Source organism: Asparagus officinalis, chromosome 6, assembly GCF_001876935.1.
Source record: "Asparagus officinalis chromosome 6, Aspof.V1, whole genome shotgun sequence".
NCBI classification, from domain to species: domain Eukaryota; kingdom Viridiplantae; phylum Streptophyta; class Magnoliopsida; order Asparagales; family Asparagaceae; genus Asparagus; species Asparagus officinalis.
This window is the reverse complement of record NC_033799.1, coordinates 63975305-64047393: the sequence shown is the minus strand read 5'-3', so window position 1 is coordinate 64047393 and position 72089 is coordinate 63975305. Positions and strand designations below refer to the sequence as shown.

The following is a 72089-nucleotide window of genomic DNA, read 5'->3' as shown; positions in this document are numbered from 1 at the left end:
GATTTTGGGTAAAAAAGATACATGGAGTATTAGGAAAGGTAAATAGGATTAGGGGCCCTCTCCTCTTCTTTTACCTAGTCTATAGTCCTCCGCCATAAGGTGTTAGATCGCTCTCCAAGACAAGGAGGAGTTACATGAAGATGAAGAAGAGACTAGCTTCTTCTTCGAGGGATTCAACAATGACTCTCTTGCCTATGAGCTAAGTTTTGTGCTTAGCTCTAGATAAATCTCCATCTCCTTCTGGGAGGATTGTGCTTGTTAGTTGAGAGTAATATGTCAGAAAAAGACATAGAGTGATACCTGTATCTCAGAAGAAAATTCTGGCAGAGGCGATATAAGAGAGACGTTTAGGAATCGAATAAATATTCAATGATGTTAGGATGAGAATGAAATGGAGGTTTTTTTTTGTGTTCATAGACTCATATCAAAAGTTACATATTACAAAAAGATAGAAATATTTACATAAGAAGAAATGCATTGGAGAATCAAAAGGGAATGGATTGACAGGGGGAAAATGGAATAAGGCAAAATAAAATATGTGAGTGAGTTATTTTAGAGGTAGATCGTTCAAAGATCTAGATGAATAGAATTTTGAGAAAAAGGGCAATGATAGTCCGGGAGCAAGGGATGAGAAAAACGAAGATAAATATTAAGAATAACTTTAAAAAGATAGAAAAATTTTCATGTTTGACTCATCGAATTAATGATTTGTTTGCAATTATCTAAAAGGACAAAAGTAATTTTTTTTCATTTTTTTTAATAAATAAATAAGGGAAAATTGCTTGGGGGAACCAAATTAAATTGGACCATGCATCCCCACCCCAAGCCTAAAGACCATAACCAAAAAGCCCTAAAATTAAAAATATGTGCAACCAACCCCCAAACCCACTGCCCAAGAAAATCACTTCCTAATTTACCCTTCTTCCTAATTTAAAAGCCGGCCCCACTCTTCCTCCGGCCTCATCCCCTCCCTCTCCCCCTCCTCAATCAAACATCGAGCATGGATGAAGATGAAGAGCTACGCTGTGGGATCTCTACCTACAACAATCTACATCCCCAACTTCATCACCCAATCTGAGCAAGCCCATCTCCTCCATCAAGTAATTTCCCTTTTTTTTCTTTTTTTGCTTTGGTTTTTATTTTCTTCAAATTTATATGGGTCTGTAAACCCTTATGGGTGTGCAGATATACGTGGTCTCAGCATCCAGATGGAAATCTTTGAAGAATTATAGATTGTAGAACTGGGGTAAAACCCTTTTTTTGCTTGAATTTATGACATAAAAATTGAATTTTTAGTTACTCACTTGATTTTTTTACCTGTACTAGGTGGAGTGGTGCATTAGAAGGGCCTTTTGCCACAAGATTGTGAGTAGATTTTATTCCGGATATCTTCGTGCTGGCTATCAGAGACACTACATTTAAACTGTTAGTGAAATTGACTAGTAGAATTTGTGAACTAATTGTTGCAATATTAGTCTTCTGTTTGTCATGAATATGCGAGAGAGTGCACGATGATCTTGTTTCTAGTTTTGGTCTCTTAAGTATATGTGGGTTCTTTTATTTAGTTACATCAACTCCTATGTGCATATCACCACCACAAACATTAAGGATTTGGATTGAAAACCCTAATTTTGATGCAACTAAAATTGAGAATTTGGGGCTTTTGATTGGATTTGGCGGCAAAGAGGGTGTCAATTTTGTAACTTGAATCATGGAATCAAATCAAAGCTTGATTGTCGATTCTCTTTTGTGTTTGAGCCCCCTTTGTGTTTATTGCTGTGGATTTCTTTGGTTTTGCTCGTTTCAATGAATTGATGAATTACTCATGTTATTTTTCTTTTAAATTTTAGGTGTTAGAAGTTAGTCGGCAAGCCTTGATGTGAGAGGAATTAACGAGAAACCATGGCTTTGTCTCGGGGAGCAAATCGAATGAGGAGGAGGAGGTGAGGAGGAGGAGGAGGAGGTTGAGAAGGCAATGAGGCAGAAGTAGATGTGTGGGCTTAGATTGGGGATGGAGATGATAATGCAGAATTACTCGAGCCCGTCCGATCAGAATATGCACAGTTCTTGGGGTTCTGTTGTTGATGATGATGATGAGAAGGAGAGCAAAAAATAATTTCGATCGAATCTTGTAGATTTCTCAGGGGATGATGACGAGGAGGAGAGCAAAAGACGAGTTCTTTTTCCCTTTTTAATTCAACTTCGGATCATTCTATGTGCAAATTCATGTCGTATGCGAATCTACAAATGGAATCTCTTCCAATGTGGTTATTAGTATAGTTAGTTTTGTGCAAATTTGTCATTTGGACGGTTAATAAAGTTCATCGATTTGTAAAATTTGATAAGGAAATAGAATGGTGGGTTGAGATTGTAACTTCCTGATGTATTTTTGTTTGATGAGTTGAAATCCATTGTAAGGATGATTTTGGGATCCAATTAGAGTTCAATTTGGGAGTGTTGTTATGTTTCTTAGTTATTCAAGGTTAAATTGTAAAACCCCGATAATTTTTTAATGATATATTAATATGAGATAAATTATGATATATGGATATTTAGTATGATAAATATCATTAAATGGTATATGAGTATAATACCATGTGTTTAGAGTATGAACGAGTTCATACATGAGAGAGAAAAGAGTCAAAACAAGCACAATGGCCAAACCCATGAAAAACTGGAAATACCCAGTCCGGTCGACCGCCACGGTCGACCATAGCCGGTCGACCGCGAAACCTGCAGAGTATTTTTAAATCCTGTTTTGAGTTGGTTTCGCATTTCTAAACCCATATTCGTTTTTCCTAATATATATATATATGAGTTTTTCATGTTTTTCTCAGTTTTTCTAAGAACCCTAACAACTGTTAGACCCTAGAGGATGGGAGTGATTAGGGTCTTATGCTAATCTAATCACAATTAAAAGCTAATTAAAATTATGTTGATCAATTTGTTCTTACAAGAAGAAATATGATATAGATATGAACAATAAAGATGAATAGAAAGTACGCTAAGCAAAACACAAACACACGATATGTTTACGAGGTTCGGTCACCACGACCTACGTCCCTGCTCCTCACCTCGAGGAGATATCCACTATCACAATCTGGTTTGGAAGCCGGAACTTCTACACACTCGGTTTACAAGATCACCGAAAACTCTCACACTACACAAATACTATGCAATCACACTTTACACACTAAGTGTAGGAACCTAGCCCGTGTCCTCCTCCTCAAGTGCTCGATTACAACCTCTCCCTAGGTTCGTCAACCGACGCCACTCCTATTGGATTTGACCCCGTCTCTCGCCTCACACTTCTCTCGGTGTACAAGTGTATTACAAGTGATTCTCACAAATAAAAGTTAAATACAATGATTTGTTCTCAAATAAAAAGTGAGAACACAATGAAGCTCACACTCACTAAATTACAACCCACAACCCAATATATGATGTATGAAATGCTACAAGCTCAAATAGGGTGTGTGTGATAATATGAGTATAAACAATTTCTAACTCAATTAACAAACTAGCAATAAATGATGATATGAAAATCAAAAACAAATTTGCTAGAGAATAGAGTTAGGAAAACTTCTCTATGAACACAAAGAGAGGATGAAGAAGATTGAGGGTGAATCCCTCAATTGGCAACATAAGCTTCCTCCTTTGTAAACAAACACCAAACCCAAACTTGAGAATAAGCAAACATTTAAACACTTGAAAACTCTTGTTAAAACCTCTTAGTTGATAGGAAATAGTTAATGCACATGGGTATTTATAGGCTTGAAGAAACCAGCCCAAAAATCCAACCAAAACCCTTAAAAATATTAAAATAAACAAAGCTAGAAACTAGCCGTTACTGTGCCAACGGCTATATATAAGTCGACTTATCAGGTTACACAAGTCGACTTGACATAAGGAAAATCAGATGCAGAAAGAGAGTTCATTTGCAAAAATAGATTTTTCTTTGTACTTATTTTGCAAACGAGAATTTTTTTTCAAATCAAAACAAAACTTGGTCAAATGACCAAAACGACCACAACAATCACATTTATACACATGAGCATGTTTATGATTTACACTATATGTGTGTACATGTGTATGTGATGAAGAAGCTTGATAGGATGCACAATCATGAATAGGTTTGTCAATTTTTGGTGCATTATGACAAAATTAAGCTAAATGGCCTTTAAGACCGCAAATAGAATATTTGTGAATTTTGTCATACATATGTGCATAGTGAATAGGTTTCTTAGAAGAATTAACATTGAATTTTGCACATAAGTCCATAAGCTTTTTATTATTAGCAATACAAGTGTTTAGTGTTGAATCTAAGGTAGATATTCATTTTCTCATTTGATTCAACTCATCATTGTGCATACAAGCATTGCTACTAGAAGTAGAATAAACAAGATTACTCATCATAGATTTCAACTTATCTACTTCTAACATAGCATCACGTTTTTCATGAAGCAAACTAGCATTTTTAATTTTCAAATTTTTATTGCATTCTTTAAGAATTATATTTTCATTTGCAATAAAATTAAACTTAGTAGCTAGTGTTTCATGAGTGGATTTCATATTAACATACTTACTCTTTACATCAATATAGCAATTGTGTAATTTTTCAAACTCAAGAGCAAGTTCATCAAAAGTAATAATATCATCGTTATCGCATACCTCACTAGGGTTATCACCTAGTGGTATTGTACATGGAGATGAGACTTCCTTAAAACTCAAAGCGGGATTTTCCAACGCTTGTTGAATAGCCTCCAATTTCCCTTCATGTGCTTCAATAAGTTTCCATAAAGCGTAAGCACTATCAAAATTAGCAAATTTGTTAGAAAACGATGAGTGAAAAGCGCTAATCAAATATTCTAACAAAAGCTTATTCATGTTAAACAATCTTTTGTCATTGTCACACCATTTTGATTATGTTGATCAATTTGTTCTTGCAAGAAGAAATATGATATGGATATGAACAATAAAGATGAATAGAAAGTACGCTAAGCAAAACACAAACACACGATATGTTTACGAGGTTCGGTCACCACGACCTACGTCCCTGCTCCTCACCTCGAGGAGATATCCACTATCACAATCCGGTTTGGAAGCCGGAACTTCTACACACTCGGTTTACAAGATCACCAAAAACTCTCACACTACACAAACACTATGCAATCACACTTTATACACTAAGTGTAGGAACCTAGCCCGTGTCCTCCTCCTCAAGTGCTCGATTACAACCTCTCCCTAGGTTCGTCAACTGACGCCACTCCTATTGGATTTGACCCCGTCTCTCACCTCACACTTCTCTCGGTGTACAAGTGTATTACAAGTGATTCTCATAAATAAAAGTTAAATACAATGATTTGTTCTCAAATAACAAGTGAGAACACAATGAAGCTCACACTCACTAAATCACAACCCACAACCCAATATATGATGTATGGAATGCTACAAGCTCAAATAGGGTGTGTGTGATAATATGAGTATAAACAATTTCTAACTCAATTAACAAACTAGCAATAAATGATGATATGAAAATCAAAAATAAATTTGCTAGAGAATAGAGTTAGGAAAACTTCTCTATGAACACAAAGAGAGGATGAAGAAGATTGAGGGTGAATCCCTCAATTGGCAACGTAAGCTTCCTCCTTTGTAAACAAACACCAAACCCAAACTTGAGAATAAGCAAACTTTTAAACACTTGAAAACTCTTGTTAAAAACCTCTTAGTTGATAGGAAATAGTTAATGCACATGGGTATTTATAGGCTTGAAGAAACCAGCCCAAAAATCCAACCAAAACCCTTGAAAACATTAAAATAAACAAAGCTGGAAACTAGCCGTTACTGTGCCAACGGCTATATATAAGTTGACTTATCAGGTTACATAAGTCGACTTGACAGAAGGAAAATCAGATGCAGAAAGAGAGTTTATAAGTCGACTTACAGTCGACTTAGTACAAGTCGACTTACTTTTAAGAACAAGTCGACTTAACAGAGGAAAAAATGCATATTCCAAGCTGGTTCATAAGTCGACTTATCAGACCTGATAAGTCGACTTATGAACATGCACAGACACTGTGCATGTCCAAAATCTGACTTTTGAAGGCTCTTTTAAAATAGTAAACAATTTCCAAAAAATGTAAAATCTTGAGAAAAGTTTATAATCATACATACAAACATGTTGGAAAAAGAATTTTTCAATTTGCATTTATAATTTGTGAAAAACACTGTATTCTGCAAAAGCACTAAAAGACGTATATATGAAAAACATGTGATTTTTATTTTTGACGCAAAACAAGTTTTGAAAACTTATGGAATATTTATATCGACATAATAAAAGTTGTTTATGATGTAAATATGGTCCAAAACTTATTTTGCATAAAAACACTTATAGTTACGCAAATCACAAATATATATGTGTGTGTGTAAATTTGAGCTTTATAGAATTAACACACATTATATAAACCCTAAACTAATTTACCCAAGCTATGAGATCTTCAATATACTCAACTAGGTACACATGCGGATGAAGCTTGAACTTGATCTTTAACTTTGAATTGTATAAGCTTCACCGACATTCCGCCAACTTCCATTGGATATCATCGTTGAAGCTCTATTCCATCCATCCTCCAACTCATTATTTGTCTAGAATACCTAAAGCTCTATTCCATCCATCCTCCAACTCATTATTTGTCTAGAATACCTAATAAGAAACATAAACACTAGACAAACAATATTAAGAATTATTTGTAATCATCAAAACAAGATTAGAAGATATAGGCTCATAACATGAGACCTAACAACAACCATCAAAACCCCCAAACCCTAGTTTGATTTCTTAGAGAATATTGGAGGATTTCGAGCGGGATTTTCTTGGTTTTTGGCTTTTGGAGTGGAGATTTCTTTCAACCTTGCTTCTAAAATGTTTTTCAACAATCTTATAGGCTATCTAAAAATCACAACAGATAGCTAATCTCCATCAAACACCGATGATGGAAGGTATAATCTGATGAGTTCCAAAAGATTATAATTTGAAGACTTTCACGGAGATCGATGAAGGTTACAAATTGACGACCTACTAAACAACTGATGAAAGCTCTAATCAACAGCCTTCACAATCAACATCAGGAGTTACAATATGACAACTCTCATAGTTTTAAGAAGCCAAGAAGAAGATTACAAGATGATAGTCTTTGCAACACTCTAGCAAAAGAGACTACTAATTGACAGTCTCTTCAAATCCTAACGCAGAGCTCACCTATGCGTCTTAGATTCAAAACGCATAGCTCGTGGCTATGTTCCCAGAACAAAATGCATAAGTCCTCCCTGCATTGCAACACCAAAATGCGGAGGCCCTCCCCTTGTGTTAACATTAAAACGCTGGAGTCAGACATGCGTTATAACATCAAAACGTCGGAGTCGAACCTGCGTTACAACATCAAATCACGGGGATCAGACCCACGTTTTTTGCGTTTGACTGATTCAAACAGAACCTGAACAGTTTTAAAACCTATCTCTACTTAATGGGGTCGATTACACCCCATTATGGAGAGATTTTAGGGGGGATTACACCCCTTAAACCCTTGAACAGTTTCAAAATTGTTTCCCATGATTTGAAGACGGTTACACCCCACTTAGAGGCGAATTAAGGGGGGGGGGGTTACACCCCTTAATCCCCTATAAATAAGAAGAAACTCAACCGAGTTAAGGGTTGGAACTTCTTGGATTGAATTGACCCTGGAGCTTGGCAGCAAGAATGAGATCTTTGCCTGACTTTTTAGGGGATCTTCGATCTGGCATCTTGGAGCTTCTTACAGCAACAAAGTTTTTGGAGCATTCCCTTGGCTTATTAACCAAACTTTCGATTCAAATCAACTCTTTTTTAAGAGTTTAAACTCACTTTGAGTTATCAACTCTTTCAGAGTTTCAAACTTGCCACGCAAGTTCTCCACAGCGTCAAATCATGAGGAGGAGATACCATTCCAGTGAATCAACACGTTCAGATCGTCAACGGAGAGAAAACTCGATGTGAGCATTCGAGGAAGGCACTCCATCGCTACCGTGAAGAACCCAGAATTAAATAAAGGGGAGAATTCAGATCAATTCTCCTCTCTTTTGTAATCGGGATTCAAATTGTAATTAAGATCAAGAGAATACAAGTCAAATTTCTTTCATTTTATTTACTATAAATTTTCTACCAAACAAAAGATGGCGACTCTGCTGGGGACTAGCTTCTCTGACGAAAAGGTGGTGGCGTAATCTGACATCATGCTTACTGGAACGACTGTTGAAACTCTGATCAACGAGTTCGATCAAGCCAAGTATGAGGAGTTACTCTCCTTCGGATCCCTTAGCCCCAAGGCTATGCGCAAGATCCGTAAAGTCTTCAAGGAGACTAAAGCTCCAATCGTTGCTCCTATGCCGAAGGAAGCCCTCTCCTTTCGCTAAGATTGCTCGAACAGCCCCTCCTCCAAAGTAGTGGGCTCAGCTTATCCCAAACGCAGCCCTCAGTGGTGCGTTGTGCAATCAAAATGCAGCCTTCAGAGATGCGTTCCAACATCAAAACACAGACCTCAAAACTGCGTTGATCTGGCTGAACACAACTCTCAAGAGTGTGTCCCAGAACCAAAACGCAACTCTCAGGAGTGCATCCCAGAACAAAAACGCAACTCTCAGGAGTGTGTTCCACAAACTGAACGCAACTCTCAGGAGTGCGTTTCAAAATCAAAACGTAGATTTCAAGACTACGTTTCATCAGCTAAACACAAACATCAGGACTGTGTTTCACTAGCAACACCTGGAGCTCAGGCATGCGTTCGGGTAATAATATCCAATACAGAACCTGATGTATACCGTGGAGCTTTGGGGCGCTACCTCGAACCCCACCGGGGGGTAGTCCACCCCCCGGACCCCCCGGCCAGGGGCGCGCTGCCCCCTGGACCCCCGGCTCACTAACCCCCGGCCCCCCCGGCCAGGGGCGCGCTGCCCCCTGGACCCCCGGCTCACTAACCAGACAGTAAGACCCCCGAATACTCTACGTAGCGTGAGTAGATTGAGGGGCAGATATAAAATGTCCATGGATTCAAGGCATCTCAACCAGATCCATGTTCACTAAGAGTCAGTCCTATCCAATCATGGACTGGGGGTTCCAATTCAAACCTCATGATCAGTGAGTAATTCTCGAGTCTTTCCAACAGGCTTGAGAGAGTTTATATCAAGAGAAAGACTGATGCAACAAGTCATTCGTTCATTCCAATGAGAACGATTGATTCCTACGGTCCTCTCGGGATGTCAATGCTGCTCATATGCAGCCAAAACATTAGTGTTCGACCAATTAACGAATGTTGCCTTGTCCAACCAACAACGACGTTTGCACAAGAAGAAGTCTCCAGAGACCAAGTACCTTGGAGTCACTTCTAACATGATCGGTAGAGGGAGATCATTAGTCCCTAGCTTTGATGAATCAGAGAAAGATCAGTCTCCTGGCTTGCAAGACCCCCTGAATAGGTCTGATGGAATTTATCAACATACTCGAACTCAAACAGGAACCATTCCCTCTGTCATCTATCGGAGGTTAGCCAGAGGAACCAATTCTGAGGATGAACACTCAGCTATTGCGGAGTCTCAATCGTCAAGTTCCTTTGTTGAACATGAGAGCTCCGCTTATATGACGGAAAACCATGAAGATCTCGCGAAGAGACTTGATGAGCGAGAGCTCCGCTTATATGACGGAAAACCATGAAGATCTCGCGAAGAGACTTGATGAGCAGGAGGCCATGATCAAATCTCAGCAGGAGGGACTTGATGAGCAGGAGGCCATGATCAAATCTCAGCAGGAGGCCATCAATGAACTCTTGGCCCTGTTGAATCAAATCGTCGCAGACATGGCCAAATATCAGAATACAGAATCACCACCTAGGCAAGAATCCTCCCGGAGAGGAAAAACGTCTTCATCCTGACCTCACACAAGAAAAGGGAAGGGCAAAGTGATTGATGATATGATTTCTGACCAAGAAGCCCATAACCTGAAATCTTCCTTTGATGAAGGAAGAGAGACTGAGAACGAGCAAAATCTCTAATCTTCCAAAATGGAAGAATTAAAAGCCCGCCTTAATGTCATTGCCAACAGAAACGAGCTCCAAGACGAGGGAGTTGTCAGACCCTAGCCTGCCGAATAGGATGCGGCCCTTTATCCTCCAAAATTTAAGGTCCCGACGCTACAAACTTTTAACCGCACGAGATCACCGAACCAATATATCTATCATTTCAAGTCACAGACTGAGAATATGATATCAAACGACGCCATACTGGCTCGATTGTTCATTAGCACCATCAAATGAGTTGCCTTTGAATGGTTCAGGAAACTGCCTACCGAATGTATCCAAAGGTGGGTAGATCTAGAGAGACTCTTCCTATCAAAATTCTTTGAAGAGGATACAGAAGTTTCCATCCATACCCTTCTCGCCACTAAGCAGAAGAAGAGGGAGTCTGTCAAAGCCTTCGTCAAGAGGTTCTGAAGCATGGCTCTCCGATGTTCATCAAGTATGACACAATCTACCTTAGTGGAGACCTATCGACACAACTTGCAGACCGACCTTCTAGCACAAATGAGGATTATAGAATGCTATTCCTGGAGACAACTAATCTATTAAGGCGAACAAGCTCAAAAGATTATTACCAGGATCAAAGCTGAAGAACAAAGTAGGCAGGATCAACCTGAGCAATCGGACCAAGCTTAATCTTCTCAGTTAGAAGGGGAAGATACTATGATCACTGAAACTAATCATCTTCAGTAGGATGTCGGGTCCAACAATTATCACGTTAACAGTTACCTCTGATAGTCAAACTCGTTAGATAGTGGCCCACTAGGCGATATGCCATGTCTACCCTTTCTCCCCTCTGCACTTGTTCAAGACTGTGGGTTCGTTTATTTGTAGGTCATTGGATTATGAATAATAAATTTTCTGAGTTGTCACGTTCAATAGAATACCTCTATCAATCACAAAATCCGCAAAAACTATTAAGTTAACAACATACGTTGCTGACTCGTCGCGGGGGGCAGGCGGTCAGTGGCGAGCTGACCCGTAAGGCGGGCGCTGGTCGGCGCGGGCTGAACCGCGCTGGCACGGGTCAGCGCCTGGCGTGGGTCAGCTGTCGATGTTCCTGCGTTAGAGTGAGAGTTTTGGCCTTTTGATGAACTCTTTGGTGTTTTCTAATTTTCCAGGACTTGTATTTTTTGTCGTTTTGCGTATTTGGTTGTCTTATTGATTTGTACAGTTCGTTAACTTGTTTCATGTGCTCATTAGCTTCTTTATAGCACTTGGAGCTGACCGACAAGCGCGGCGGGCACTTAGAGCTGACCGACGTGCGCGAGCTGACTGACGAGCATGACGGCCAATTGGAGGTGGCCGGTGAGCGCACAAGATACAGTTGGTTTGCCATTCCGGTTCATACACTTGTTCGCATCAGCTATTCCTCTTAGACTCGGATAACAACGTTTATCTTCTCTTCGTCTCAAACTGTGTGCGGATACCTATAGGCATTTTTAGATGCCTACAAATACCCCCTCCAAAGTATTTTAGACTCATTCTTTTATAGAAGAGTCTGGAATGCTTTGGATAAGATTGGCTTTTTCCTCAATCTTGTAGAGGGACCTGTGAACTACTTCAATTCTTGACTTCTTCATCCTTCAGTCTATTCAGTGTTTTGTCGAATAGATAAAGTTCTTCCGGCGCTGCGTTTATCATCTGACCGTTGTTAAAATCTTAAACTAAAGTTGATGCGTAAGTTTCTGAATTTAGCTCATATCATTGAGTTGACTTTGAATTGATCATCTTCGTTAGAAATTCATATCTAAATGCGATTGAACTCCCTGGAATCATCCTTTGCCTTATTTTGGTGAAATCACTAATGTGTTGATCAGCATCGACCTTTACTGTAGCGCGTTGACCGGCGTTAACATAGTTTATACTCGTACGTTTGCTGGAGTCTATACAGTTTAAGCTCTTAAGGCGTTGGAGCATGGAGGTCCCAAATATTAGGGTTGCAGGACCAACTGTTAAAACTGATTTATCTGCAGGTATGGATCTCATCCTGAGGTTGTCGGATCTTTGAGTCACGAGACCAATTAACAGGGCTGGTGCATCAATGACTATTGCATTTATAGAATTTTTGGCAAATTCTCAGCTATCAACGGGTTTGATTAGCCTTTACCAACTACCGTTTGAGTCGGGCTAATATGCAAATTGTTTAAGTCCGTTCTGTACGTAACGTTGTGCTAAAAGAATTAACTCTTTTAGTACTACGATATTGAATACGTAGACTTTATCTTTCTCATGTGAAAAGACTAAACAATAACGTGTATCAGACATAGACAGGATTTTTGGCAAATCCTCAGCTTTCAATGGATTTGACGTGCCTTTACCGATTACCATTTGAATCGGACTTGCATGCGAATTGTTTAAGTCCGTTCCGCATGAGACGTTGTGTTAAGAGAGTTAACTCTCTTAGTGCTACGATATTGAATACGTAGACTTCGTCTTTCTTATGGGAATAGACTACCCAGCCGCATGTATCAGATGCAGACTCAGGATTTTTAGCAAATCCTCAGTCATCAACAGATTTGACGTGCCTTTACCGATTACCGTTTGAATCGGGCTTGCATACGGATTGTTTAAGTCCATTCCGCATGTGACGTTGTACTAAAAGAGTTAACTCTTTTAGTGCTACGATATTGAATACGTAGACTTCGTCTTTCTTTCGGGAATAGACTACCCGATAACGCGTGTTAGACGCTGACTTATCCATTCTTAGGATTCAGGATAAAAGTCCCCAGACTTGGATTCTAGTGTCTTTTTCACTCGACAAAAGACTAAACCGGCAACGCATGTTAGGCGTTGACTTATCCCTACTTAGGCTTCGGGATAAAGTTCCCCACGCGTGTAAGGCGCGAATTTTGGTGTTATTAATAACGGCCTGTCACAATGTCAAATATGTGGTCTTTTATCATTTTTACGGCAAAAGACTAACAGGCAATGCGTATTAGGCGCTGACTTGTCCCTACTTAGGTTTCGGGATAAAATTCCCCAGATTTGGATTCTGGTATCTTCTTCAATCGATGAAAGACTAAACTAGCAACGCATGTTAGGCGTAGGCTTATCTCTATTTAGGAGTCGAGATAAAGTTTCTCGCGCGTGTAAGACGCGGATTTTTACGTTATGAATAACAACCTGTCATAATGTTGAATATGTGGGCTTTTATCCTTTTTAGGGCAAAAGACTAACCGGCAACACGTGCTAGGCGCTGACTTATCCCTACTTAGGCTTCGGGATAAAATTCCCTGCGCGTGCAAGACACGGATTTTAGAGTTGAAAAGTAGTGTCTTCTCTTGGGGCAAAAGATGAATCCAATGCTGAAGAGGAAGAATTTTATATTCTATCTCTAGTTGCAAAGGAAACTCAAAGTGGGATTTCCACTTTGAGAATCTAAAGAGTGAAACTAAGAGTGGGATCTCCACTCTGAGAATCAAAAAAATTCGGATAATCCTAACTGTCGAAAGGTTTGATTACCGAACTAAAGGTGAATTTCTTGTTTATCGAGAGTGAATTGTGGTTTTGGCCCTAACTGTAGGAAGGTTTGATCAAGTGGGAGTTTAAGGCGATCCTAACTATAGGAAGGTTTGATCGTTCAATTTGAAAATAGACCTCTCGTTCATGAAAGGAATCGAGAGGAGATTTTGGTTGTGGTCCTAACTGTAGGAAGGATTGACCAAGTAGGAGGTTTGAGGTGACTCTAACTGTAGGAAGGTTTGATCGTTCGATTTGAAAGTGGACCTCTCATTCATTGGAGGAATGGAGAGGGGATTTTTGGTTGTGGCCCTAACTGTAGGAATGTTTGAGCAGGTAGACAGTGGGAGTGAGAGTGCAAATCATAGTAGGAGTGTTGACTTGTACCGATCATTCGAAGGGGGTTCCTGGTGTTAAGTGACAAATACTTAACACGAAGGGGTTTGATAATCGTCAATGATTAAGATATTAAAATTCTAAGTACCATGTCCGGACTTTAACAATGGGAATGTTGAGTGCACATACACACCAAAAGTTTGAGTGGATTAGACCAGAAAGAGTTTTAGTGGTCCCACTGTCAATTGATTTGATCAGTGAGAGATTTTTTGGTGGAGAACTATGAATCGTCAATACCAGTGGGAGTTTTTTATGAGGGAAGATTGATCTAACAAAGTGATCAAATATCATCCCAGCAAAAAAGTGCTCGGAAGCTGATGGAATTGATCCCAGCATTTAGAGTCCAAGTGAGAGTTTCTTATTTATCACTTCTTTGTAGTGACCGGGTTATCCTTAAGAATACACCATATAGCATTCTTCCGGGAACTTCTCATTACATGAATCATCCACCCCAGCTTCCTTTGTGAAACCGGGTCTAATATTATACTTAGTTGGATGACCGGGTTATCCTTAAGAATACCAGGCAAGGCACCCTCCCAGGAACTTTCCGTGAAAGAAAGAAAACTGTTTGACTCATATACCTGTTGGAGTATTGAGAAGCAGTTTATACTCGTATACTCTTCGGAGTTATGTCGTTCTCATTTGGCTTATCCTAGTGTTATGACGCCGGCTTCAACCAAGACTTGGATGCTATTTTTGAGAGCGAAACAAGCCTTGGTAGGATGAAGGATCTTCCTGTGGTACGCACAGTACTTTGGATCCGAAGTATTATCAGCTTCCTCCTGATTTGCGATAGATGGTAGCTTGATCTTGTTGTTCTCAATGAGGGATTCAAAAATAGCTGGAACATCTTCGCCCTTGAAGGAGTACTCTTTTTAGAGTCTCGGATCCAAAGTCTTTTGCTGTCTTCAGGGTTGTTGTTGCGACGTCTGATTAACATCAACAACTGCTACAAGTGCCTTCCCCTTACCACGGGAGACGAAGCTTGAGTTCAGAGGGTTAGCCGTCGGTTGGCTTCTTTCAGCTTTCTTCCTTCTGAGGAAGCGTTCGGCCTGCTCTCCGCGCACCTTCAACTCTTTCCAAGTCGTGGACGGTGCTACTCCCATAACTTCCAATATGCCGATGGATAGGTTGTTATGACAGGTTTGGAGGATGAAGTCCTTTGTGATCGGATCTCGGCAATTCATCTCCTTATCCCGGAAACGCTTGACGAAGTTATCGATCATCTCTTTGTCTTCCTGTTTCTCCTCAAAGAGCATTCTGATTGATATCTTGGCGTCATGATCAAAGAAATTACCGAGAAATGAGCTCTCCATATCGTCCCAGTTGTTGATGCTTCCAAGCTTGAGACGACAGTATCAATCGAAGACAGGCCAGTGAAGGATGCCAACTAATGACCGAACCATCAAGTCTTTATTACTTGGAGATCATGCCTAAGTGGGACTTAAAGTAGATCAGATGCTGAGTGGGCGAGCCTTTCCCGTCGAATGATGTGAAGTTAATTAGGTTGAACTTCGCCGGATACGGGATTGACTCCCACTCTCTTGGGTAAGGACACAGAATACCGGTCTTCTTCACCTCTCGAACAAACATCAAAGCACTGGTTTTGTTCTTGAGGTCTTTCATCTTCCCGTCATCGTTTGTATCATGCTTTGAACAATTTTTAAGAGGAGCAACGCGGCCACCCCGGCATTATCATCTTCGGTGGGACCACCCCAGCGTTGTTGTCTTCAGTGGGGCCACCCCTAATATTTTGGTCAACGGGAGGGTTATCAGCTTTGAGGTGTTCATCCACATCTGAATCGCTACCTGCTTGGTTAGCAATGTTGCGACGACTGGATTCACCAAATTGATTGGACAGAGCCCAAATCTATTGGTCATGCTCTTCCTTCATCCGCTGCATAGTCATTTCCATTTAAATCTTGAATGTCTCTTTCTGCTTGGCTAGAGCATCCTCGAGAATTTTGGCCATTTGCTCGGTGTTGATCATAAATGTCTCGCGGGATTGTCCTGGGCTGGATACTATATTGTCAGAAGCGACTGCAGAGTTGGCATCTGACACATCATCATCCGAGGATAGGCCTCTATTCATTCTCTGATAACCCCTTTGCCTAATGGTTCCCGATCGCAATCGGGTTAGACGATGCGATATGAGAGGGTTAGAACTAGAAGGTCAAGTCGACTTTCCCTTATCAGTCATGTTAATCGTGACTACGGATTTTTTTAGGTCCGATAGCTTCTAGCTGAAGTCGAGACATTAGTTGGGCTATTCCCGAATTGACTCCTCTTCCTGAAGAAAAGTCGGGCCTAGAACCACTTGAAACAATCGAAGATTTTCCCTTAATCACCATGTTGATGGTGACTTCTAGGAATTCATAATCTCGAACGACTGATCTTCTTTTGTGAGAATGCCTTGATTTGCATTTCGACGCTTCAGAGGAAAGCCTTTGGAATACCGAGACCCTCTGTGGAGCGGTCTTGGGGCAGCTACATGCTGATAATACTGTCCTGAGAATTTTGGCACACGGACAATGAGAGTTCATTTCTCGGTTACTCCTTTTCTGAGGCTTGTTCGTACTCCCAACCCGATAGTACAACTCATCGGTCTGATGACCGGAGCAACCTGTCATGTTTTAGCATGACTTCCCAGGTATAACGTCGTCGCCGTCAGACGAAAACGTTTCCTTCTGGGGGTTCGACGTCTTGTTAACGTTCTCAAGAGTCGCACGTTATGAGCTACGCATTCGTGAGCATGGGACCTCAAAGGGCTCTTGAACTTCGACACACAGTCTGAGGTGGTCGGTTATGGAAATTTCCTCTTTACGAGATGGCTCAGACTTGTGGTAAGGGCGAGTGTGACCCCCGACTCGATGAGTTGCTCGGGGTTCAGTCACCGGACCCAAGCGCTCTTTTATCGAAACTTTGCCTCGATCCTTATGCAAAGGACCCAGATGATCCTCCATTGCTTTCTTGCCTCTGGATGAGTTCACACTGACGTGTGGCTTCACTAGAAGTATCGAATCAATCAGTGTAGGTGCGGAACCCGACAGAATCAAAAAAATGGGTGCGGAGTGTCTCCTATCTTGGCCCTGGCACGGGTCAGACCTTGGTGATCCGCGGTTGGGTGGGTCAGACTTGAGTGACCTGCAGCTGGGAGGGTCAGACTTGAGTGACCCGAGGCTTGGAGAGTCAGACTTGAGTGACCCGCGGCTTGAAGGGTCAGACTTGAGTGATCCGTGGCTTAGAGGGTCATACTTGAGTGACCCACGGCTTGAAAGGTCAGACTTGAGTAACCCGCGGCTTGGAGGATCAGACTTGAGTGACCCGTCGCTTGGAGGGTCAGACTTGAGTGACCCGCGGCTTGGAGGGTCAGTCTTGAGTGATCCGTATTTTTTGATCTTTTCGGCCGTCTATCTTGGCCCTGGCACGGGTCAGACCTTGGTGATCCGCGGTTGGGTGGGTCAGACTTGAGTGACCTGCAGCTGGGAGGGTCAGACTTGAGTGACCCGAGGCTTGGAGAGTCAGACTTGAGTGACCCGCGGCTTGAAGGGTCAGACTTGAGTGATCCGTGGCTTAGAGGGTCATACTTGAGTGACTCACGGCTTGAAAGGTCAGACTTGAGTAACCCGCGGCTTGGAGGATCAGACTTGAGTGACCCGTCGCTTGGAGGGTCAGACTTGAGTGACCCGCGGCTTGGAGGGTCAGTCTTGAGTGATCCGTATTTTTTGATCTTTTCGGCCGCCGTATTGGACTTTGGCCTTCATACTTTGTGTAGTCTTGGTGGCTTCTTTTCCACTTCTTCCTCCTGCATCTTTTTTACCTTTTGCACAAGAATTCGCGTGTGCGTAAGCAGTGTGCGACTCTTTTGGATTCGCTCCTCAAGAGTTAAACGAGTTCTTTTGACTTGAATCCATTAACTTGTTGATGATTTAGAGGAGGGGGCGTTTGCTCGCTGCTGCAACACTTGACGCCTTCTGAGTTTCAGATCTGCATCGTAGCAGATCTCGTCAAAAGGCTCCAAAGCCTTGGCGAATCAGCATGCGAGGCATTGACGCTGCCTTTGGCAAGCTCCCTTTGACAAAATATGCACGCCTTCAGTACTCAACTCCTTGATTGAGGAGAAGTTCAGATCTGTAGCTCCGACTTCATTGGAGGCCGGAGGGGCGTTGCTAGATGCAGCTATTGCAGCAATGGGGGCGTTGATCTTCCCATGCTTGCTAAGGGCAGAGGATCTGGAGGAGGAGGACGACAGATATTCCTTGAACTTCTGTTGGTCGAACTCGTACTTGACCTTTTCATCAACCGGGATCCGGATCTGAGGTTGCGACACGACAGTCTCGCAGCGAGACTGTTGGCTCCCACTGTGGTCTCCGGTTTGTTTACGTCGAAAATAGTCTTCATTATCAAATTCATTTCAACATTGATCGTTTACAAATGAATTCAAATAACAAAAATAAAGATTATAACTTTCTAGAAAAAAACACAAGAACTGTTTATCAACTCTTGCTTGCGTGGGGTTTTCACCTGTGCTGGGGATGTTGATATCCGTGGATGACCGCGGATCAGATCCGGTTGCCGGAAAATTGACAGAGCTACTACTTCACCAAGGAAGTATTCGCTTGAAGCACTAAAATCGACTAAGCGAAATCAGTAGCTCTTATCGAGATTAAGACTAAGCCTAATCTCAAGGAACAGATGGGGGGGAATACGGGTGTAGATCCTTCGAAAGCCTTCCTCTTTATGCTGAAGTTCGTCGGGATCTGATTGACCTTCGCTAAAATTTCGTGGTCCTTGACTCCTTAATTCAGCAACACCTCTCCCTCTTGATAATAATTCGCCCTCGTAGAATGGAGGCCCTATGCTTGTATTTATAGGGTACCAGATGAGGGTATTTGGATAAGAATGAATGATTTGACCCTATCTTCAGTTAATAACGGCCTAACCACGTTTATGGATGATATCCAATTAGTTGGGAAGCTCTAGAACGAACAAATCCTGAGAAAACAACAAAATAACAGTCGAAAACGCGTTTGAGGGTCGGAACTGCGCAACACGCGCTGCTGACCGCAGGGGGCGCGCGTCAGCTGCCGCTGTCCTGCGTTGGCGCTGGAGTTTTGCCCTCTTCCCGAAAACCCCAAAAAGCCTTAAAAGTCCCCAAAAAACCCACCAAGAAAAGAAAAATGCTCCACATCTCAAGCCTCAAGCTTCTATCCTCAACCCCTCTCCTCAAACTCCCCTTCTCCTCTCCCTCTTCTCTCTTCTTCAACCCTAAAACCCCATCAAAACTCCATCACTCCCACTTCACAGTCCTCTCCTATTACAGTCGCAGGGACAGGAGGAAAGGACGAGGGGGCTCTGCCCCTCAGAGAAGAGGGAGGAGCACTATTACAGAGGTCGAGATGGAGGAGAAGAAGGAAGCGATGGGGGGATTCAATAAGAGGAGGGCGGAGGGGAGAGATGCAGGGGGGAAGCGGAGGAATTTGCAGCAGAAGGTTCAGAGATTGAATCCAGTTAGCACTATCTGTTACGTTCAGGTGAGGATTTTGGGATTTTTCCTCCTTTCTTTTGGCTTATTTAACTTTGATGTTTTGAATGCCTATTTGAACAATTTGCAGAAGTTTTCAAATTGACGTTTCTTTGACAATTTGATACCCAAAGCCTTAAATTTGTTCCTTACTTTCCACAAACTCGAAAAGCTGAAATTTTGGAAGAATTTTTTCCCTCTTTCACTTTTTATGTTGATATTCTTGAACAAAATTGACGTTAATTTTTTTTTCCTTGGCGCTTTGTGGTATTAGATTGTCAAAATTTAACTTTAGGGTATTAAAGCTAAGAAGGGTGAAACTTTGGGAAATTGAATTGCAAGTGACCCTTTTTACCGATTTTCGTTTGGTTAATTTGGGTTTATGGGTCTTCCTTTTTGTGAGATTTTCAATATATATGTGGAGGAACTTAGTTCCAAGCGTAAATTTTTATGCTTACTAGTAAGATGGTTCATTCTCATCCAATCAATCAAATGGGGGATCACATTCACATAGATTGGAGAGTGGATGAAAATGAGACACCTCACTACGAAGCCCAAATTTTGTACTTGGTACCAACTTCCTACATTTTTCTCACACACATATATAAGCGTATGATGAGATGGTGAGATGGACATTTTACACCGTTAGATTGAAATTAATGGTAAGATTTAAACTAATAGGTTAATTAATTAAAGATATGTGGTCCCCATATTTATTTATTTTCCCTGCCAAATATTCTCTAAAATTTCCATATCCTCCCTTACTCCTCTCTCTTATTTGGGTTCTGGTTCAGGTTCGGGTTAGTGGGTTTGGGTTCGACTTCAGGTTAATGGGTTCGAGTTAAGATTAGGGTTATGGTTAACGGGTTTGGGTTAGGGTTAGTGTTCAAGTTAGGATTCGGGTTCATGCAAGGTTAGCGTTAGGGTTAGAGAAGATTTAGTAGGAAAATTAAATAAATGTGGGGGTCACATATCTTTAATTAATTAACCTATTGGTTTAAATCTAACCATTAATTTGAATCTAACCATCTCACCGTATTGTTTCTACACACACACATACGTATACATATACGTACATGTATATATATATGTACATATACGTATAGAACCCATCGTGATTTGACCCTCCGTCGAGCCATATAAAAAGTTCTATTCATTCGAAACCGTTAAAAATGATACGAGTGGATGAATGGTCAAACCACGACGGGTTCACCCCAAATTTAGTGTGTTTGGGGTTTTAGAATATGTAGATCAAGTTCAACGAAGCGGATCATCCACAATGTAGCTCAATCAAGTGATTATCAATGACTAAGAAACTTAGTGGACGTCCACTTAAGTTGACATAAATTTTTCTCTTTCTCTCTTTCTCTATATATATATATAGATAGATAGATAGATAGAGAGAGAGAGACTCCTATTAACTTAAGTTGATGTCCATCAAACTTTCTAGCCACTCATTTATTATTATAAAAAACCTTTTCATATCATGCAAGCATTCCTAGGCAATAGGAGTGGTTAAAAAGTTTGGTGGATAACTTTTTGCTATCCACTTAAGTTGACACAAGTTTTGCTCTCTCTATATATAGGAAATAAAGCTGGTGATAGAGTTATTTCTGGATTGTTTTTGGCTGATCTTGTGGTTTTGTCTTTTTTTGTAATAATCATTTCGAATTCCTTTTATTAGTTAAGTCTCGTGAATCCTTGAGGGATTGCACTTTTATGTAGTTGTAAACAAGGTTGTTTGGTACATTGCAAGTGCAATTACAACAAGGGCATGCAGGAAATGTTACATGTAGCATTTTTTGTAGGAAGTTACCTAAAATTTGGTTGTTTGGATAACTACATTTTTATTCAAGGTTATCGATAGCGGATATCGTCGCGTAGCGGTGAGGCGCTGTTAAGGCTATTTCGGGCTATTGCGGCAAAATAACGGTAAAAAGCGCAAAGTCAAATAGCGATCTAATTTAGATATGTATAAATACTAAAAAAAATTAAAGAAAAATCTAAAAAATCTAAAAGTACATATTGGATGATTTAAAGAGATCTTAAACATGAATGGACATGTAACCATTACGTAATACCGATGATGACTGGAGGAGTCAAAAAGTCGTCGTCTTCGAGAAGAAGAGCTTAGCGGTGACAGGTCTTCCCTAAGAGGAGCTCACGATGAAGGAGGTGAGAGGAAATATCAAGGTAGGTGCCAGAGGTTATGAGAGGTGGCGGGAGTATGCTGAAAATTACAGGAGACGGTGGAATGCAATGGTCAAGGGTTGAGTTTAATTTTAAAAAAATAAATCTCAAACCACTTTTAAATAGAGGTTATGAGAGGTGGCAGGAGTATGCTGAAAATCACAGAAGACGGTGGAATACAATGGTCAAGGGTTGAGTTTAATTTTAAAAAAATAAGTCTCAAACCACTTTTAAATAGTGGTCAAAAAGCAAATTTCGAATGCAATCGCTCACTATTTACCGTTATGACACACTATTGATCGTTTTTACGAACAAATATATTCCATAATATATCACCGTTATTGCGTGATAGCGTAGCGGGCGATAGCGTCGCGGGAAGGGACCGCTAACGCTATTAACGCCGCTATCGCGGGGCTATTTACCGCTATTTATAACAGTGTTTTTATTGTAGCTAATGTATTTCCAAATACAAATTTGACGTTCAGTTAGTCGCAAAACCCATTAGATCTGCAATTTGTACTGTAGAAAATGCTTTTCCATGGCAGTCAAGTGTTTATCTCTCTACAAATTAAAAAAAGATCTACATTTTGAGTTAGAATCCACTAATTTGATGACATGTCATTAGTTTTTACTTCTTTTATTGTGGTTAATGCAAGGACGTATGACTTTTGTTGCATGCTATGTTACCTAGGTACTTCTATCTGAAGTTGTATGACACGTACCCATACCTGTACCGAAATTCTTTGGACACTCCTTGCATATATGCATATATTTATTTGAGCTTGTACTCAATTATACAAAACATGATTTAGTTTAAAACACTTTTGATGCACTCCTTGGACGTATATCCTACACTTTACATCCACTTATTGAAATTTAGTGGACATAAGTCGGATTCCAAACTATGATTTTGAAGTGTCCTTTGGGTGTCTAGTTAAAAAATGAATAGCTTTCTAATATGTACATATTTATATAGACATGTCCTTGTACCCTACGTTATACATTTTGTTGTGTTCCGTACCTGTACCAGCACTACCTGTACCTATTCCTGAAGGATATCGTGCTATATCTACATGCATAATACACAGTGGAAGACATGTATGTACAAAAATACTAAGCATGTAGAGAGCATGAAATATTCATATGGATCGTCTAATTAAATCTAACATGATCCTTATTATTAAGTGAGCATAGAAGAGTTAGAAAGTCATACTTTCGTAGCGTGATTCGATGGAATATCGAATAACCCCTAGCTCTTGCTCATTGTAGTAGAAAATCTCCTCGTAGTGGATCTCTAAGTCTTCAAGTGGGCTTGATAAAAAAGGAGTCTTCTTAAGACACAAGGCAAGATATCTACCCCGGGGTTCTTAAAATCCTACTACTTCCTCTTGCACAAGGCAAGATATCTACCCCGGGGTTCTTAAAATCCTACTACTTCCTCTTGCTCAAAGATTGCTAAAGTTTAGTAAGAGGAGAGCTCTCTTTTATTCTCTTATGGAAAAAAACACTTAGCCAATTTTTCATTAACCTTTCCATAAGAAAAAGAGCTCATATTTATAGAGTGAAATGTGTTCATGATATGAATGACTCATCCTATGAGTCATGCAATGAATCATCAAAAATTAATGATTAATCAAGTGAGTCATGCAATGAATCATCTTATGAATCATTACATTTCAAAACCATGTGCTAATAAACCATGTGCTCAAATCATACCACTAAGTGACTCATCTCATGACTCATTATACATGTTATGTGTATTTCATAAATAAGAATACTAAATTATTATCACTAATATAATATTTCATAAATACGGTATATAGTATTATTCCAATCTTTAACTAATTAGTCACTATATGACCAAATAAATCAAGAGTTGACCAAAAGTCAACTGTTGACCAAAAAGTCAACTAGTTGACTAAAAGTTAACTTTATGGGAAAAATACTGGAATTCATTTCCTAAGCACATAGCATTCCGATTTTACCGATATACATAACCGTTTATGTGTATCCGGAAGAAATCATATATGCGTATCAATCATACGCATCACTCCATAAATTGTGTTTCATAGGATTCAAGTACGCGCTTGGTGTGACTCTAGGGCCCAACTTAAAAAACTCGGTAGTGGATCATATCCATAAGTACAACAGAGGTGCTAGCTACACATGAAGACCACCCGGGTATAAGTTGTGATAAAGGTCTGTAAGATGCTTATCCAATTTTATCAGGACCACTCAATGATAATACCGTACAGTCCGGTCTCTTAGTCAAACCATGTTAAACTATTGAGTCTAGGGTATGGCAAACTGTCAAACCCTAATAGCTTGATTAGTGTTTATTGATATTAAACTCATAACCTATAAGATCAAACTGACACTCAGTTTATCTTATTCACCTTGGCCAAGGATTTTCAGGCTATAGTTATATCAAACAATCTTATGACATCAACCCCTATACTGGGAGAGACGAATCCCTTCTTGGCATCTCAATATCTACTTATGTCTCGGGATGTACCCAACAAGAACCGTTATGCACAATTCAATAAGAACTGTGGTTAGGTAAAAGTCTAAATACATCTTTACTGACATATAAGATATTGCACTCATGCCTCAGGTCAAGAGACTACTATGTACTATATCACTTGAGAACTTCTATTTGACAGTTAAGTATATTACCAACTAGATGTTCTCGGCGAGTCGTTCAGTCAACTCATTCACTAATGAGTCACCTGTATACTGTATCTTGATGTCTCACATCAATGATCTAAGAGATTGATCATCTCCTTCAAAAGGAGAAATAAAGCATACACTAGTCTAAACCAAAGTGATGATGTCCTATCTCAACACTTCATCAACTAGGAACATTTTAGAATATACGTTACCGACTAATCAGATCTCTTCATTACGATCACTATCCGAAATGTCTGATAGTCTAGTATTTATTCTAAGGATATTATCTGTATTTTTAGAACATCAGATAAATCTGATCAAAATAGCATACTATCATTTTGAACAAGGATGTTATATACATATAGGTCCCGTTATAATATACAATAATTACCTGCAGGGCACCTATATCTAACAAACTCCCACTTGTACTAAGGCCAATTATTATAGTATCTAATACCCAATAGCTCAACAAGTTTCTCAAATTGTGAACGAGCAATTGCCTTTGTGAATGGATCTGCTATATTATTTTTTGTGTCTACTCTTTCAATCTTGATCTCCCGGCGATCAATTATCTCCCTGATCAAGTGATACTTCCTCAGAATGTGTCTGGACTTATGGTGAGATCGGGGTTCCTTTGTCAGAGCTATTGCAGCATTATTATCACAGTATAAAGGTACTGGATATTTAATGGTGGGAACAACTTCCAGCTCTAAAAGGAACTTCCTCATCCAGACAACTTCTTTAGCTGCATCATTAGCTGCAATGTATTCAGCTTCCATAGTCGAGTCTGCTACTGTATCCTGCTTGGAACTTTTCCAGCTGACACCTCTATTGAGGGTGAAAACATATCCTGATACAGACTTACTATCATCGATATCGCTCTGAAAGCTTGAGTCGGAAAAAGCTTCCATTCAGAGGTTATTTTTACCGTATATCAAAAATAACTCCTTAGTCCTTTTAAGGTACTTAAGTATATTCTTGATCGTTTTTTAGTGCTCTTCTCCATGATCAGATTGGTATCTACTTACCAAACTGAGTGAATAAGCGATATCTGGTCTAGTACATAACATGACATACATGATCAATCCTACTGCCAAGGCATAAGGAATTAGACTCATGCGTTTCCTCTCTTCATCAGTCCGGGGAGACATCTTTTTAGAGAGGGAGATTCCAGGAGATGCATGTACAAAATCTTTCTTGGAGTTTTTCATGCTAAACCGTTTTAGCACTTTGCCAATGTATCTAGATTACGATAATCCTAACATCCTTTTAGATCTATCTCTATAGATCTGAATACCCAGTACACAGGATGCTTCACCTAAATCTTTCATGAAAAATCTTTTTGATAGCCAAATTTTAACCGCTTGTAATGACGGTATGTCATTACCAATTAAGAGTATATCGTCTACATATAAAATAAGAAATGATATAATACTCCTAATTATCCTTTTATACACACATGGTTCATCTGGATTTTTAATGAAACCAAACTCTTTGATAGCATCATCAAAACAGATGTTCCATATCCGCGATGCTTGCTTCAGTCCATAAATAGATTTAAGCAATCTACATGCTTTTTCACTGCTCCCACTGATTACAAAACCCTCTGGTTGCGTCATATATATGCACTCTTCTAAATCACCATTTAGAAATACAGTTTTAACGTCCATTTGTCAGATCTCATAGTCATAGTGAGCAGCTATAGCAAATAGGATCCGAATAGACTTGAGCATAGCCACTGGAGAAAAAGTTTCATCGTAGTCCAAACCAGGTCTTTGACGAAAACCTTTAGCTACCAGTCTAGCTTTAAAAGTCTCTACTTTTTCATCTACACCCAATTTTTTCTTAAACAACCATTTACAACCTATGAGTATCACCCATTTAGGAGCATTGCCTAATATCCTTACTTTGTTGGTGTACATAGAGTCTATTTCAGATTTCATTGCATTATGCCAAGCAACAGAGTCCTACTCTCAGAGGCTTGCTGATAATTTAAAGGTTCGTCATCATCTATGACGTGATCTAACATGCCACCCTCAACTAAAAAATTATATTGTGTCTTAGGTGCATGAGATCACCTTGGATATCTGTGGAGTGGTTGAGGTTCTTCTGGTATAACTGAATTTGCTGGTTCCACTAATTTATCAGTAATATTTTGTATCTTTGAAATTTCTTCCAGTTCTACCATGCTCCCACTAATTTCTTTTTCAAGAAATTCCTTCTCTGAGAAGGTGGCATGCCGAGAAATAATTATCTTTTGTTCATCGATGTGATAGAATTGATATCCAATGGAATTCTTTGGATATCCTACAAATTTGCATAATACTGAGCGTGCCTCTTAACTTTTTTGGGATCTTGCTTCTTTACATAAGCATGACATCCCCAAATCTTAATATAATTAAGATATGGTTTCTTCCCACTCCATATCTCATATGGAGGTTTAGGCACTCCTTTAGTTGGAACCTTATTCAGTAAGTGTGTTGCTGTTTCTAATGCATACCCCCAGAATAAAAAAGGTAACTCAGTGTTACTCATCATGAAACGTACCATATCTAATAGGGTACGATTCCTTCTTTCTGACACGCCGTTAAGCTGTGGTGTAAAGGGTGGAGTAACCTGAGAGAGAATCCCATTCTCTTTTAAAATACCTAAGAATTTCGAGCTCAAGTATTCACCTCCTCGATCCGATCGAAGAATTTTAACTTTCTTGCCCGTTTGGTTCTCTACTTTATTTTTGTACTCGATAAATTTCTCAAGTGCTTCAGATTTGTGTTTCATCACAAACACATGTCCAAACCTTAAAAAATCATCAGTAAAAGTAATAAAGTAGGAGCAGCCACCTCTGGTCATTGTAGACATAGGACCACATACATCATTATGTATCAGTCCTAAGAGTTCTGTAACTCTTACTCCAGTTCCTGTAAATAGAGTTTTGGTCATTTTATCTTTAAGACAAGACTTGCAAGTCTCATAAGACTCAAAGTCAAATGGATCTAAATATCCATGCTTATGAAGCTCGCCAAGTCTTTCTTTATTAATGTGACCAAGTCTGCAATGCCATAAGAAAGCGTCATTCATAACTGAGTGCTTTCTTTTATTAGTATGATAAGTGTTCAGAATTGTATTTTGATTAAGAATATAGATGCCATTGCACAATGTTCCATAAGCAATCAACTTTTGATTAAATATGATATTCATAACATTGTTCTCCAACTTAAATACATATCCATCTTTATCTAATAAAGATATGGATATTATATTACACATCATAGTTGGTACAAAATAGCAGCTATTTAAAATCAAAACGTTTCCATTTGGTAAAGCTAGATGAAAATCCCCTACTGCAAGTGCTGCAACTATTGCACCATTACCAACTTGCATAGTCATCTCTCCAGCTCCAAGTTTTCTATAACTTTCAAGTCCCTGTAACAAATTACAGATGTGAGATCCTGATCCGGTATCTAATACCCAGGATGTATGATTTATAGAAAAACAATTCTGAGTAACAAACACACCAGTAGATGAAGCAACAACTTGCTTATTCTTGGTGAGTGAGGCTAGGTATTCTGGGCAGTTCCTTTTCTAATGTCCTGACTTATGACAATGAAAGCATTCTGCTGTCATCATTTTTGCCTTTCCTTTATCCTTCTTGACAGCTTTCTTAACACATTTCCTTGGTTTAGTAGTTTTCTTCATTCATTTTTTCTTAGCAACCAATTTGTCAGAAGAGGAAGAAGATTGCCCTATAGCCAAGACTGGTGTTTGTCCCTTTTTTAAAGAACTTTCTTCCTGTCTTAACAAATTAAGCAAGGCAGGGCTCCAGATCCATCATCAAAAACTGTGATATGAATCGGGAGTATGCTGGTGTCAAGGACTGCAGAATGATATCTGTATATCTATCTGCATCTAGGCCTACGTTCAAAAGTTCAAGCTCATTGACATAGGCGATCATTTTGAGGACATGATCCCCAACAGAAGATCCCACAGTCATTTTCGTCTGGAACAGATTCCTAGACGCCGCGTACTTCATTTGTCGCGGTTGCTCGCCATACAGTTCTTCTGTATTACGAAATATGGATCTGATATCCATATTCTCATGTTGTCTCTGATGGACCAAATCCATAGAGGCAATGGTGAGGCATTGAGCAAGTGAACAATCTTTATCCCATGTATTGCGGATTTCAGTTTCCGCTATAGTGGGTTCTAGGCCTAGAACAGGTTCGGGTGCAGTGAGGACATATGCTACTTTGTCATAAGTTAGGGTAATTTTAACATTCCTCAACCAGTCTTTGTAATTAGGACCGGTTAACTTGTTCTGTTCCAATATGAGTTTTAAACCAGACATAATGGCCCGAAAGAGAGAAAATGTATTTTAGCAGATATTCAATACATAAAATAGATTTGGTTTAATTTTATCTAAGTTATGCCTCCCACTATTTTTCGAGTCCCTTAAAACCTTATAAGAGGTGATCGGAAAAAAACTTATTGTTTTCAAGTGAGATCAAGATCCAATTATCATTGAATGCATCAACCTTGGCGTATGTCAACAAATTGACACATTCAATAATTGGTAGACAACGTTTGTCTTTTACACTCTTGTAATTCTTGATATGATTTTATCCCTAGTCTTTTATGACCTTGACGTATGCCAAAAAATCATAAAATGCTAGTCAAGTTTGTACCCATCATTTCTTGACTGGCTTAAATTTAACTTATGCAAACTCTTGACGTATGCCAACAAAGTTGCATAACCAACTTAAGCTATCCTTATATCTTATATACAGATGAATACTATTTAGCCATAGAATAGTTATGCCTTGACGTATGCCAACAAACATAGTATTTATAAGCTTAATAGTATTTAACTAAAAATAATGGAGGGCTACGGACGATTTCTCAAATCTTTTACCGTAATCGAACTTGATATAGTTTAAAGATGCTCTATATTTATACTTGCAACAATTAAACTAGCCAGGAAAGCGCAAGATTGGTGGGAGGGTTCCGAGCTATTCACCGGAAATATTTATCGGACCTTAATTAAGTAACCACTTTTCTTTAAGATTATAACGCGAAAGATTGGGCATCACCCCTAATCTTAAGTTGGGTATCACCCCATTAGCTATACATAATCACTTTCCTTAGACACTAGCTAAAAGTTGGTTCTAAATACATCTCTTTTAACTTTTTGAGATTTATTTATTTTTCACACTAACGCGATGTTAATGTCGATCTCACCACTCTATGGTCAATAAACTCTTATTGCCATGTCTCACAAAGTTTAAAAAACAAGTTTTTATGATAAAAATTATTCTCTAGTGAGACAGAGATATAAACTTTGCAAAAAAATAGCACCCAATTGTATTGACATCTATAATTTGGGGCACAACCAACATATCAACATATGTAATGTAAAACTTATATACATTTTAGCAAGCCATATGCAACTCCTTACAGTGCTTGCTTCCTTGGTAGTGGACAACTAAAGAAAATAAAATACAACTACACTAATTACATTTTAGCAAGCCATATGCAACTCCTTACAGTGCTTGCTCCCTTGCAAACTCTGTATTATTACAATCATATAAACATAGGACGTGCAAGCCCCATTTATAATGGAAAAACCATCTCGTAGGATGAGTAATAATATGGCATTAAATGTAAAGCAAAAGCTATAAATAAAATAACTAAACAAAGCAATCATACCCCCCACACCCGAACAAGGGCCTATACCCGTAGGCGTAGCCCATGATCGGTGAGCAAGTGCCTAAACCCGTAGGCGTAGCCCATACTCGGGGAGGGAAGATGTCGTAAATAATTATTACATTTCTAACTTTATTACATCAATACAAAACATACAAGAGAATAGTTGTCCACTACCATCCATAAACATAACATCCATGCAAAATGATAAATCATATAACTTAATCAACATTAAGAAATATGCATCTATCTAGTTATGCAACATATTAGAAACTAGATAGCATAAGGATTATCCAAACTCAAAAAAGACTAACAAGTTTCTAACATACAACTACACTAGTTGTAATTAATTATTTTACAAGATAACTTGAATTAATTAACTAGTTTCATCTAAACTAGAAATTAGAAGCAAGAACAAGGTCCTCCATGAGTTAGATGTACATGTTAAGATTCAATTAGATTGAACCATGGCTCTGATACCATGAAGGATATCGTGCTATATCTACATGCATAATACACAGCGGAAGACATGTATGTACAAAAATACTAAGCATGTAGAGAGCATGAAATATTCATATGGATCGTCTAATTAAATCTAACATGATCCTTATTATTAAGTGAGCATACAAGAGTTAGAAAGTCATACTTTCGTAGCGTGATTCGATGGAAGATCGAATAACCCCTAGCTCTTGCTCCTTGTAGTAGAAAATCTCCTCGTAGTGGATCTCCAAGTCTTCAAGTGAGCTTGATAAAAAGACTTGATAAAAAGGGAGTCTTCTTAAGACACAAGGCAAGATATCCACACCGGGGTTCTTAAAATCCTACTACTTCCTTTTGCTCAAAGATTACTAAAGTTTAGTAAGAGGAGAACTCTCTTTTATTCTCTTATGGAAAAAAACACTTAGCCAATTTTTCATTAACCTTTCCATAAGAAAAAGAGCTCATATTTATAGAGTGAAATGTGTTCATGATATGAATGACTCATCCTATGAGTCATGCAATGAATCATCAAAAATTAATGATTAATCAAGTGAGTCATGCAATGAATCATCTTATGAATCATTACATTTCAAAACCATGTGCTAATAAACCATGTGCTCAAACCATACCACTAAGTGACTCATCTCATGACTCATTATACATGGTATGTGTATTTCATAAATAAGAATACCAAATTATTATCACTAATACAATATTTTATAAATACGGTATATAGTATTATTCCAATCTTTAACTAATTAGTCACTATATGACCAAATAAATCAAGAGTTGACCAAAAGTCAACTGTTGACCAAAAAGTCAACTAGTTGACTAAAAGTTAACTTTATGGGAAAAATACTGGAATTCATTTCCTAAGCACATAGCATTTCGATTTTACCGATATACATAACCGTTTATGTGTATCCGGAAGAAATCATATATGCGTATCAATCATACGCATCACTCCATAAATTGTGTTTCATAGGATTCAAGTACGCGCTTGGTGTGACTCTAGGGCCCAACTTAAAAAACTCGGTAGTGGATCATATCCATAAGTACAACAGAGGTGTTAGCTACACATGAAGACCACCCGGGTATAAGTTGTGATAAAGGTCTGTAAGATGCTTATCCAATTTTATCAGGACCACTCAATGATAATACCGTACAGTCCGGTCTCTTCGTCAAACCATGTCAAACTATTGAGCCTAGGGTATGGCAAACTGTCAAACCCTAATAGCTTGATTAGTGTTTATTGATATTAAACTCATAACCTATAAGATCAAACTGACACTCAGTTTATCTTATTCACCTTGGCCAAGGATTTCCAGGCTATAGTTATATCAAACAATCTTATGACATCAACCCCTATACTGGGAGAGACGAATCCCTTCTTGGCATCTCAATATCTACTTATGTCTCGGGATGTACCCAACAAGAACCGTTATGCACAATTCAATAAGAACTGTGGTTAGGTAAAAGTCTAAATACATCTTTACTGACATATAAGATATTGCACTCATGCCTCAGGTCAAGAGACTACTATGTACTATATCACTTGAGAACTTCTATTTGACAGTTAAGTATATTACCAACTAGATGTTCTCGGCGAGTCGTTCAGTCAACTCATTCACTAATGAGTCACCTGTATACTGTATCTTGATGTCTCACATCAATGATCTAAGAGATTGATCATCTCCTTCAAAAGGAGAAATAAAGCATACACTAGTCTAAACCAAAGTGATGATGTCCTATCTCAACACTTCATCAACTAGGAACATTTTAGAATATACGTTACCGACTAATCAGATCTCTTCATTACGATCACTATCCGAAATGTCTGATAGTCTAGTATTTATTCTAAGGACATTATCTGTATATTTAGAACATCAGATAAATCTGACCAAAATAGCATACTATCATTTTGAACAAGGATGTTATATACATATAGGTCCTGTTACAATATACAATAATTGCCTGCAGGGCACCTATATCTAACAAACTCCCACTTGCACTAAGGCCAATTATAGTATCTAATACCCAATAGCTCAACAAGTTTCTCAAATTGTGAACGAGCAATTGCCTTTGTGAATGGATCTGCTATATTATCTTTTGTGTCTACTCTTTCAATCTTGATCTCCCGGCGATCAACTATCTCCCTGATCAAGTGATACTTCCTCAGAATGTGTCTGGACTTATGGTGAGATCGGGGTTCCTTTGTCAGAGCTATTGCAGCATTATTATCACAGTATAAAGGTACTGGATCTTTAATGGTGGGAACAACTTCCAGCTCTAAAAGGAACTTCCTCATCCAGACAGCTTCTTTAGCTGCATCATTAGCTGCAATGTATTCAGCTTCCATAGTCGAGTCTGCTACTGTATCCTGCTTGGAACTTTTCCAGCTGACAGCTCCTCTATTGAGGGTGAAAACATATCCTGATACAGACTTACTATCATCGATATCGCTCTGAAAGCTTGAGTCGGAAAAAGCCTCCATTCGGAGGTCACTTTTACCGTATATCAAAAATAACTCTTTAGTCCTTTTAAGGTACTTAAGTATATTCTTGACCGCTTTCCAGTGCTCTTCTCCATGATCAGATTGGTATCTACTTACCAAACTGAGTGAATAAGCGATATCTGGTCTAGTACATAACATGGCATACATGATCGATCCTACTGCCGAGGCATAAGGAATTAGACTCATGCGTTTCCTCTCTTCATCAGTCCGGGGAGACATCTTTTTAGAGAGGGAGATTCCAGGAGATGCAGGTACAAAACCTTTCTTGGAATTTTCCATGCTAAACCGTTTTAGCACTTTGCCAATGTATCTAGATTGCGATAATCCTAACATCCTTTTAGATCTATCTCTATAGATCTGAATACCCAGTATACAGGATGCTTCACCTAAATCTTTCATGGAAAATCTTTTTGATAGCCAAATTTTAACCGCTTGTAATGACGGTATGTCATTACCGATTAAGAGTATATCGTCTACATATAAAATAAGAAACGATATAATACTCCCAATTATCCTTTTATACACACATGGTTCATCTGGATTTTTGATGAAACCAAACTCTTTGATAGCATCATCAAAACAGATGTTCCATCTCCGTGATGCTTGCTTCAGTCCATAAATAGATTTAAGCAATCTACATGCTTTTCCACTGCTCCCACTAACTACAAAACCCTCTGGTTGCGTCATATATATGCACTCTTCTAAATCACCATTTAGAAATGCAGTTTTAACGTCCATTTGCCAGATCTCATAGTCATAGTGAGCAGCTATAGCAAGTAGGATCCGAATAGACTTGAGCATAGCCACTGGAGAAAAAGTTTCATCGTAGTCCAAACCAGGTCTTTGACGAAAACCTTTAGCTACCAGTCTAGCTTTAAAAGTCTCTACTTTTCCATCTACACCCAACTTTTTCTTAAACAACCATTTGCAACCTATGGGTATCACCCCTTTAGGAGCATTGTCTAATATCCATACTTTGTTGGTGTACATAGAGTCTATTTCAGATTTCATTGCATCATGCCAAGCAACAGAGTCCCTACTCTCAGAGGCTTGCTGATAACTTAAAGGTTCGTCATCATCTATGACGTGATCTAACATGCCACCTTCAACTAAAAAATTATATTGTGTCTTAGGTGCATGAGATCGCCTTGGATATCTGTGGAGTGGTTGAGGTTCTTCTGGTATAACTGAATTTGCTGGTTCCACTAATTTATCAGTAATATTTTGTATCTCTGAAATTTCTTCCAGTTCTACCATGCTCCCACTAATTTCTTTTTCAAGAAATTCCTTCTCTAAGAAGGTGGCATGCCGAGAAACAATTATCTTTTGTTCATCGATGTGGTAGAATTGATATCCAATGGAATTCCTTGGATATCCTACAAATTTGCATAATACTGAGCGTGCCTCTAACTTTTTGGGATCTTGCTTCTTTACATAAGCATGACATCCCCAAATCTTAATATAATTAAGATGTGGTTTCTTCCCACTCCATATCTCATATGGAGGTTTAGGCACTGCTTTAGTTGGAACCCTATTCAGTAAGTGTGTTGCTGTTTCTAATGCATACCCCCAGAATGAAAAAGGTAACTCAGTGTTACTCATCATGGAACGTACCATATCTAATAGGGTACGATTCCTTCTTTCTGACACGCCGTTAAGCTGTGGTGTAAAGGGTGGAGTAACCTGAGAGAGAATCCCATTCTCTTTTAAAATACCTAAGAATTCCGAGCTCAAGTATTCACCTCCTCGATCCGATCGAAGAATTTTAACTTTCTTGCCCGTTTGGTTCTCTACTTCATTTTTGTACTCGATAAATTTCTCAAGTGCTTCAGATTTGTGTTTCATCAAAAACACATGTCCAAACCTTGAAAAATCATCAGTAAAAGTAATAAAGTAGGAGTAGCCACCTCTGGCCATTGTAGACATAGGACCACATACATCACTATGTATCAGTCCTAAGAGTTCTGTAACTCTTACTCCAGTTCCTGTAAATGGAGTCTTGGTCATTTTACCTTTAAGACAAGACTTGCAAGTCTCATAAGACTCAAAGTCAAATGGATCTAAATATCCATGCTTATGAAGCTCGCCAAGTCTTTCTTTATTAATGTGACCAAGTCTGCAATGCCATAAGAAAGCGTCATTCATAACTGAGTGCTTTCTTTTATTAGTGTGATAAGTGTTCAGAATTGTATTTTGATTAAGAATATAGATGCCATTGCACAATGTTCCATAAGCAATCAACTTTTGATTAAATATGATATTCATAACATTGTTCTCCAACTTAAATACATATCCATCTTTATCTAATAAAGATATGGATATTATATTACACATCATAGTTGGTACAAAATAGCAGCTATTTAAAATCAAAACGTTTCCATTTGGTAAAGCTAGATGAAAATCCCCTACTGCAAGTGCTGCAACTATTGCACCATTACCAACTTGCATAGTCATCTCTCCAGCTCCAAGTTTTCTATAACTTTTAAGTCCCTGTAACAAATTACAGATGTGAGATCCTGATCCGGTATCTAATACCCAGGATGTATGATTTATAGAAAAACAATTCTGAGTAACAAACACACCTGTAGATGAAGCAACAACTTGCTTATTCTTGGTGAGTGAGGCTAGGTATTCTGGGCAGTTCCTTTTCCAATGTCCTGACTTATGACAATGGAAGCATTCTGCTGTCATCATTTTTGCCTTTCCTTTATCCTTCTTGACAGCCTTCTTAACACCTTTCCTTGGTTTAGTAGTTTTCTTCATTCCTTTTTTCTTAGCAACCAATTTGCCAGAAGAGGAAGAAGATTGCCCTATAGCCAAGACTGGTGTTTGTCCCTTTTTCAAAGAACTTTCTTCCTGTCTTAACAAATTAAGCAAGGCAGGAAGAGTGGGCTCCAGATCCATCATCAAAAACTGTGATATGAATCGGGAGTATGCTGGTGTCAAGGACTGCAGAATGATATCTGTATATCTATCTGCATCTAGGCCTACGTTCAAAAGTTCAAGCTCATTGACATAGGCGATCATTTTGAGGACATGATCCCCAACAGAAGATCCCACAGTCATTTTCGTCTGGAACAGATTCCTAGACGCCGCGTACTTCATTTGTCGCGGTTGCTCGCCATACAGTTCTTCTGTATTACGAAATATGGATCTGATATCCATATTCTCATGTTGTCTCTGATGGACCAAATCCATAGAGGCAATGGTGAGGCATTGAGCAAGTGAACAATCTTTATCCCATGTATTGCGGATTTCAGTTTCCGCTATAGTGGGTTCTAGGCCTAGAACAGGTTCGGGCGCAGTGAGGACATATGCTACTTTGTCATAAGTTAGGGCAATTTTAACATTCCTCAACCAGTCTTTGTAATTAGGACCGGTTAACTTGTTCTGTTCCAATATGAGTTTTAAACCAGACATAATGGCCTGAAAGAGAGAGAAAAGGTATTTTAGCAGATGTTCAATACATAAAATAGATTTGGTTTATTTTTATCTAAGTTATGCCTCCCACTATTTTTCGAGTCCCTCAAAACCTTATAATAGGTGATCGGAAAACAACTCATTGTTTTCAAGTGGGATCAAGATCCAATTATCATTGAATGCATCAACCTTGGCGTATGTCAACAAATTAACACATTCAATAATTGGTAGACAACTTTTGTCTTTTACACTCTTGTAATTCTTGATATGATTTTACCCCTAGTCTTTTATGACCTTGACGTATGCCAACAAATCATAAAATGCTAGTCAAGTTTGTACCCATCATTTCTTGACTGGCTTAAATTTAACTTATGCAAACTCTTGACGTATGCCAACAAAGTTGCATAACCAACTTAAGCTATCCTTATATCTTATATACAGATGAATACTATTTAGCCATAGAATAGTTATGCCTTGACGTATGCCAACAAACATAGTATTTATAAGCTTAATAGTATTTAACTAAAATGATGGAGGGCTACGGACGATTTCTCAAATCTTTTACCGTAATCGAACTTGATATAGTTTAAAGATGCTCTATATTTATACTTGCAACAATTAAACTAGCCAGGAAAGCGCAAGATTGGTGGGAGGGTTCCGAGCTATTCACCGGGAATATTTATCGGACCTTAATTAAGTAACCACTTCTCTTTAAGACTATAGCGCGAAAGATTGGGCATCACCCCTAATCTTAAGTTGGGCATCACCCCATGAGCTATATCTCATAATTACTTTCCTTGACACTAGTTAAAAGCTCATTCTAAATACATCTCTTTTAACTGCTTTAGGTTTATTTATCTTTCACACTAACACTATGTTAATGTCGATCTCACCACTCTATGGTCAATAAACTCTTATTGCCATGTCTCACAAAGTTTAAAAAATGAGTTTTTATAATAAAAACTATTCTCTAGTGAGATAGAGATATAAACTTTGCAAAAAATAGCACCCAATTGTATTGACATCTACAATTTGGGGCACAACCAACATATCAACATATGTAATGTAAAACTTATATAGAATGGTAGTGGACAACTAAAGAAAATAAAATGCAACTACACTAATTACATTTTAGCAAGCCATATGCAACTCCTTGCGGTGCTTGTTCCCTTGCAAACTCTGTATTATTACAATCATATAAACATAGGACGTGCAAGCCCCATTTATAATGGAAAAACCATCTCGTAGGATGGGTAATAATATTGCATTAAATATAAAGCAAAAGCTATAAATGAAATAACTAAACTAAGCAACCATACCCCCCCACACCCGAACAAGGGCCTATACCCGTAGGCGTAGCCCATGATCGGTGAGCAAGTGCCTAAACCCGTAGGCGTAGCCCATGCTCGGGGAGGGAAGAGGTCGTAAATAATTATTACATTTCTAACTTTATTACATCAATACAAAATCGGGTCGGAACAGCGGAGGTGATCGAATCGAACGGGAGTGAGCTGAGAGATTGAGAGACAGTGGAGCGGTCGACGGGATCGGGTCGGAACAGCGGAGGTGATCGAATCGAACGGGAGTGAGCTGAGAGATTGAGAGAGAATTAGGGTTAGGGTTAGGGTTTTTTTTTTTTCTTTTGTTTGAGTCAGCTGAGGATCGAATCGAATGGGAGATTTGAGAAATAGGGATGAGTTTTTTAATCAAACGGTTTGGGTTGGATTTTAACAACCAAACCCGTAATCCGTAACCCGAATGAATTAGCCTTCCGCGAATCCTAGCCGTGTCCGAGCTCATTTGACCGTGTCCGAGCCTAATTTGACCGTTGACCCGTGTCAGACACGGATTGACCGTGTCCGACACGTGTCGTGCACGTGTCGTGACGAATCCGTGTCCGATTTGAGTCAGACACGGATTCATGGCCTCCGGGGGCGAATCTGTGCTTCAGAGAGAGGATGCCCTTGAAAGTAGGCTTTAGTTGGTTTTATGTAACTGTAAAATCCTTCTCTCCTATTTTTGGTGATTGCAATTAGTGGATGATGTATTCCTCTTCCTACTATCTTCCTCTTTCTATGATTTTGTTTCTTCCCTACCATAATTTTAGGGGCGCCGCTTTTGAAGGCTACAATTTGCCTCTTTACAATGGAAGGCTTTTCCATGATGTACAGAGATTTAACCCGCAGTTTTTCATTTCATTCGACTGCTGAACATATTGGGCTTACATGCTTAGGTGGAAAATTTCCATATGGAATGTATCCACGATATGTATAGATTATCCTGACTCCAATGGAACTTTATTAGGGTTTTCTCCAGTCACAAAGGAGTATATCAAAATATTTATAAAATTTCTTAAATTATTCAAAACAAATCCCTTGTATTTTGGATTTGCCAATCAAACTGCATTTGGATAACTTGATATGTCTGGCTTCATGCATGTCTCTCTCATTTAGTAGCCATTGTTCTCTTACTTGGGTTTGTCTCAGAGCTAAGATTAAATTTGTTTTGGACTCACTATACTTTGATAACTGCTGTAGATAATGCCACAAATTAGCCTATTTCTGTTAGAAATTGCTGGTGTTCAGGATTTTGTGCCCCCTTCTTGTGCCTTGAGCTCATCCTGGATCTGCGCAGCATTACTGAAGTTATATCAGCTCGCACACTATTACTTTTGCAGGCTAGTAATAAGCATGTGGATAGTGTAGATCAATAAATTGTGTCATGCTGATAATTTGACATCTCCTGATCTGGAGTGGTCATTTGTGTAAGTGAGGACTTAGGAGTGTTGATAATGAATTAACTACATCTTCTAAGAAGTGTTAATTATTGTGAGTTTAGAAGTCACTCATTGCGTCTCGCTAAATTTTCAAGTGAATTTTGCTTTATGTCCTATCTGTGGTCAAATTCGGTTTTAAGAGAATTTGACACTATTAACGAGTGTCAGATACAAATGTTTTGCCATTATCCTTGTACGTGTCCTTTCTTTTGACATTCTACTCATAAGATAACTTCCTTGAGATGAATCTTTGTCTAATAAGTCATCTTGTTTCAGGGTTTGCAGCGGTTCTGCACTGAGCACAAGATCAAGTTATCGAAGGTACACATATATCGGAATAACTCTAGTTTTGCTTATCCTCTTAGTGCTAGCCTCATTGTCAATTTTATCCATTTGAGAAATCATCTGTCAAACTATCTTTATATTGACTCTTAGTGCTAGCCTCATTGTCAATTTTATCCATTTGAGAAATCATCTGTCAAACTATCTTTATATTGACATTTCTATGCAAGTTTTCTTTTTATTTTATCCATTTGAGAAATCATCTGTCAAACTATCTTTATATTGACATTTCTATGCAAGTTTTCTTTTTCCAATGTCTTCACTTTATTCTGTGTTTTTCCCCACGTATAGAACTGTCTGCTATTAACAGATTGAGTATCTATTTGCTTGTCCGTTTACAACTTTGATCCTATTTTAGCATTTGATTTTTCATAGAGTTGAAGCAATTTAATGATGTTTTCTTTCAGATTGATCACATATTCCTAACTCGTGTATGCTCAGAGACAGCAGGCGGACTTCCAGGTGCATTATTTATCTGAGTGTGAAATTGTTTTTTAGAAAAAGTTATTTTTGATATGTCAAGAAACTGTATTTATCCTATCTCATAGGCTCAGCTCGCAGGCCTTTCTTTGTCTGTAGAATAGTAGTACAATTATCTTCGAACTGTAAATGCACAATAATATATTAATTGTGTACAGGTCTTCTATTGACTTTAGCCGGAATTGGGGAAGAAGGGATGTCTGTATGTAATCCTCTAACTTTCTTTGCTTGTCTTTCATTTAAACTGCTTTTGGAGAATGCTTGTTTACTATTTGTTCCATTATCCATGATATGTTACTGATGTAGCCTTCCAGTAAATAACTTATAGGCTCCTTCGGTAAACTTATTTTCTTTCAGGTTAACATGTGGGGGCCGTCTGATCTTAAATATTTGGTTGATGCAATGAAATCATTTATTCCACATGCTGCCATGGTTTGCGCGCACAGCTTTGGAGAGACCCAAGATAAAAGTGAGGTTGCTGTTTCATTTCCTGATACCGGCAGGATCACAGATCCCATTGTTCTCATTGATGACGAGGTGGTGCGACTGTCAGCTATTCCACTAAGACCATCCCAATCTAATAATGGTCCGGAATTTGTGCTCATTGATGCCTTTACTGATTAATTTGTAATTTGGTTTCTGCCATAGTAAACAAGCTTCTAGGTGGCCCTCAGTCGTCTCTGCTAATGATGCTTATATGACATAACAGGTTCTACACTAAAGCCTGGTGATATTGCAGTTGTCTATGTCTGTGAATTGCCAGAAATTAAGGGGAAGTTTGACCCAGTTAAAGCTTCATCTCTAGGACGTTGTCTATGTCTGTGAATTGCCAGAAATTAAGGGGAAGTTTGACCCAGTTAAAGCTTCATCTCTAGGACTGAAACCAGGTCCAAAATATCGCGAACATTAAGGGGAAGTTTGACCCAGTTAAAGCTTCATCTCTAGGACTGAAACCAGGTCCAAAATATCGCGAACTGCAACTTGGAAAGTCAGTAATGTCAGATTATCAAGACATTATGGTGTGTTGAGCCTAAGTTTAATCAAACTTCGAACTCTAGTGTGATATCTGACAATAATGTTACCGATGTCTATGTGCATTAATTCTTTCTAAGCTACCAGATGCAAAAGTTTCAATCACCGCTAACTTTAATCAGCATATTAAAAAAAAAATTAACTACTATGCTTCATCTGTCTTTTACTGAATATTAACATTATGCAGATATTCTGCTGCAAATTTAACTGTTACATGGTATACAATTCACTTTCTTGTTATATGGCGCAGGTTCAACCAAGTGATGTTCTTGGTCCTTCAGTGCCTGGTCCAATCGTGCTTATTGTTGACTGCCCAACCTCAGACCATATGCTGGAATTGTTTTCTCTGCAGTCTCTTGAATGTTACTATGTTGACTCTACTGATCACAAAGGGGAGGGCATTAAACATGTGAATTGTGTAATTCACATGAGTCCCGCTTCTGTAACGAGGGATGCAGATTATCAAAAGTGGATGAGAATGTTTGGCATCACGCAGCACATCATGGCAGGCCATGAAATGTGAGGTTTGGTTCATGCTTTCGCTGATTTTGTGTTCTTTATTCTACTAAGCATATGAAAGTTATTTTCAGTTATTTCCTTAAATCACATCTTGGTTTTTCATCAGAGTTTTTATTTTACTGAACTATATTTGTTCCACTTAGATAAATTTTAGAAGTTGAGACTGGATTCTATACAGTTTTGAAAGTTTTGAACTTGCTTTCATATTATTTTAAAAATGGAAAGAGATTATCAATCAAATAGTAATAATAATCAAAGCTGGTATAAACCAATAAAATGATTTGAAAGAGATACAGGCTTCGTTATTGTTGTTGTCTTAAGCTTTGTTGGAACATACTGTTATTATTTTTCTGAGGATAATACTGATCCTTCATCTATGTATTATCTGTAAAGATAGTCACAATGTTGAGGTACGTAATAAATGTTACACAGAAAACCTGTGCCATCAATCTGTGATAAAAAGGCCATCAATCTGTGATAAAAAGGGAGACATGAAAATCGTATGAAATAATACTATATCAGGACAACATCAGAGTTTCATGTCAGTGCTTTCTTTGTCAAGGTTCAACTCTCTTACACCCTACCAAATGAAAAGGCAATTTAATACTAACGTCTTTCCGCTTATCATGTTTTCCATTTAGTTCCTTCATCAATATTTGGAAAGGAAGTTGGAGATGGTTGCAAGATTAGTACTGTTACTCTGATCGTAGCTGCATCATTCAATAATCTGCTTACTGTTGAAGCAAAACAATTATGAGGAATAAACATACCTTTTTAAATGTGTTTATTCTTTATAACTAATACTTTCAATAATCATTTAAAAGATTAGTGAATTCTTATTGCACTTTTACTTCAACTCTCTTACACCCTACCAAATGAATAGGCATTTTAATACTAAAGTCTACATCTTTCTGCTTATCATGTCTTCCATTTAGTTCCTTCATCAATATTTGGAAAGGAAGTTGGAGATGGTTGCAAGACTAGTAGCGTTACTCTGATCTTTAGCTACATCATTCAATAATCTGCTTACTGTTGAAGCAAAACAATTATGAGGAATAAGCATACCTTTTTAAATGTGTTTATTCTTTATATAACTAATACTTTCAATAATCATTTAAAAGATTATTGAATTCTTATTGCACTTTTAGTCTTTTACTTATAAGCTCTCTTTATTTTGTTCTAGTAAAAACATGGAAATCCCTATTCTCAAAGCTAGTGCAAGAATTTCATCAAGACTGAACTATCTATGCCCTCCGTTCTTTCCTGCTCCAGGATTTTGGTCTCTTAACAATATCAATTTCTTTCCACATCCCAATGGTTCTTGTGAGGTATGTTCCGTAATTGGGTACAACTTATTAGCTATATTAACAGGATAAATTTTTGAATCAGTTCGTTTTCGTTTCCAGGAACCTTCTCCAGATTCTGGTAATCAGGTTTCAGCTGAAAATCTTCTAAAGGTATGGAACTGGTAGCATAATTCACAGATCTTTTATCACTTAAATAAATGTAAATGAGCTATAGTGTGAAAGTTCTCCTTCTTTAACCTAAGTTTAATGCAATAAAATGTTTCTAATTTTCATGCATGTTTCTTCTACATCTATTATGTTCACTGAACTTTTAAGATGCTAATTAAAAGGTGTAATGCAATACAAGATTCTTTTTAACTGATCGATTAGATATAAGGTTCCATACTATTATCCTGGTGAATGGTGACAGGTACTGGTGACAGACAGGGGATTGTCGTCCCTGGGGTTTCTGAAAATATTATCTTATTATTTTTGTTTATGTTTGCGTCTAATGGAGGAATTTGATTGAATAATTATCAAATACGTCAGTATTATTCATCTAACTATTTGTTCAAATTCAATTCGGAAGACTGGCTAAGAAAAATCATCTAGTTTTCAGTATTTGTATGTTTGAATGAATTGAATATGAGCATTGACATAATTGATTTTTTTGCATATCAAATCTTTGTTTACATATTTGATTTATTATTTTTTAAGTTATTATACATCTGATATTATCTTTTGTTTTCTTGTAAATTATTTAGTCTACATTTACCTTGAAAGACTTCGAATACCAACTCAAAAATTTTAAATGAACATTCAAATTATTGATTTGTACATCACCATTACAAAGGCACCCACTTTTTGGCATACAATATACGTTTTATCTGGTGCCGCATCGTTTCATTTTCTAGTTCTGATCCATAGACATCTAATTTCTGAAAGGAAAAAGGCTCCTAGTTAACTCGCCTGACATCTTTGGATGCTAATACACTATGAAGCACGGACACGCATAACATGAAGCCGTGTCGTGTCGTGTCCGTGTCGGACACGCGTGTCGAACACATGTATCCTATGTATTTTTTAGGATTTGCCTCGTGTCGGCGTGTCGGATGGCCGTGTCGGATCCGTGTCCGTGCTACATAGCTAATACATAAGAAAGGGAGAAACTATATGAATTATTTCATCTGTCAGGTCATCGAAAATGAGTTTGTTCAATAATATTGTCACTTCCTCGACTTCCGTTATCAAGAAATAATGTGCTGATAATCATATATTACTAGTAACCACGCAAGGTGAAATTAATTTGTTATATCTATTCTGAAACTTGTGCAGCTATCATTTTTCTTCTGTGCATTGTCTTCATGGTAGCCTCATAATGTTGGTCTAATTTTGTTGTAGTTTGTTTCTATTTCTTGTTTTGATTACCATTTTTTGTAACAAGCCACAACCACAAGTTTTTCTTTTTCCTTTGGGAGATAAGTGCTACTTAGTTAAATTTTTTCTTTCCTTGTACATGTTCCAGTTTCATCTGCGCCCCTATGCTCAACTGGGCTTGGACCGCTCTGCTATTCCAAGCTTGTTAAATCACAAAGACATTGTTGATGAACTTCTTTCAGAAATTCCTGAAATAGTTGATATTTCAAAATATCTCCGTCAATTTTGGACTGCAGAGAGTAAATCTGCAATGTGTAAAAAAGCTGAAAATATAACTATGGTGGAAGAACCATGGATAAATGAAGCTCTATGCAGTCCTAATTCAAAACTTGAACTGCTAGGATCTAAAGAACATTTAAATGCAACCGAAAAGAATTCTGATATCCCGCCTTGTTTGGAGAATATAACAAGAGAGGACATGGAATTTATTCTCCTAGGTACAGGTTCATCACAACCATCCAAATACCGCAATGTCAGTTCTATCTTCGTCAATCTTTTCTCGAAAGGAGGTTTACTTCTAGACTGTGGAGAAGGAACTTTAGCACAATTGAAAAGAAGGTTAGTCTGAAGTATGGCAAGTGGTTTGTTACAATTTTTTAATATTATTTCTTGCATCTTATACTCAACAAATTTCTGTGTCAGATTTGGAGTGGAGGGTGCTGACAGTGCGGTTAAAGATTTAAGATTTATTTGGATTTCTCACATTCATGCTGATCATCACACTGGTCTCGCCAGAATACTTGCATTAAGGTCGCGGTTGCTGAAGGATGTGCCTCATGAACCTTTGCTTGTGATTGGGCCGAGACCATTGAAGAGATTTTTAGATGCTTACTCTAGACTTGAAGATTTGGATATGCAATTCTTGGATTGTAGGCATACAACTGAAGCTAGCCTGGATCCTCAAAAGGATAATCATAAACCTTTGCAAGCTACATTATTTGCTAAAGGCAGTAGAATGGAAAGTTATTGGAACAGGCCTGGGAGCCCAGTTGATACTGCAGTCGTTCTACCACTTGTAATGAGATTGAAATCAATTCTACATGATGCGGGTTTAGAAGCTCTATATAGTGTCCCTGTTATACATTGCCCTCAGGCATTTGGTGTTGTCCTGAAGGCTGCTGAGAGAAAAAATAACACTGGAAAAGCTATACCAGGTTGGAAGCTTGTCTATTCCGGTGATACTAGACCTTGTCAATCTCTGATAGATGCATCTTCTGGTGCAACAGTTCTTATACATGAGGTTAGTAATCACATAACTTTGATGTGTTTGTTTACGTTTTCCCCTAGTTGATGTTGTGTGGTGACCATTGTTTGCATGAAAACAAGTCTGTGGCATAATGACACGTAAATCTATCTGTTCCTTTTGTGGTCAACTACATGAATCCTTTTTCTCCAGTTGCTTCTTCTAAGGCTATCCTGATTACATTAGCTGCAAAACATTTACCACATTTCATTAGTTTAGTACTAGTATGTTGTATCACATCACAAATCACATCACAAAGTTATGGCGCCTATTAGATTTTTTCCCCTTAGGCCATTTTGTTATTGTCGGGTTAAACATATTGCAGCCTTCCTTTCTTGTTTCAGGATCACTCTTTCAATGCTATAGTGAACAAGCACCTGTTGGATAAATTTGATATTCGTTTTGTTTGCCCTTTTTTATATAATATGAGACACTCTGGTTTGTTGTTTGCATAGACTTAATGTGAACTGAGGGCAGTGTTTGTGCCCCCAGTATCATAGAAATTGGTAGGAAGCTATGGGTTTTGTGAGTGTCTGGCAAGGGAAACATTGAATTAGTCTCTGGGACATTGATGCATGAACACCTAAGCAAGGGTCGAATTCAAAGGCTCAAGAAGGTATTTCCTCTTTTGCACCATTGCGGTTCCATGCTTCTTTGGTAACAACATGGTCTTTTTATTGGCCATTTTCATTACAACTTGACCATTCCCCATATTCCATATCAGCTCTGCCATACATGTAAATTATTTAACCTTTCTAAGAAATGGTAAATTTCACAAGACCCCTTGAACATCGAGGGTTTTGCGTAAAACCCTCTGAACTTTATAAATCATAGGAACCTTCTTGAACTTGACACATTCAAGTACCATCACCGATAACAATTACTGTAGTTGCAATGTGCTTCAAATGTGGCGAATTTTGGAAAATTTTAACCCTTTCTCTTGTACATGTAGTTAAAAAGTAAAACGGTTGGTTTAGGCTTTTTATGTTAACCTGCCCTTTATGAAAATTTCCAATAGTTTAGAGGGGTTTAGTATAGTTTTAAAGTTCAAGGAGCTTTCTATGATATATAAACTTAAAGATGGTTTTGTTATAGGGTTTTTTCGGTAGAAACCACCTTTACAATACGGTCATTTTGCATCACCCACCTTTGATTGTTATTAATACAAAAACTTCCATTTAGGGTTTATTTTGTTGCAATCAACCATCTGGATCCACTTTTCAGTCTCAATACCAGCTAACTTCCATTAAGGATAATCTCTGCAGTATACTTGGTATTTGTCAGCTAATTGTTACAGCAAAATTGAAAATACTAAACTGAAAAGTAAGTCCTAGTGGTTAATTGTAACATAAAACATTTTAAAGGTAATTTATGTATTAATTGACAAACAGGTGGTTTATGCAGAATGACCTTGTTTTAAAGATGGTTTCTAAGGAAAAAAAACCATTATATTTACCCTTTTAAGAAACTAAACAACCAATTATCTTCTGCAAATTAAAGTATAGAACATCTATATTTTCCAATTGAGACTTGAACATCTATATTTTTCAAATTTGCAGGCAACATTCGAGGATGGCATGGACGAGGAAGCAATAACGAAGAATCATAGCACAACGAAGGAAGCTATAGCGGTGGGTGCATCAGCAGGTGCATATCGGGTTGTACTCACCCATTTTAGTCAGAGGTACCCGAAAGTTCCCGTATTTGATGAGGTCCACATGGATAGAACATGTATTGCTTTTGATCTAATGAGCGTCAATGCAGCAGACTTGCATGTTCTTCCAAAGGTTCTTCCGTACCTTAAAGTTCTTTTCAGAAATGAAATGAGTATCGATGAATCTGACGAAGTGTTAGATGTCGCAGTGCAACAATAATTTATGGGGAAAAATTGTTTTCTCGTTTTATGAAGTCCTGATGATGATTTATTTATACATGTTTTCTTTCAGATTATTTTTTCACAAATTTTGATATGATGAATTGTATCGTATTATGATGAATTGCATCAGTCTTACGGACAAAAAAATTCAGAAATTATATGAAGACAAAATAAGAAGATAAAACAAAAAGCTTTGACGAAGAGAATTTGTTGGTTCACGATTAACTCTGTGCTCATTTTCCGTAGAGTGGCATCTTTAATTCTGTATTTTTGACGTTGTTTTGTTCTTTCCTTAAGTCTATATCGACATTTCTAAACTTACCCTGGATGTCTTGCTGAAAGTTTGCACAGCCTCTAGAAAATGATTGCTATATGCTTGGTAACATACTTGCAAAAAGTTAGATAGATAGATAGATAGATTGTACAATTGGGACGAAGAGAGAGGGAAAGTAAGGAACTTTTACATACACGACCACTATTAGTTGTATTCTTAGCTATTATTAATAATTGCTTTTCTCATTTTCTCTTTAAAACAATTTCTTAAATCTAGCGAATGACAAGATGCTATGTGGCGACAATGTAGGAATTTTCCTACATTGGCAGCTCACCATCCATTTAATACACACACATATGCGCTAACTAAGAAAAAAGAACATTGTGAAAGATGGGCACCAATAATAATATTAAACTCCAATGTGATTCCATCTTACTAAGCCTAAGTTGACGAGCAATTCAAGTCCGAGGAGTATTTTTATACTTAATGACCTAAGCCCAATTAGGTTGGGATCCATTGACAGAAAGCTCGTTACATGGTCATTTAGAAAAGCCTAATAAAGTATATATATATATATATATATATATGGGAAATATGATTCTAAGGAGCCACCTTAGATTGAATTTAAAGATGCACTTTCAAAATTACGTTATATGCAATCAATTCATTTGATCTACTCTATTTATTTTGATCTATATGTTTTGGATGATGTATAAACAAAAAATTAGACATATGAGATAATAGTTATTTATGCATTAAGTGAGTATAAAATTAACAGTTTAACGACAATACAACTAAAGAGATAATAAAAAATATGTATTAAAACACCATGATTTTTTATTTTATAGATATTTTAAAATATTCAAATCATAATGAACAGAGCCGATCGTCATTTGAAATAACTCAATCCATACATTAAGAGGTGCATATTGTAAAATGATCTATCCACTAATGTCAATGTGTTCAGGCCCACCTAGTTGTCACATTGTATGTGTGTGTGTGTGTGAAATATGTATATGAGCTGATAATTTATTTGTAAAATGAGCTATCCACTAATAATTGTATGTGTGTGTGTGAGAAATATGTATATGAGCTGACAATTTATTTGTAAAATGAGCTATCCACTAATGTCAATAGTGTTCAGGCCCACCTAGTTGTCACATTGTATGTGTGTGAGGTCTTGTGTAAATCTATTTTTACTATAGTATACAATACGTGCATTACATGTGATGTATGTTATAGTTATAAATAGACGGATATCATTACATTTTTCGTTATAGCATGTTATATAGTATATATAGATAAATGTGATGTATGTTTTTGCATAGTATACGTGTGTGGCAACATATGCATTTTATGTTACGAAGTTTTTTTGGATAGGAAAATGAATACATGTTTTTCAGTATTAAATTATGTTAAAAGTATATAGTTTTAAGTTTTAATAAAAATTGTTTAAAATAGTATAATATTATATAACAATATTATTATTCAATGTGTCTAAATATTATAATATCATATTTACAATTTTTTATGCATATATAGATAACATTAATTATTTAGTATCATATTAAAAACATTTTAAATATATTTTCCACAGCAAGAAAATAATGTTTTACTATAATAATAATAATATTATTATTATATTACAATATTTTCCAATTAGTACATACAATATTTATTATAAAATTTAATATTATAATATTGTTTTTTACGAATATTAATCTCATTGAAGTGGTTTGAATTCCTTTGTCTTTTTGCATGTTTTCCATCACATTTAGTTGCAAGGAATGTTTTTTACGATTACATTATTATTCCTAAAATATATTTGATAGTTATTACTATTAAAACAAAAATAAGAGCAAAGAATTGAGTTTTGTTCAATATTTCTGACAATACAACAGTCTTCATTTTCCTCATCAAATTGAGTTTACACCATAACAATCATTTCTACATTATTATGACAACTTGCTCATGTTGTACTATCACAGTACAAACATTCTCATTTTGAACTAACACCCTATAGAAACCTAACATAATCTCTACAAAGATGAAACATAATCAGTCTAATCAAAATCAATCTTTTGTAGAAAGATCTAACCAAGCCCCAAAACATCAATCATAATGCATACCACCATAACATCAATGCTCGAAGAACTGTAGTTCATCTTTGATCCAAATACCTTCAAGCACCTTGTAGTATCTTGTTAGCTCGATGTTACATATTTTCTAAAACAACTTGATTTTCTAGTAATTGGTAGGTCTAAAATACAATTACCTAAAATAACTAAAACATTGTAAATACTGAAGAGTACATAAGTAAGTGAGTACAATGTTTGAACTTCTGATTTCTTAAAAAAAAAGTGTTGACATAAGAAGTTGAACACGAGGGTAAATCTGGTCACCAAGGGATGGATTGGTGACCCTCGATGCCCATTCTGTTATATGGAAATTGAAATTCATGATCACCTGTTTCTTAAATGCACATTTTCCCGCTCTGTCTGGAATTCTCTTCTCTTCCATCTCCCTTCTAACTATTGGCCTCTCAACATGGAAGAATTGATTCTTCTTCACAAATATCCCAGTCTCTGTTCGGATATTAAAGTCATATGGAAGTTGTTGTTGCCTTGTTTTTGCTGGCGGATTTAGAACACCAGAAACTCTCTTATCTTTAAGGATTCACAATCTAATCCTCTCCATATTGCCTCTAATATTGCGAGATTCACTATTTTTTGGTCAGGTGCTGAAGAGGACAGGCTTGCAAGGAGACTTCATAGAGAAGCTTTTAACCTTGGTCTTCAAGAGCTTGCTAAGAAGAGTGCCCCAGATGCCTTCAGTGACAACTTCCTCGCCGATCTCTAGATTTTCGCTGCCAGCCATGTTCCTTGGTCGTTGCTTTTTCTTTTTTCCAGCTGGATTTCATTTTGTTGTTAGAAGAAATCCTCAAACTAAGTTGTTATACCTTTGTGAGTTATAGATAGAGCTTACCTGTGATTAGTTATTTTTGTCTTTTAGTTAGGGGAAATACGGTGGGATTTAGTTTGGTAGGTGATGACAAATGTCCGCTCCTTACCCGCTGTAGGCATCAAAAATTGCCTATAGGTCTCCACAAGCGGTTCAACGTTAACGAGCGACGATGAACATCACCATCCGGCCCACATGAGCCTAATCGACGTCGACGAACGACTGAAGTGAATCGACGAGCTACATGAGCGGATGGGACTTCGGAACCACGAAGACCCGGACCCATCGGGAAACCCGGCACTGTTCACAAAAAGGACAACGCCCCTCGCACCTCGACCACTCTACAGATAATCCAATCACCAGAGCGGATCGAACTCTTCGTCACGCATCCAACGCACCCGGAATCACTCAAATCCAAGTCCGGACGAAGAATCTACAGGGAAACAAACAAAATACACCTAAACGGAGTCCCGGCCAGTCGAAATACCCCGGGGTGTCTAGGAAAAGCCTAGACACCCCAGGGGTGTCTCGGCCAAGGCCGAGACACCCCTAGGTGTCTCGGCCATGGCCGAGACACCCTTTCCCCCTTCTTTCCTTAGTATTAGCCTTTAGCGTTGATACTAAGAAGAGCTATTACCTCGTTTTAGCCGAGGTATACGCTTATAGCTTCTAGATCTCACGCGGATCGACGAAGCTCTGTCCGATATTTCTGGATCAGAAGTTTCTAGATCTCACGCGGATCGACGAAACTCTGTCCGATTTATCCGGACCGGATCTGATTGCCCCGGTGGTCCACGGATATCAACATCCCCGTCACAGGCCAAAGACCCACGCAAGCGAGACCGCACCAAAACGGGATCTCGTGTTTATTTTCGATAAAGTTGTAATCTTTGTTTTAGTTGCATTCTTGTTGTAACGTTTGAAGTTGTAACAGATTTCGAAAGCAATGAAAACAGCGACTTTCACCGAAAACAAGCTGGCGACCACAGTGGGAGCCAACGGCATCGCAACCGACGCCGTCGTGACGCAACCGGCCCTCAAGATCCGGGTGAACGAAGAGGTCGAGTACGAGTTCGACCAGCAAAAATTCGAAGAGTACCTCTCTTCCTCCTCCTCCAGATCCGCCTCTCCAAGTAGGCGCAAGAAGGCATCCTCCTCCAGAGTCGTTCGCCAGAACCTCGGCTCAAAGGCCCAAGATTCCTTAGCCATCGCTGCACTTGCACCATGTGGCGTCTCCGCATCGCCCAACGTGGTCGAGATCGTAGATCTGGGCTACTCCTCCCCCAAGAAGATGGCTACTGATGTTACTCCAACTCTATCAAAGAGGGCGCTCCAAAGGCGGCGCCAGCGCCTTGCTCGTCAAATGGCCAAGGCTTTGGAGCCTATGGATGGGGTCCGCTACAAAGAAGATCTCAAATCGAGACAACGCCTTGAGCAGCAACGGTATGTAACCAACTCCTCCTCTCAAGCAGAAACGAACAAGTGGGTGCGTGTTACAAGGAACCGCTCCACCCTTGAAGAGAGAATCAGGAAGCGCCGTGCACTGCTTGCGCATGCCCGAGCTCTCTTGAAGAAAGCAGAGGAGATGCAGAAAGAAACGACGGTCAAACGGCCGCCTACAAACAAGTTGGTGTGGGTGAAAGAAGTTGCTGCCCAACCTTCACCAAGGCCAAATCCTGTTCCCCTTACCCCGGCACCTCCGGTAGGGTCAGGTATGAACACAGACCCTTCAACCTCCAAGGTTCCTGTGAAAGGTTGCCTCGGTCCCTTAACAGGGAATCGAGGTAAAGTACCTATCAAGGAACGATTGGGTCCGTTGAAAGGTCACCAAGTTACAAATCAAACTGGGGGTCGAATTAATCTCTCCAAGAAAGATGAGAAAGGGAAAGCCCCTATCACCAACCGCATCAGATTGCGAGTCGAAATACAAGAGCCCGTTCAATTTTTATGTTCACAAAAACGTAAACTTGAACGGGCCACTTTTGAGAAAACTAACAAAACATCCCATGCCAAAGGGGAAGCACACTCATCTGAGGATGATGGTGTTTTACCAAGGAGCACATGCCAACACTCTATAGGTTGCTCCAGTTACCAAGCTGATGAGCTGTACTATAGAGCTGGTGGTATGGGGAAATCTCGAAAGAAGTATGTGCAGGACATGGAGTCTCGCTGCCCGTGCGCCAACATAATCAAGGCAGTGCTATCAGAATGCTCCTGTGCTCAAACCCCAAGGAGAATTTCGGTGTTTGACAGAATTTCCACCGGAACGTCTGAAGCTAAGCCTAGGCGTTTCCAGCGAAGAAGAAGGGTAGTCAAAGATGGAGAATTCCCGAAGGTCACCATCAACATGGCCAGCAAAGGAGCATCGACAGGGGACAATCCCGAGTCAATCCCGTTGGTACCCTGGTATCTAACTCACCTACAGTCCGGAACCATTACACGAGGGACTTATGGTAGGGTTCGGACGAGATTACCATCAGAAGATGAAGCATCAGATGCCGGCTCCGCAATTGCTTCGGACAACACGGTATCCAGCGAGGGACAACCCCGCGAGGTACTCATGATCAGTGCCGAACAAATGAACAAGATGCTTGAAGACGCCCTAGCTCGGCAGAAAGAAGCTTTCAAATTCGAGATGGAAATGACCCTACAGCGGATGAGGGAGATGCACGACCAACAAATCGCAGCTCTGACAACTCATCAAGAGGAGCCCACTCGACCCAATCATCAGAACCAAGAAGAAAATGAACGGGAAGGGAATAATGTCATCATTCCCCCTGTCAACAACGACAACGGAAGTGGTCCGGTAGATGATAATGCCAAAGAAGACCACATTACCTCTCCCCAAAACCACTCGAAAATAGAAACGAGTGAAGACAAAAAGATGAAAGACTTGGAGAGCAAAATCAATGCATTGATGAATGCTCAAGAGGTAAAAAGGTCAGGTATACCGTGTCCATATCCGAGGGAGTGGGAATCAATTCCATATCCGGCAAAGTTCAATCTCATTAACTTTACGCCGTTTGATGGAAAGGGTTCCCCTACCCAACATTTAATCTATTTCAAGTCTCACCTAGGAACAATCTCCGGCAACGAACCCTTGATGGTACGGTCATTCGTTGGCACTCTTCGCGGAGCGGCCTTCGATTGGTATCGTCGCCTCAAGCCGGGGAGCATCGGCAGTTGGGACGACATGGAAGACATGTTCTTGACGAACTTCTTTGATGATGACACTGAGGTCTCGATCAGCACTCTGTTTGAGGAGAAACAGAAAAATGGTGAGACAGTCGAAAACTTTGTGAAAAGGTTTCGAAATAAAGCGATGAATTGCAGGGACCCGGTCAGCGAGGATTTCATCCTCGAGACCTGTCACAACAATCTTACCTTGGATATCCTTGAATCTATGGGAACGGCGCCATCAAAGACCTGGAAGGACCTGAAGGTGCGAGGGGAAAGAGCCGAACGATTCATCAAAAGGAAGAAGGCGGAAAGGGGCCAAATACCAAATAACGCTCCGCAACCGAACTTCACCCCTAGGGGTAAAGGAAAAGCGCATGCGAACGCCGTGAACGCAAATCAAACGTTCGAGGTGCAAGCGCAACCGCAGCAGCAGCAGCAGCAAAAGGCACCTCAACAACCAAGGTGGCAACAACAAACCCCGAGGCCGAAAGCTTCGGAGCCAAAGTTCCCGAAAGTTTATTCATTCAGAGAGGACGAAGTTCCTGGGATCTTCAAATACCTCGTGGAGAATAATAAAATCAAATTGCCTCCAGTTCAGGATCAGGAAGATGCCAAGAGGATTAATGATCCGAAGTACTGTGCATTCCACAGAGCGGTGCACCACCCCACCAAGGTATGCTATGCTCTTAAGGACAAGATCCAGGCTCTCATCGACGTCGGAGTCATCACAATGAAGCAGCCGAAGGAGAAGAAAGTGGGTGCGAATGCAGTCACGATTGGCTTCGGCTCCTTTCCCGTGAGCCAGTTCCAGCTTGAGCCGGTGATAAAAGCAGCGGTGAAGACGGTGAATGATGATCCTCACCAACAGCGCCAGAAAGGGCTCGTGCCACACACAACCCCAAATGGTGAGATTCTGTGGGTTCATCCGGACTTGATCACAGATGAGCAATGGACCGGATCATCATCAAAAAGAAAGTCAAAAGGAAAAGGGAAATCTTGTTATGGAGCTTCTGCCATTCCAGGAGAAGAGGACGACAAAATCCCAACCTTTCCACTGTCTGAAGACGAACAGGAGGTCTTTGCAACCCGAAGCGGGAACGAGTATCACTACAAGTACCCAGACGCTTCCGAGCAATTGGGCACCAAAACCCCTCCTTCCAAAACGTTGGCAGAATTAGGAATCTCAGCAATTCCCCCAACACCCGCATCTGCGGAGAAAGTCCAGCAAAAGGAGAAGGGGAAAGAGCCTCCGCAGCAAGAAGCCCAGAACCCGAGGCAGTCTCGATTCAATCATCCGATTGGGAGAGACAAACCGGGAAATACGAGCTCACCGCCTCATTTCGACATCATGGCGCAGTTGGCCAACATCCCAGCTCGCATAACTCTATACGAGCTGTTGCGCCTTTCAAAGGACACAAGGAAAGCGCTGCAAGAAGCCTTAAGTGACTCTGAAGCTTTTCTGACTCGGATCAAGCCATCTCCAGAAGGACCAGAGCCGTCAGTTCAACAATGCAACCTGGCGGCGCAACACTTTCCCTGCATCTCCTTCACTAAAGAAGATATGCAGACGAAGAATTCAAAGCATGACCGACCGTTGTACTTTACCGGTCACATTGGCTCCAGCGTTGTCAACCGGATCCAAGTCGATCCGGGTTCCGCTGTTAGCATCATGCCATTCCGATTGATGCATCATCTCGGAATCCCGACTAGCAAATTAGCATCCACTGGCACTACGATTTATGGATTCAACACCAGCGGGTCTAGGCCCTTGGGGAAGATCCGAGTCAAGTGCCAGATTGGGGATTTGAGGTCGGAGGTCACTTGTTATGTGATTGACGCGGAAACATCCTATAACTTACTGTTGGGTCGACCTTGGATCCACGGTAACCTTATAGTCCCGTCAACTCTACATCAGTGTCTCAAATATGTAGACACAAACAATGAAGTCAAGACGGTGGTCGCGGATAAGCAACCGTTTAAGGGATTGGAGAATTACTTCACCGATTCCCTTTTATACGGCGCTGAATCCGATACTGAACCATCGGCCCAAGGAACGGACAGCGGAGATGAAGCTGATACCGAACCAGGGCTTGATTATGATGGTGGTTTTGTTCTTAATGACATTGTACCCATTGTAATCAATCTTGACGATGATGAATCATCGGAGAATAGTTGTAACTGGCAACTTGCCGAAGAACTATCAATAAACGATGATTTAGAGTATTTGATGTGTCTGGATGACGTCACTAAAGAGCTTTGTGATAATCCTGACCTACATATGCCTCTTCAGTCATTTTGTCTGACGAAAAAGCAGGTACAAGATCCATGCGGAGCGACGCTTGTCATCCCCGCGGGAAAATGGAGTGGAAAAGAAGTCGTCTACGGCAAAGGAAAAGAAGATCCGACACCCGATCACTTCTTAGAGGAAGAAGAAGACGAAGATAAACCTGCTCCTCATCTATTCAGATATGACGCAAAAGCGCGCGATATGATGGAAAAGTATGGGTATGACTTCACACTCGGAGAAGGTCTTTTCTTTGGTCGAGGCCCACGAGTTCCACCTCGAATGGCCTATGTACCGAAGGGAAAACCCGACGATTATTATCGCTATAAAAGAGGTCTCGGCTACGTCTCCTCGTCCGACGACGAATGTTGCTGGCAAATCATTGATCAGATCGCTAACAAGGCTAGAAACGGGTACTCTTCCGACTCTTCGGCTGGGGGTTCCGACACTAGCCTTGGCGAGACGTTCAAAAGGTTGATGTCAAATATGGTCACGGTCGATCCTACCGCAATAGAGGAAGACGACCAGATGCCAACATGGGAAGATCCTTGGGTTCACCACCTAAACATGCAGTATGGTGATAGGTTCGAGCAAAGAGAGCCTCCTACCGAAGATCAAGTACTCCAGGTGAATATGGGAACTGAGGAAAATCCTAAACCGATATTCATTAGCGATAGTCTTCTACCCGATGAGAAAGAAGAGTTAATCTCTCTTATCAAGGAGTACATTGACGTGTTCGCCTGGAATTATGAAGACATGCCAGGACTCGACCCGAACGTAGCAGTACATCGTCTCAATATCAAGATGGATGCCAAACCAGTCAAACAACAACAAAGACGGTTTCGTCCGCAAATGATGGAGGCGATCGAATCCGAGGTCAAGAAGCTTATTGACTCGGGCTTCGTTCGAGAGGAGCAACATCCAGAATGGCTAGCCAATATTGTCCCAGTCCTTAAGAAGAACGGGAAAGTCAGGATTTGTATCGACTTTCGGGATCTCAACACTGCTTGCCCAAAAGATGATTTTCCCCTCCCCATCACGGATGTCATCATCGACAATACGTGTGGGTTCGAGAGGATGTCTTTCATGGATGGTTTCTCTGGTTATAACCAGATAAAGATGCATCCGGATGATGAAAAGCACACCGCATTCAGAACGCCCCTCGGTGTCTTCTGTTACACAGTTATGCCCTTCGGCTTAAAGAACGCAGGTGCTACATATCAACGAGCTATGTCAAAGATCTTTCAGGATCATCTCCGAAAGACTGTTGAATGCTACGTAGATGATCTGGTCGTGAAAAGTCGTGATAAAAAGGATCACATCAAAGACTTAAAGACCATGTTCGACTTAATGCGAGCCCATCAGTTGAAGATGAATCCTACCAAGTCTTTCCTCGGAATGTCGAGTGGAAAATTCCTGGGATTCGTCGTCACCACCAAAGGTATCCACATCGATCCTGATAAGGTAAAGGCGATCAATGAATTACAACCTCCGAGAAACCTCAGGGAGCTCAGAGGATTGCAGGGGCGATTGGCTTATATCCGTCGGTTCATTTCGAACCTCTCAGGAAAATGCCAGCCATTCTCCAAGCTCGCAAAGAAGGGCGTATCATTTGTATGGGATGAAGCTTGTCAGAAAGCATTCGAGAGCATTAAAGAATATCTCTCAAAACCTCCCGTACTCGTTGCACCGAAATCGGGCAAACCGTTCTTGATTTATGTCAAGGCGACGAGCCATTCATTAAGTGCATTGCTTGCACAAGATGACGATAACGGTCACGAGCAGGCAGTGTATTACTTGAGCCGAACCATGGTGGGCGCCGAGTCTCGATATCCTATGATTGAGAGGGAATGCCTCGCCTTGGTGTTCGCCATTCAGAAGATGCGACATTATCTGGTCGGGCAGACCATTTACGTCATCTCTAAAGTTAATCCGGTTCGAGTATTCATGACTCAACCCGCTTCCATGAGCTGGCGGTTAGCAAAATGGGCCTTACTCTTGTCCCAATACGACTTGCATTTCAAGCAACAGAAGTCGGTCAAAGGACAGGCCATATGCGATCTCCTCGCAGCTAATCCAACTACGGATCCTGCCGAGATATACGACGACCTACCTGATGAAACCCACGAGGTCAACGCAACTTCACACCAACAAGTGTGGCGTTTATACTTCGATGGCGCCTCTCGAGCAGCTCTTGTCACAGATACTCCTGGACGTTCTAAGGTCTCCTCCGGGGTTGGAGTGGTCTTAGTTTCCCCAGGAAAACACGTGATGCCCCGAGCCTATTCATTAACCAAGCCATGTTCAAATAATGTGGCAGAGTATAATGCACTGATTATTGGACTCAACTTCGCTAAGGAGCTGGGGGTTGAGTATCTCGAAGCCTTCGGCGATTCTCAACTAATAGTCAAGCAAGTCCAAGGAGAATATGAAGTCCGAAGTCAGGATTTAATTCCATACCATAAGATGGCAGTGGAGATAGCGGAATCATTTGAAGGATTCTTCATCGAACATATTCCACGGCTACAGAATACCTATGCAGATGCGTTGGCCGCATTGGCCGTGTCACTAGCGCAGCCTCCCGAAACAGAGCAGTTTGTTACGGTAAGAACTCACCAACTCCTAGTGCCGCTTTACAGTGAAGATGCCGAGGAAGAAGAAGTTCAAGAGGTACACGCTACTCAAATCGAGTTCGAACCACGAGATTGGCGTTTCCCCATCATCGACTACGTCTTGCATGGAATCTTGCCAGAAGATGTGAAGGAAAGAGAGTCAATCCGGCGAAGAGCACCCAGATTCTACTACAATACAGAGAATCGAACGCTATACCGCAGGGGGTACGATGGGCTGATATTGCGTTGCCTATCAACCAAAGAAGCCCAAGAAGTGCTTAGAGAGGCACATGAAGGGGAGTGTGGCGCGCACGAGCCTGGCCCCAAGCTTTATGATCGCATCAGAAGAATGGGATATTTCTGGCCTCACATGATGAGCGAAGCAATCACATATGCCCGGAAGTGTCATGCGTGTCAAGTACATGCGAATTATATGCACCAACCTCCGGAGCATCTGCATCCCTCGGTAACATCTTGGCCGTTCGAGACTTGGGGAATGGACATTGTTGGTCCTATAAATCCCCCTTCGATCAAAGGCGACCGGTTCATCCTGGCGATTACCGATTACTTCTCCAAATGGGCTGAAGCAATTCCACTCAGAGAAGTTAAGACGAGCAACGTCATTGGATTCATCAAGCACCACATCATTTACAGGCATGGTGTTCCAAGACGAATCATACATGACAATGGTCCTCAGTTTGTCAGCAACGCCTTCATAAGGTTCTGCGAAAAATTCAAAATTCAGGACATCTCATCAACGGCTTATAATCCCACAGCAAATGGATTAGCTGAAGCCTTCAACAAGACTATCATAAAACTTTTGTCAAAGCTTGTGAAAAGTAACAAGCGAGATTGGGATGACAAGCTCGGTGCAGCACTATGGGCCTATCGTACCACGGTACGTACACCAACCGGTGCAACCCCGTATTCATTAGTATATGGATGTGAAGCCGTTCTCCCTTTGGAAGTTCAAATTCCATCTCTTCGGATCGCCCTTACAACCCAAATGACGACCGAAGAACAGCATCAAAAGCGCCTCGAAGAACTCGAGATGCTCGATGAAAAGCGCCTGGAGGCTCAACAGCATAATGATTATAGACATGATAATAAACATGCTACAATGACTGGTTTCGAAAAAGGACTTCCCAAATGAAAAATATCATCATTTTACAAAATAGTCCAAAACATGAAAATATGAGATACTTGAATTTTGATGTTTTGACATAAACCAACTTTTGAAACTTTGTGAAATGTTTTTGTAGACTTAGTAAAACATGTATAAACTGATATTGAAGTCTATAAACTAAGAATACAATATTTTCACAAAATTGCATATTCTATGCAATGTTTTCAAAAACATAATAGAAAATATGAAATATAGAATTTCATGAAAATATATTTGTTTCATATCTATGTAGATAAACCAAATCACAATAATAAATATGAAACATGTAATTTCATATTTATAAACATGAAAACCAAAACTTATGTTGTATATATATGTGACTACATATATATACAAGGAAACTAATAAAATGTGTGTGTATAGATAATTGAGCTTAGAGTACTTAACACACATAATATAAATCCTAAACTACATTACCCAAGCAATCTTGATCTTCAATTAAGCTTGACTTGGTACACGTTGCGGATGAAGCTTGAACTTGATCTTTAACTTGAATTGTTGTATAGGCTTCAATCATCTCTATTCCATCCATCCTCCAACAACGTTGTTTGTCTACAATAAATAAGAAAACACAAATACTAGACCAACAACATTAGTGGTAAATTGTTTGTTAAACATCATCAAAACAAGAAGGCCAACATTACCGACTACCGTTTGAGTCGGGCTAGCATGCGGATTGTCGACATCCGTCCCGTATGTAACGTTGTGCTAAAGGAATGAAATCCCTTAGACTTGATGCTACGACTTCGAATACGTAGACTTCGCCATTGTTACGGGAATATGCTACCCGGCAACACGTGTTAGGCGTTGACTTTATCCCTACTTAGGTTTCGGGATAAAATACCCCAGACTGGTATTCTGGTGTCTTCTTCTATGGCGAAAGACTAAACCAGCGGCGCGTGTCAGGCGTCGGCATATCCTTTCTTAGGATTCGGGATGAAATTCCCCATGCGTGTAAGGCATTGATGCTACGACTTCGAATACGTAGACTTCGCCATTGTTACGGGAATATGCTACCCGGCAACACGTGTTAGGCGTTGACTTTATCCCTACTTAGGTTTCGGGATAAAATACCCCAGACTGGTATTCTGGTGTCTTTTTCTACGGCGAAAGACTAAACCGGCGACGTGTGTTAGGCGTCGGCATACCCTTTCTTAGGATTCAGGATGAAATTCCCCACACGTGTAAGGCATGGATTTTGGTGTTATTAATAACAACCTGCCGCAATGTTGAATATGCGGAGATCAATGCGGGAAAGGAAGAATTTTATATTCTATTTCCCGGTCTTCTTTTAGGTTGAAGGCGAACCCGGAAAACAAGGAAGTAAGAATTTTATATTCTATTCCTTGATTCTGGAAAGGAAGAATTTTATATTCTATTTCCAGCGCAAAAGAAACTAGAAGTGGGATCTCCACTCCGAGAATCTTACCTTTGTTGCTCTTGGCGTTGTCTCGCTTTGAGATCTTCGCTGTAGCGGACCCCATCCATAGGCTCCAAAGCCTTGGCCATTTGACGAGCAAGACGTTGACGCCGCCTTTGGAGTGCCCTCTTTGATATAGCTGGAGCGCCTTCAGTAGCCACCTTCTTAGGGGAGGAGCCCAGATCTGCGATCTTGACCACGTTGGGCAACGCGGAGTCGCCACGTGGTGCAAGTGCAGCGATGGCTAAGGGATCTTGGGTCTTTGAGCCGAGGGTCCCACGAACGACTCTGGAGGAGGATGCCTTCTTTCGCCTACTTGGAGAGGCGGATCTGGAGGAGGAGGAAGAGAGGTATTCTTCGTACTTCTGCTGGTCGAACTCGTACTCGACCTCTTCGTTCACCCGGATCTTGAGGGCCGGTTGCGTCACGACGGCGTCGGTTGCGATGCCGTTGGCTCCCACTGTGGTCGCCAGCTTGTTTTCGGTGAAAGTCGGTGTTTTCATTGCTTTTGAATCTGTTACAACTTCAAACGTTACAACAAGAATGCAACTAAAACAAAGATTACAACTTTATCGAAAATAAACACGAGATCCCGTTTTGGTGCGGTCTCGCTTGCGTGGGTCTTTGGCCTGTGACGGGGATGTTGATATCCGTGGACCACCGGGGCAATCAGATCCGGTCCGGATAAATCGGACAGAGTTTCGTCGATCCGCGTGAGATCTAGAAACTTCTAATCCAGAAATATCGGACAGAACTTCGTCGATCCGCGTGAGATCTAGAAGTTCTAAGCGTATACCTCGGCTAAAGCGAGGTAATAGCTCTTCTTAGTATTAACGCTAAAGGCTAATACTAAGGAAGGATGAGAACGGGTGATGAAGGCTGATTTAGACCTCTCCTCCTCGGTTGAAGTGCTCGATCAGTGTTTGCTGCAGCAGGGCTTCGCCGAGGCTCTCCAAAAATCCAGATCCTTCCAAATGAGGTAAGGGGGTCCTATTTATAGGAAAACAAGAGGGGGGGCGTCCGCACAGATCTAGGACACCCCAGGGGTGTCCGCACAGATCTGGGACACCCTTGGGGTGTCTCCAAAAATCCGAGACACCCCTAGGGTGTCTCGGAATTTCCGAGACACCCTTGGGGTGTCTCGGAAATTCCGAGACACCCCTAGGGGTGTCTCGGAAAATCCGAGACACCCCTAGGGTGTCTCGGAATTTCCGAGACACCCTTGGGGTGTCTCGGAAATTCCGAGACACCCCTAGGGGTGTCTCGGAATTTCCGAGACACCCCAAGGGTGTCTCGGAATTTCCGAGACACCCTAGGGGTGTCTCGGATTTTCCGAGACACCCCTAGGGGTGTCTCGGAATTTCCGAGACACCCCAAGGGTGTCTCGGAATTTCCGAGACACCCTAGGGGTGTCTCGGATTTTTGGAGACACCCCAAGGGTGTCCCAGATCTGTGCGGACACCCCTGGGGTGTCCTAGATCTGTGCGGACGCCCCCCCTCTTGTTTTCCTATAAATAGGACCCCCTTACCTCATTTGGAAGGATCTGGATTTTTGGAGAGCCTCGGCGAAGCCCTGCTGCAGCAAACACTGATCGAGCACTTCAACCGAGGAGGAGAGGTCTAAATCAGCCTTCATCACCCGTTCTCATCCTTCCTTAGTATTAGCCTTTAGCGTTAATACTAAGAAGAGCTATTACCTCGCTTTAGCCGAGGTATACGCTTAGAACTTCTAGATCTCACGCGGATCGACGAAGTTCTGTCCGATATTTCTGGATTAGAAGTTTCTAGATCTCACGCGGATCGACGAAACTCTGTCCGATTTATCCGGACCGGATCTGATTGCCCCGGTGGTCCACGGATATCAACATCCCCGTCACAGGCCAAAGACCCACGCAAGCGAGACCGCACCAAAACGGGATCTCGTGTTTATTTTCGATAAAGTTGTAATCTTTGTTTTAGTTGCATTCTTGTTGTAACGTTTGAAGTTGTAACAGATTCAAAAGCAATGAAAACACCGACTTTCACCGAAAACAAGCTGGCGACCACAGTGGGAGCCAACGGCATCGCAACCGACGCCGTCGTGACGCAACCGGCCCTCAAGATCCGGGTGAACGAAGAGGTCGAGTACGAGTTCGACCAGCAGAAGTACGAAGAATACCTCTCTTCCTCCTCCTCCAGATCCGCCTCTCCAAGTAGGCGAAAGAAGGCATCCTCCTCCAGAGTCGTTCGTGGGACCTTCGGCTCAAAGACCCAAGATCCCTTAGCCATCGCTGCACTTGCACCACGTGGCGACTCCGCGTTGCCCAACGTGGTCAAGATCGCAGATCTGGGCTCCTCCCCTAAGAAGGTGGCTACTGAAGGCGCTCCAGCTATATCAAAGAGGGCACTCCAAAGGCGGCGTCAACGTCTTGCTCGTCAAATGGCCAAGGCTTTGGAGCCTATGGATGGGGTCCGCTACAGCGAAGATCTCAAAGCGAGACAACGCCAAGAGCAACAAAGGTATATAACCAGCCCCTCCTCTCAAGCAGGAACAAACAAGTGGGTGCGTGTTACAAGGAACCGCTCCACTCTTGAAGAGAGAATCAGGAAGCGCCGTGCACTCCTTGCGCATGCCCGAGCTCTCTTGAAGAAAGCAGAGGAGATGCAAAAAGAAGAGGCGGTCAAGACTCCGCCAAAACTCAAACAGACGTGGGTGCTAAAGGCGAACCCAACGCCTAAGACAAAAGTGAAAGAAGTTGCTGCCCAACCTTCACCAAGGCCAAATCCTGTTCCCCTTACCCCGGCACCTCCGGTAGGGTCAGGTATGAAAACAGACCCTTCAACCTCCAAGGTTCCTGTGAAAGGTCGCCTCGGTCCCTTACCAGGGAATCGAGGTAAAGTACCTATCAAGGAGCGCTTGGGTCCATTGAAAGGTCACCAAGTTTCAAATCAAACTGGGGGTCGAATTAATCCCCCCACGAAAGATGAGAAAGGGAAAGCCCCTATCACCGACCGCATCGGATTGCGAGTCGAAATACAAGAGCCCGTTCAATTTTTATGTTCACAAAAACGTAAACTTGAACGGGCCACTTTTGAGAAAACTAACAAAACATCCCATGCCAAAGGGGAAGCACACTCATCTGAGGATGATGGTGTTTTACCAAGGAGCACATGCCAACACTCTATAGGTTGCTCCAGTTACCAAGCTGATGAGCTGTACTATAGAGCTGGTGGTATGGGGAAATCTCGAAAGAAGTATGTGCAGGACATGGAGTCTCGCTGCCCGTGCGCCAATATAATCAAGGCAGTGCTGTCAGAATGCTCTTGTGCTCAAACCCCAAGGAGAATTTCAGTATTTGACAGAATTTCCACCGGAACGTCTGAAGCTAAGCCTAGGCGTTTCCAGCGAAGAAGAAGGATAGTCAAAGACAGAGAATTCCCGAAGGTCACCATCAACATGGCCAGCAAAGGAGCATCGACAGGGGACAATCCCGAGTCAATCCCGTTGGTACCCTGGTATCTAACTCACCTACAGTCCGGGACCATTACACGAGGGACTTATGGTAGAATCCGGACGAGATCACCATCAGAAGACGAAGCATCAGATGCCGGCTCCGCGATTGCTTCGGACAACACAGTATCTAGCGAAGGACAACCCCGCGAGGTACTCATGATCAGTGCCGAACAAATGAACAAAATGCTTGAAGACGCCCTAGCTCGGCAGAAAGAAGCTTTCAAATTCGAGATGGAAATGACCCTACAGCGGATGAGGGAGATGCACGATCAGCAACTCGCAGCTTTGACAACTCATCAAGAGGAGCCCACTCGACCCAATCATCAGAACCAAGAAGAGAATGAACGGGAAGGGAATAATGTCATCATTCCCCCTGTCAACAACGACAACGGAAGTGGTCCGGTAGATGATAATGCCAAAGAAGACCACATTACCTCTCCCCAAAACCACTCGAAAATAGAAACGAGTGAAGACAAAAAGATGAAAGACTTGGAGAGCAAAATCAATGCATTGATGAATGCTCAAGAGGTAAAAAGGTCAGGTATACCGTGTCCATATCCAAGGGAGTGGGAATCAATTCCATATCCGGCAAAGTTCAATCTCATTAACTTTACGCCGTTTGATGGAAAGGGTTCCCCTACCCAACATTTAATCTATTTCAAGTCTCACCTAGGAACAATCTCCGGCAACGAACCCTTGATGGTACGGTCATTCGTTGGCACTCTTCGCGGAGCGGCCTTCGATTGGTATCGTCGCCTCAAGCCGGGGAGCATCGGCAGTTGGGACGACATGGAAGACATGTTCTTGACGAACTTCTTTGATGATGACACTGAGGTCTCGATCAGCACTCTGTTTGAGGAGAAACAGAAAAATGGTGAGACAGTCGAAAACTTTGTGAAAAGGTTTCGAAATAAAGCGATGAATTGCAGGGACCCGGTCAGCGAGGATTTCATCCTCGAGACCTGTCACAACAATCTTACCTTGGATATCCTTGAATCTATGGGAACGGCGCCATCAAAGACCTGGAAGGACCTGAAGGTGCGAGGGGAAAGAGCCGAACGATTCATCAAAAGGAAGAAGGCGGAAAGGGGCCAAATAGCAAATAACGCTCCGCAACCGAACTTCACCCCTAGGGGTAAAGGAAAAGCGCATGCGAACGCCGTGAACGCAAATCAAACGTTCGAGGTGCAAGCGCAACCGCAGCAGCAGCAGCAGCAAAAGGCACCTCAACAACCAAGGTGGCAACAACAAACCCCGAGGCCGAAAGCTTCGGAGCCAAAGTTCCCGAAAGTTTATTCATTCAGAGAGGACGAAGTTCCTGGTATCTTCAAGTACCTCGTGGAGAATAATAAAATCAAATTGCCTCCAGTTCAGGATCAGGAAGATGCCAAGAGGATTAATGATCCGAAGTACTGTGCATTCCACAGAGCGGTGCACCACCCCACCAAGGTATGCTATGCTCTTAAGGACAAGATCCAGGCTCTCATCGACGTCGGAGTCATCACAATGAAGCAGCCAAAGGAGAAGAAAGTGGGTGCGAATGCAGTCACGATTAGCTTCGGCTCCTTTCCTGTGAACCAGTTCCAGCTTGAGCCGGTAATAAAAGCAGCGGTGAAGACGGTGAACGATGATCCTCACAAGCAGCGCCAGAAAGGACTCGTGCCACACACAGCCCCTAATGGCGAAATTCTTTGGGTTCATCCAGATCTGATCGGAGACGAACAGTGGACTGGGACCTCTTCCAAGAAGAAGTCAAAAGGGAAAGGCAAATCTTGTTATGGGGTGTCCGCTATTCCAGGAAGAGACGATGACGGAATTCCGACTCGGAGCGGGAACGAGTACCACTACAAGTACCCGGATGCTTCCGAGCAATTAGGTACCAACACTCCTCCGTCCAAGACGTTGGCAGAACTGGGAATAGCAGCAATTCCCCCGACGCCTATAGCCGCGGAAAGAGTCCAACAGAAGGAGAAAGGAAAAGAGCCTTTACGCCAGGAGACCCAAAACCCGAGGCAGTCTCGATTCAATCATCCGATTGGAAGAGACAGGCCGGGGAATGCGAGCTCTCCACCTCATTTCGACATCATGGCGCAATTAGCCAATATCCCGGCTAGGATAACCCTTTACGAGTTATTGCGCCTGTCCAAAGATACAAGGAAAGCATTGCAAGAAGCCTTGAGCGATTCAGAAGCTTTTCTAACTCGGATCAAGCCATCCCCTGAAGGGCCAGAGCCGTCAGCCCAGCATTGCAACCTAGCGGCGCATCATTTTCCATGCATCTGTTTCACTAAAGAGGATATGCAAACAAAGAACTCGAAGCATGATCGGCCCTTGTACTTCACCGGGCACATTGGCTCCAGCATGGTCAACCGGATCCAAGTTGATCCGGGTTCCGCTGTTAGCATAATGCCATTCCGATTGATGCATCATCTCGGAATCCCGACGAGTAAATTAGCCTCCACTGGCACTACGATTTATGGATTCAACACCAGCGGGTCTAGACCCTTGGGGAAGATCCGAATCAAGTGCCAGATCGGAGATTTAAAATCGGAAGTTACTTGTTATGTAATTGATGCAGAAACGTCCTATAATTTGCTGTTGGGTCGACCTTGGATCCACGGTAACCTTATAGTTCCGTCAACTCTGCATCAATGCCTCAAGTACATAGACTTGAATAACGAAGTCAAGACGGTGGTCGCGGATAAGCAACCGTTTAAGGGATTGGAAAACTATTTCACCGATTCCCTTCTATACGGCGCTGAATCCGATACTGAATCACCGGCCCAAGGAACGGACAGCGGAGATGAAGCTGATACCGAAACTGGGCTTGATTACGATGGTGGTTTTGTACTTAATGACATTGTACCCATTGTAATCAATCTTGATGATGAAGAATCATCGGAGAATAGTTGTAATTGGCAACTTGCCGAAGAACTATCAATAAACGATGATTTAGAGTATTCGATGTGTCTTGATGACGTCACTAAAGAGCTTTGTGATAATCCTGACCTGCATATGCCTCTTCAGTCATTTTGTCTGACGAAAAAGCAGGTACAAGATCCATGCGGAGCGACGCTTGTCATCCCCGCGGGAAAATGGAGTGGAAAAGAAGTCGTCTACGGCAAAGGAAAAGAAGCTCCGACACCCGATCACTTCTTAGAAGAAGAAGAAGATGAAGATAAACCTGCTCCTCATCTATTCAGATATGACGCAAAAGCGCGCGATATGATGGAAAAGTATGGGTATGACTTCACACTCGGAGAAGGTCTTTTCTTTGGTCGAGGCCCACGAGTTCCACCTCGAATGGCCTATGTACCGAAGGGAAAACCCGACGATTATTATCGCTATAAAAGAGGTCTCGGCTACGTCTCCTCGTCCGACGACGAATGTTGCTGGCAAATCATTGATCAGATCGCTAACAAGGCTAGAAACGGGTACTCTTCCGACTCTTCGGCTGGGGGTTCCGACACTAGCCTTGGCGAGACGTTCAAAAGGTTGATGTCAAATATGGTCACGGTCGATCCTACCGCAATAGAGGAAGACGACCAGATGCCAACATGGGAAGATCCTTGGGTTCACCACCTAAACATGCAGTATGGTGATAGGTTCGAGCAAAGAGAGCCTCCTACCGAAGATCAAGTACTCCAGGTGAATATGGGAACTGAGGAAAATCCTAAACCGATATTCATTAGCGATAGTCTTCTACCCGATGAGAAAGAAGAGTTAATCTCTCTTATCAAGGAGTACATTGACGTGTTCGCCTGGAATTATGAAGACATGCCAGGACTCGACCCGAACGTAGCAGTACATCGTCTCAATATCAAGATGGATGCCAAACCAGTCAAACAACAACAAAGACGGTTTCGTCCGCAAATGATGGAGGCGATCGAATCCGAGGTCAAGAAGCTTATTGACTCGGGCTTCGTTCGAGAGGAGCAACATCCAGAATGGCTAGCCAATATTGTCCCAGTCCTTAAGAAGAACGGGAAAGTCAGGATTTGTATCGACTTTCGGGATCTCAACACTGCTTGCCCAAAAGATGATTTTCCCCTCCCCATCACGGATGTCATCATCGACAATACGTGTGGGTTCGAGAGGATGTCTTTCATGGATGGTTTCTCTGGTTATAACCAGATAAAGATGCATCCGGATGATGAAAAGCACACCGCATTCAGAACGCCCCTCGGTGTCTTCTGTTACACAGTTATGCCCTTCGGCTTAAAGAACGCAGGTGCTACATATCAACGAGCTATGTCAAAGATCTTTCAGGATCATCTCCGAAAGACTGTTGAATGCTACGTAGATGATCTGGTCGTGAAAAGTCGTGATAAAAAGGATCACATCAAAGACTTAAAGACCATGTTCGACTTAATGCGAGCCCATCAGTTGAAGATGAATCCTACCAAGTCTTTCCTCGGAATGTCGAGTGGAAAATTCCTGGGATTCGTCGTCACCACCAAAGGTATCCACATCGATCCTGATAAGGTAAAGGCGATCAATGAATTACAACCTCCGAGAAACCTCAGGGAGCTCAGAGGATTGCAGGGGCGATTGGCTTATATCCGTCGGTTCATTTCGAACCTCTCAGGAAAATGCCAGCCATTCTCCAAGCTCGCAAAGAAGGGCGTATCATTTGTATGGGATGAAGCTTGTCAGAAAGCATTCGAGAGCATTAAAGAATATCTCTCAAAACCTCCCGTACTCGTTGCACCGAAATCGGGCAAACCGTTCTTGATTTATGTCAAGGCGACGAGCCATTCATTAAGTGCATTGCTTGCACAAGATGACGATAACGGTCACGAGCAGGCAGTGTATTACTTGAGCCGAACCATGGTGGGCGCCGAGTCTCGATATCCTATGATTGAGAGGGAATGCCTCGCCTTGGTGTTCGCCATTCAGAAGATGCGACATTATCTGGTCGGGCAGACCATTTACGTCATCTCTAAAGTTAATCCGGTTCGAGTATTCATGACTCAACCCGCTTCCATGAGCTGGCGGTTAGCAAAATGGGCCTTACTCTTGTCCCAATACGACTTGCATTTCAAGCAACAGAAGTCGGTCAAAGGACAGGCCATATGCGATCTCCTCGCAGCTAATCCAACTACGGATCCTGCCGAGATATACGACGACCTACCTGATGAAACCCACGAGGTCAACGCAACTTCACACCAACAAGTGTGGCGTTTATACTTCGATGGCGCCTCTCGAGCAGCTCTTGTCACAGATACTCCTGGACGTTCTAAGGTCTCCTCCGGGGTTGGAGTGGTCTTAGTTTCCCCAGGAAAACACGTGATGCCCCGAGCCTATTCATTAACCAAGCCATGTTCAAATAATGTGGCAGAGTATAATGCACTGATTATTGGACTCAACTTCGCTAAGGAGCTGGGGGTTGAGTATCTCGAAGCCTTCGGCGATTCTCAACTAATAGTCAAGCAAGTCCAAGGAGAATATGAAGTCCGAAGTCAGGATTTAATTCCATACCATAAGATGGCAGTGGAGATAGCGGAATCATTTGAAGGATTCTTCATCGAACATATTCCACGGCTACAGAATACCTATGCAGATGCGTTGGCCGCATTGGCCGTGTCACTAGCGCAGCCTCCCGAAACAGAGCAGTTTGTTACGGTAAGAACTCACCAACTCCTAGTGCCGCTTTACAGTGAAGATGCCGAGGAAGAAGAAGTTCAAGAGGTACACGCTACTCAAATCGAGTTCGAACCACGAGATTGGCGTTTCCCCATCATCGACTACGTCTTGCATGGAATCTTGCCAGAAGATGTGAAGGAAAGAGAGTCAATCCGGCGAAGAGCACCCAGATTCTACTACAATACAGAGAATCGAACGCTATACCGCAGGGGGTACGATGGGCTGATATTGCGTTGCCTATCAACCAAAGAAGCCCAAGAAGTGCTTAGAGAGGCACATGAAGGGGAGTGTGGCGCGCACGAGCCTGGCCCCAAGCTTTATGATCGCATCAGAAGAATGGGATATTTCTGGCCTCACATGATGAGCGAAGCAATCACATATGCCCGGAAGTGTCATGCGTGTCAAGTACATGCGAATTATATGCACCAACCTCCGGAGCATCTGCATCCCTCGGTAACATCTTGGCCGTTCGAGACTTGGGGAATGGACATTGTTGGTCCTATAAATCCCCCTTCGATCAAAGGCGACCGGTTCATCCTGGCGATTACCGATTACTTCTCCAAATGGGCTGAAGCAATTCCACTCAGAGAAGTTAAGACGAGCAACGTCATTGGATTCATCAAGCACCACATCATTTACAGGCATGGTGTTCCAAGACGAATCATACATGACAATGGTCCTCAGTTTGTCAGCAACGCCTTCATAAGGTTCTGCGAAAAATTCAAAATTCAGGACATCTCATCAACGGCTTATAATCCCACAGCAAATGGATTAGCTGAAGCCTTCAACAAGACTATCATAAAACTTTTGTCAAAGCTTGTGAAAAGTAACAAGCGAGATTGGGATGACAAGCTCGGTGCAGCACTATGGGCCTATCGTACCACGGTACGTACACCAACCGGTGCAACCCCGTATTCATTAGTATATGGATGTGAAGCCGTTCTCCCTTTGGAAGTTCAAATTCCATCTCTTCGGATCGCCCTTACAACCCAAATGACGACCGAAGAACAGCATCAAAAGCGCCTCGAAGAACTCGAGATGCTCGATGAAAAGCGCCTGGAGGCTCAACAGCATATCGAGTTCTACCAAGCCAGAATTTCTCGAGCCTTCGACAAAAAGGTTCGACAAAGGAGTTTTAAGGAAGGGGATTTGGTCTTAACTGAAAGACATCCTATGAACCTGAGCTCCAAGAAGAAGGGCAAGTTCGAGCCCAAATGGGAAGGACCGTTCGTAGTAGAAACAGTCTACTCAAACGGCGCCTATCGCCTAGTCACCAAAGATGGTGATCGGCTGATGATGCCAATAAATGGCAAATTCCTGAAGAGGTACTATCCTTAGCACCTTTCAGAAGGAGCTGATGTATCGGGAAGTTCCCGGAAGAATACCACATTGGGGTATTCTTAGGGATAACCTGGTCGGTATAAGAGAGATGAACAAGAAGTCCACATTCGAACCCCGAATGTTCTAGTTTGTCAGACTCTAACCCTCATCAGATGAGATCCAATCATTCGAGGGATTAATTTTCCCTCACAAAACTTTCATTGGTGTTCGATTACTCATAGTCTTCGCCACACATTCCTCA

General features: G+C 40.9%; 1 protein-coding gene across 1 annotated transcript; it reads left to right on the top strand.

Moving 5' to 3' along the window:
• LOC109846248 (zinc phosphodiesterase ELAC protein 2-like) lies at nucleotides 19142-47676 on the top strand. Its single transcript, XM_020415470.1, has 14 exons — nucleotides 19142-19495; nucleotides 38998-39141; nucleotides 39513-39557; nucleotides 39986-40040; nucleotides 40217-40260; nucleotides 40416-40644; nucleotides 40768-40823; nucleotides 40964-41077; nucleotides 41341-41609; nucleotides 42793-42937; nucleotides 43016-43066; nucleotides 44421-44890; nucleotides 44975-45572; nucleotides 47135-47676. Exons 1-14 carry the CDS (start codon nucleotides 19142-19144, stop codon nucleotides 47447-47449), a joined length of 2889 nt encoding a protein of 962 aa, XP_020271059.1. The 3' UTR covers nucleotides 47450-47676.

Excerpts from the sequence above, each read along its gene's own strand:
- LOC109846248 (XM_020415470.1), top strand. The coding sequence starts at position 19,142 with ATGCTCCACATCTCAAGCCTCAAGCTTCTATCCTCAACCCCTCTCCTC. Across the intron at positions 39,558-39,985 it reads ACAAGATCAAGTTATCGAAG|ATTGATCACATATTCCTAAC; the intron begins GTACACATATAT and ends GTTTTCTTTCAG. Across the intron at positions 43,067-44,420 it reads CAGCTGAAAATCTTCTAAAG|TTTCATCTGCGCCCCTATGC; the intron begins GTATGGAACTGG and ends TACATGTTCCAG.